Source organism: Equus asinus, chromosome 14 (assembly GCF_041296235.1).
Source record: "Equus asinus isolate D_3611 breed Donkey chromosome 14, EquAss-T2T_v2, whole genome shotgun sequence".
In the NCBI taxonomy this organism is placed as follows: Eukaryota; Metazoa; Chordata; class Mammalia; order Perissodactyla; family Equidae; genus Equus; species Equus asinus.
The window spans coordinates 42,112,899-42,184,987 of NC_091803.1; the positions used below are offsets into that span (position 1 = coordinate 42,112,899).

The 72,089-nt window shown below is 50.5% G+C and overlaps 1 long non-coding RNA gene and 1 pseudogene across 1 annotated transcript; both read right to left on the reverse strand.

The window, feature by feature from the left end:
* Positions 1–1,456: 1,456 nt before the first annotated feature.
* Positions 1,457–2,257, reverse strand: LOC106836780 (eukaryotic translation initiation factor 4H pseudogene; annotated as a pseudogene).
* Positions 2,258–29,736: 27,479 nt separating this feature from the next.
* On the reverse strand, positions 29,737–47,052 carry LOC139040222 (uncharacterized). Its single transcript, XR_011494324.1, has 3 exons — positions 36,556–47,052; positions 35,116–35,350; positions 29,737–34,574 (listed from the first exon to the last, which is right to left on the reverse strand). It is a non-coding gene; the product is annotated as an uncharacterized lncRNA (long non-coding RNA).
* Between the last annotated feature and the right edge of the window lie 25,037 nt (positions 47,053–72,089).

Below are 72,089 nucleotides of genomic sequence, written 5' to 3' on the forward strand. Positions count from 1 at the left end.
TTTGATTACAACCCCATAATGTACATCATTCTTAAGTACTGGCATTACACAAATGGTTCTTATTTCAGAAGCAGAGATGACAGGTGGAGGGAGGAAAGGAGGGAGAGTTCTGTGAATTGCTGAGACCTCGTAACACAGACCCGGGAAGAGAAGCCAAGGATGCCAGCCGGTGATGAATTGCTACCAAGCACGCTGCCCTGCGGGGGCCAGGCTGCCCTCCACCCTCCACTCATCCTGGCCATGGTCTCTTCTCTCTTCGGCTCTAAGCTGCCAGCTGACCCCAAATTGCTCCCAATGGGACGCACTGGGACTTGGGTGCTAAAAAATTCAGTCTGTTCACACACAGGTGTTCCAGCTCAAAAGCTACGACCCCAGCCCCTGGCCCTGAAGCACTGAACACTGTACGTGGGAACAAGAAACTCTGTCCCAAAGGGGAGACCTCATGACGTACAGCCACCTGCCCGTTATCTTACGGTTCTTGACGGCTCTGCAAGGTGACATTCTCAGTTCGCCAAGTGAAACAGTAAAGGGCCAGATTCTAGTCCATTTTCATCCTGAAATTAAGGGAGGGCGGGAAGCACAGTATCTCATTCTGTTGCTTCTATCAGGAACAGATAAACAGAGGGAGAGACGCAGAACACACAGCCCCCAGGGGTGTGGACAAGAGCATGGTCTGCACTAACCAGCTGGCACACAGTCTCCCACCACACCCTCCGTCCCCCCAGCTCCTCTGCCCAGGGGAAAGGAAACCAGGGGGCAGTTCGCTACATCCAGCCTCTAATAGGACAGTTGAAAAGCGGGGACCAATTTGGACACGGTTTTGAAAGAGCAACAATAAAACGTGTGGACACAATCGTGCATTCCATTCACCCTCTATGTGAACTGCTCGCCAACATTTCCCCTTCCTCTTCTCTTAGGTTTTGCTGTTTGAAAGATGAGCCTATTCTGCTTGAAGAATCCACATGGGGAGGGGGTAACAGGGACGGGAAAGAGTTTGCGAGGATCAACAGATCTTTTATCCTCGCTTTGAAAACAAGACGCCTCAAACTCAGGGTGATGATCACAGCTGAGTACAAACGAGATGCTCTCCAGTCAGTGACTTCTTCTCTGGTGTTTTCTTGGAAGCCACAGCAACACAGAACTCAACATGCAGGTCGAGAGAGAAGCGCCGAGAAAACCAAAGGAGACGACCGGACCTGGCCAGTGTGTCTAAAGCAGAAAGAGAAAGCACGGGAGAACGGGAAGCAGCCCCTCCATCCAGAGAAGTCTCACGTGGTGACCGCCTTGGCTGCGCTAGAGAAACGCACGTGCTGGAAGGAAACAAGGAGCAAAAAGGAAAAAGGACAGAATGGAAACAGGGAAGGAGTGGCAGGAAAAAAAGAGAGCACAAAACAGGCGCTAGAGAGAGACAACACAGCTGAAGATGTATAAAGACCACTTGTTAACAGACATGCGCTCACACGCTGTGTTTCCGCTGCAAGAAAGGAGGACAGAGGTCAAGAGAGGAGTGGTGACTGCGGAGCTGCCGGTCCAGGGCCAGACAGCTGTGGTCTCGCCCCACATCCCCCCACACCCCATTCCCTCCCGACGGCAGCTCATCCTTGCTCCTCGTGGACCCCTGGGCCGGGCTCCCCGGAAGATGGCAGAGTTGGGACTGGCCACTCGATCGAGGGGCGTTGCAACTGTGTGAGCTTTAAGCTGGAGCCGTGGCCTCTGTGCCCTTTCCTCTTCTGTTGATTCTCTGAAATCCATGCTGGACCCTCACAGGGGAGGGCCATCTCTGAAATGACTCCCCATTGCGGGGTCTGTTTGCCAGTCACCTGGGCGACTCCCTGCCTCCTAAGAAGTCGTCTCTGGAGCCTCTGTCAGCTGGTCCACCTTTCCCCAATCCTAAGCCACATTTATCTTGTTTTCTGCCTTCTGCAATGTCCACACGAAGTGACTGATCCCCGAACAGTGCACCATCCTGTGTCAAGGCTTCCTTAAGGGAATCCACCGCATCAAATTCTACATAGCAGAATCCTTTAAATTTGTCTGTCTTTGTCTCTGACTAGCCATATACTCCTTACGCTGAGATCCTTAAAGATAGCATCTACGTCACCCTGAACTGTATTAAAAGGAAGATTTCCTACATATGCTGTGTAGAGGCAGCATCCTTTTAGCTACAGGAACCATGGCCACCAACACGGCCACGGGACCCTCTGCCGCCCCCAAAGCTGCTGTAGGGCCAATTGTCATAGGTATCGAAGTCCACCATTTGCTGTCTCCACTTGCAGAGGAGCCAGGGTGAGCGAGGAGGACCCCACAACATAACTTCCTCCAACCTGCTGCCGCCAGGCCTGTCCACCATGCCACCTCTTTTCTTTGTTTAATTGGGGTGAAATTAATATAACATAAAATTATCCATTTTAAAGTTACAATTCAGTGGCATTTTGGACATCCACATTCTCGTGCCACCATCACCTCTGTGTAATTCCAAAACATCTTCATAACTCCAAAAGGTGACCCCGTACCCAGGGAACAGTCATTCCCCATTCTCCCATCCCCAGCCTCCAGCAACCACGAATCTACTTTCTATCCTACAGAATTGCCTATTCTGAATATTTCATATAAATGGAATCATACGCCATGTGACCTTTTGTGTCTGGCTTCTTTCACTGAGCATAATGATGTCAAGATTCCTCCACAGCATAGCATGTCTCAGAACTTCATTCAATCATTTTTTATGGCTGAATACTATTCCTTTGGGTGGATAGACCACATTTTGTTTATCCATTCATCTGTCGGTGGACATCTGCGTTGTTTCTGCTACTGCCTGTTTTTGTAAATAGTTTTCTAAGAACACAGCCTCGTCGATTCATTTATGGATCGTCTATGACTGCCTTCCCACTATGATAGCAGAGTTGAGTTGTTACAGAGACCACGTGGCCCGCAAAGGCTAAAAAATTTACGCTCTGGTCCTTTACAGGGAAAGTTTGCTGACTCCTGGTCCAGCTCATCTGACTCCCTACACACCTATCTTTAAGTGAAGGAACTGAGTCTAAACTCCTATCCACCTTCCCTCCCCAGCCCAGGCTCCTCTCTGCCGTGGACTGAATGTTTGTGTCCCCCCAATACCATATGATGATGCCCAACCCCAACGTGGTGGAGCCTTTTGTTGGGAGGTCATTAGGGATAGAAGAGTTCATGGGGGTGGGGCCCTCACGATAGGATTAGCGTCTTTATAAGAAGAGGAGAAGAGAGAAAGAGGAAAAGTCATAAGAAGACACAGCAAGAGGGTGGCCATCTGCAAGCTAGGAAGAGGGCTCTCACCAGGAATCGGGTGGCACCTTGACCTTGGACTTCCAGCCTGCAGAACGATGAGAAAATACATTTCTGTTGTTCTAGCCACCCAGTCTATGGTATTTTGCTATGGCGGCCCTAGTAGGCTAAGCCATTCTCCTTGTTTCCTTTGGTTGTAAATGGACCCGTCTTCCTTGTCACCCATGCCAAGAGTTTAGAAGTCATCCTTGATGCCTCTCATCACCGTCCACATCCAATCAAGCCAATTCCCGTCCTCTCTATGTCTTAGATTTTCACGGACTCTGTTCCTTTCCTTCCCTCCCAGTTTCCACCACCCAAGTTTACGCACAATCACCTTTCACCTGGATTCAGGTAACAGCTTTTTTAGTGTCTCCACACTCCCAGTCTTAACCTTCCCTTCCGGCCCCCAAACTCTTCCTACACTTCAGCCAGAGGATTTTTCTGAAAATAAATGTAACATCACAATTTTGCCTAAAACCGCCCAGTGGTCCCCCCTTGCCCTGGGGAATAAAAGCAGAACTCCATAGCATGGCTTCAAACGCCCAGCAAGAGGTGGCCATCCTTGGGGCTGGAATGGGGTCTCTGTCTCCTTCCTTCTAGAAGAGGGATCCAACCGAGAAGGAGATGAAGGAGTTTGGCAAATGGAGATCCGGTTGCTGATGGAGTGGACTGGATGACTGCTTAGATGGGAGGCATCATCCGACTTCTTTCTACTTTCGTGTGTGAGACGGACTTCCCCACCCGGGAAGGAGGAGATCAGAAAATGGGCAGAGAAAATGGAGGGGTGGGAGTGAGTGTGGAGAGCCGGACTTTGGGGGAGGGAGGAAGAGGCCATCGATCCTCCACAGAAAAAGCAGGACCAACGGGAACTGTGACCAGCCCAAGCAGGCTTGTGAAATCTCCCACTGCTGAGGGCCCTGAGGGGTGAGACGCAGCATTCTGAAGTGGTTAACAGCGTGAACTTTGAAGCCAGACTGCCAGGTTCAAATCCTGTCTCTGACACTTACTAGCTATGTGACCTCAGACATCCCACTCAACTTCTCTGTGCTTCAGATTCCTCATCTACAAAGAGGGGGTAATTAATGGACCTAGCTTTCAGTTTCTCATAAAGTTAAACACACATCTACCCCTGTAGGACAGTGAGTGACACTGAGCAAAACACCCCAGGCTGAGCAAGAAGTGAGATTTATTTGAAAGGAAAAGTACACCATCCAAATGGGGTATTTTGTTAGTTTCCTGTGGCTGCGGTAACAAATTATCAGAAACCGGGCAGCTGAAAACAACAGAACTTTATTCTCTCCCAGTTCTGGAGGCTAGAAGTCCAAAATGAAGGCGTTGGCAGGGCTGGTTCCTTCAGAGGACTGTGAGGGAGCACCCGTCCCCTGCTTCTCTCTTAGCATCTGCTGGCTGCTGCCATCTTTGGCGATCTTTAGCTTGGATGTGTCTGCATCGCTCCATCTCTGCGTCCATCATCACATGAGCCTCTCTTCTGTATCTTCTCCCCTCTGTCTGTGTCTTCTCCCCTTTTAAATCCACCACTCGGATTGGGGGCCACCCAGAGAACCCAGGAGGATCTCCTCTCAGGATCCTTAATTGAATTACCTCTGCAAAGATCCTTTTCCAAATAAGGTTCACATTCACTGGTTCAGGGTGGACACATCCTTTGCGGGGGCTGCCGTTCAAAACAGTGCAGGTATCCAACACTGTTACCCCGGGCAGGAACTGCTTTCATTGCTCACGAGGTATGATAGCCCACATTTACCAAGTGTTTATCACATTCCAGACACCGTGAAAAGTGATTTCCACCCATTAACTCAGCTCTCCCGCTTGCACTTTGTTCCATCCGAGCATATGAAAGTGCGGCCATCCTTTCCCCAGGCCCTCAGCACCTGCAGAACAATAGCGTGAGAATTAATTAGTGGCGCCGTCTGAAAGGGAAAATGAGCAACACCCTCACTCCTCCGCCATCCATCCTCCTTTGATGATCCAGAATTTGATCACTTTAAAGGATGTAATAACCCTGCTTCAAAAGAGGCATCCTTTTTATCTTCTCCAAGGCTTTCATTCTGCTGGGGACAAGGTTTCAGAATTGGACTGTGGTTTGTTTCTCTAAAGCTCTTTTAATGATGCTAGGTGTGGAGAAAAATAAAAACAAGTTTTAAAAACTTGTTTGTAAAGAACTTGGGGATTTTCAACAACCCTTGGTGTCAAGTAGTAGTAGCAATGAAATAAAGATAACAGCAATCATGAAGTCTAGCATTTATTTACGAGCACTCTTAAAAGCATTTGACATGCTCACTCATTTGAATCCCACAACAACCCCATATGGTAGGGACTGAGATTACTCCCCATTTTACAGATGAGGAGGCTTATTGAGGTGAGTAACTTGCCCAGAGCTCTAGAGCCAGTAAAGAGCGGAGCTGGAGTTTAACCCAGGAAGTCTGGCCGCAGGAGTCTGTTTTGCTCTGCAGTGTTGTCTACACAAGTGCCAGGTAAGTTCTAAGTCAGTCAGCAAGGAAGAAATCACCAAGGGTCAAAATTACTCTTGAAAAGCCTGGATATAGTCTATACAGCAGTGACTTTTTGAATTCAAATAGAGAGTTATTTTTGAAGTTTGAACTGTTCCAGTGGTTCTCAACTGGGGATGATCTTGCCCCCCTCAGGGGACAGTTGGCAACGTCTGGAGAAGAGTTTTGTGGTCACGACTGGGGTTTCAAAGGGAGGTATTACTGGCATCTAGTGGGAGAGGCCAGGGATGCTGTTAAACACCCTACAGCTCCCAGGACAGCCCCACAACGAGGACTGAATGCCCACGATGTCAGCAGTGCCAAGATTGAGAAACGCTGACGAAACTAAAGGAACGAGCAAGAGGAGAGTCTGTGTGTCCGTGTCTGGCAAGACGACCCTCAGACCACCCAGCCCTGGTGTGGAGGGGTCGGGGAGTGGAGAACGCTGCGCGGCTCCCACGTGCCGCAGTGTTTGCTCTTGTCTCCCGGAGCAGAGACAGCTGGCAGCCCCCAAAATCCATCCTCCTTTCATCTGCAATGAAAGGCCACAATTTTTAACCAGACCCACGGCCACCTGGACCAAAGACCACGTTTCCCCACTTGCCTTGCAGCTTGAAGTGGCCAACTGAATGCATCTGGCCAATGGGACAGCGTGGAAAAGTGTCACAGCTCCTGGGATGGAGAATTCCACTTCCAGGAAGATTCAGTACATGTGCTTTTCCCCACTCGTCCCAATGAGCACAAGTAAAACCCTGGGCATTGTATGTAAAACAATCATACGAAGACTCTGGAAGGTGGAGAGGAGAAGGCAGACCCACGGTGCCCTCAGGACCCGAGGAGGAACACGGTGGCAAGTTCTCTTGCTTTTCCTTGTGCCTCATCCGGGCTTGGAGCTCAAGAGACCGACGGCTTGGAAACGCCCACGGACACAGTCAGAAAAGCTCCAACAAATGCCCTTTCTCTGTTGCCAAAGGACCAGGAAGGGGCAGCCCAGCAAAATGGAAAACTTCTAGACAATAACCCCCCCCCCCCACTGAAGTCAAACGCCGCTGAAGAAACTGTGCCCCCATCCCCACCCACGCCAGCAAAGCCGAGTGGGAAGCCTAGATTTCCACCCTTCCAGGCTGGAATGAGGTGCCCCCCCACACACACACATGCACGCACAAGGTGGGATCAGAGAAGGCTGAGCAGAGCCTGAGACAGTCATCACTGCCAGGCAGCAAGGAAGCCCCCCTCCCTCGGTGCCCAGTGCTGATGGAGACCACGTGGACCACTCCCCGCCACCCTGTAGTAATGAGGGGCAGCTCCCGCCCCTCCTCCCCCACCCAGGGTGTGTCGGCAGAGGCTCAGCAGAGAGTCAGGGCTTCTCCCACCTCTGGGCAGTAACAAGGCCCCTGGCCCCCGTGGCATCAGTGGAGACCAAGTGTGGAGCAGTAACAAGGTACCCCTTCCCCTCCCGGTCAGGGGGGTATCCGTGGGGCCCAGTAGGAAGCTAGACCTCTCACCCCTACTCAACAGCAGCAAGGAGCCCCCCTCAGGTGTCAGTGGAGTTGTAGAGGCAACGTGGACCTCTACTCTCATCCCAAAGTAATGAGACGCCCTACACTCTTGCTGGAGCATGTCGGAGGAAACCAGCCAAAACAGAAGGTTTCAGTAAAATCCAAAGTCTCATAAAATAATGCTCAAAATGTCCAGGTTACAATCAAAATTCACTCATCACACCAAGAACCAGAAAGACCTCAAACTGAATGTAAAAGGACAATCCATAGATATTGTGTGACATCATAGAAAGGTACCTGGTCTTTGTCCCCGATTCCTGGCACAGAGCTCCTAAAACCCTAGAATTTCCTGAGTGGTAAGGGTGATAGAGAGGAGGCGTTTGTGGGGATCTTGGGGTCTGGGTAGGACTTGGGCTGGGAATTCCAGAAAGAAGAAACGTCATGCACAAAGGCCCCCAGGGTCACCCGGAACAGAGAGGGAGCTCAAGTCTGATTTAGAAAAGCAATATGGTGTAGAGTTCTGCAAGCTGGCTCTGCAGACAGATGAGCTGGGTTCTCACCCCAGAGGAGATGAGCATGTCACCCAACTGTCACTAATTAGCTGTGTGTTACGGATTGCAGGTCTGTGCTCTCCCTAGATTTAGAAGTTGAAACCCCAATCTCCACTGGGATGGTATTGGCAGGTGGGGCCTTTAGAAGGTAATGAGGTCATGAGGGTGGGGCCGTTGTGGTGGGATTAGTGCCCTGATAAGAAGACACAGGAGAGAGCTTGCTTGTGTCTCTTTCTCCACCATGTGAGGATACAACAAGAAGCCGGCCATCTGTAAACTCAGAAGAGAGCCTTCCCCAGGAACCCGACCATGCTGGCACTCTGACCTCAGATCTCTACCCACAGACTGAGAAACACGTTTCCGTTTTTCAGTCACACAGTCTATGATGGTTTCTTACGGCAGCACAAGCCGACTAAGACACTGTGTTATCGGAATTATCTAAAATCTCTGTGCCTCCGTTTTCCCATCTGTAAAATGGGGGTATGTTGGTGCCAACCTCACTGCATTGTTGTGCAGATAAATTAACCAGCACAGCACTCCCCAACAGGAATATGACACAGGCCTCACACATAATTCTGCCTCTCGTAGAGTGAAGTTAATTTTAATAAAATATTTTATTGACCCCAATCTATCCCAAAGATCCTCATTTCAACCTGTAATCAATACTTTCAAGATTATTGATGATATAGTTTATATTCTGGTTTTTCTACTAAATCTTGGAAAGCCAGTGTATATTTCCTCCTCACAGCACATCTCCGTTTGGACTCACCTGTTTCAAGGACTCAGCGGCCACGTGTGGCTCATGGCTACCGTAAGGGACAGCGCCGCTGTAGTGGAATGCCGGGCGCATACTGAGAACTTGACACCTGTTGGCCACTATCATGTCTTCAGTCCCAGGTCCTGGCACTGACAGGGGAGGCACAAAATGCCTGAACTCCAGCCCCTGCCCTCATGTTGGTTTGCAAACTGGCCCTGTACACAGAGGGCGAGGAGAGACTGAAGAAAGAGGCAGCCCACTCCAGACCAGTGGGCGGCAAGTGTAACCAGCAAGGAAACTTCCACACAAGGCTTGTCTTGGGCGCTGCCAGACGAATAGGTCTCTGCATCCACCCACCAGGATCTTCCAGGTTTATATAGAGGACTTGATGGGGTTTGGTCACGTGCACTGTCTGGATGGTCTCAGCAACACATTACTATTTCAAGGCTGTGTCCTCAAGGCAGCTTCTAGTGCCAAGAAGGCAAGCAGAATGCACCATCCAAGGAGAGCAGAGGGGCGAGGAGCCTCCCATTGCCTGGGTCCAGCTCAAGGGTCCCCCGGCGGTCACATCCTCTCGATGACCTCCTCCACTCCTCAGGGTGCTGGGGGCCTGGGGAGAAAGACAGATAAGGCCAAGGAGCTTCGGAGGCCCTGAGAGAAAAGCATCCCATGTATCAGGCCCCACTTGGAGGAGGGGAGAGGTCAACAAGGCTCTCTGGAGGTGGTGACCCCAAGTCAAAGTCTGGACAAATGAACAAGCATTAGCCACGTGTTATGGACTGAAAGGCATTCCCACAAAATTCCTGTGTTGCAGCTCTAACCCCCAATATCACTTATGTGCAGACTGAGGCTTTAAGGAGGAGATTAACGTTAAGTGAGGTCATAACGGTGTGGCCCCTATCCGATAGGAGGGATGTCCTCATCCAAAGAGAGACAGACACCAGGGATGCTCACACACAGAGGAAAGACCATGGGAGGACATGGCAAGAATTTGAAAAATGAACATAATGGGCAGGATCTCCAAATAGTGCCAGAAAGATAGTGTAGTGTAGTGGTGACATGAGAAGCTTCGAGCAAGATGGCCCAAAGTCCCACCTCTGCCACTTGCCAGCTGTGCAACCCTAGGCAAGTAAGCCAACCTCTCTGGGCCTCAGTTTGCCTATCTCTAGAGTGGGGATAATAATAGCATGTAACCCGCAGAATCGCTGGGAGAGTGGGAGAGTCCGTGCGTTTCAGGAGCCTAGGGAGACCCAAGCACAGAGCTAACACGCTCAGAAGACAGAATCTGTGGTTATCTGCTCATTCCAAAAATTGTCATCTGGGCATCCACAGAGTCCAATTGTTCTTTGTTGCTGCCATACCAAATCACCACAAACTTAGCAGCTTAAAGTAACACAAATTTATTGCGTCACAGTTCCAATGGGTCGAGAGTCTAGCGTAGCATGGCCACATTCTCAGCTCCAGGCCTCCGTGGGCTAAAATGCAGGCATGAGCAGGGCTGCATATGCATCTGGAGGCCCTGGGGTGACTGCTTCCAAGTACATTCAGGTCGCAGGCAGAATCCAGTTCCTGTGGTTATAGGACTGAGGTCTCCGTTTCATTGCTGGCTGTCGGCTGGGGGCACCCTCAGCTCCTCGAGGCCCCTCTCTGGTCATTGCATGTGGGCCCCTCCATCTCAGAACCAGTACATCACATCCTCCTCACACTCAGACTCTCCCTAACTTCAACCTCTGCTCCACGGCACTGAATACAACACAGCCCGTGCCCTGCAAGAGTTCACAGCCCAGAGAGGAAGGCAGGCAGGTGGAGGGACATTTATGACGGAGGGGAGCATGCACACACAGCCTAGAGGGGGGAGCGTCAGACAGCATCCATGCAGACCCCCATCCCAGATCTGAGGCTGCACGACTGAGGAGAGCTGGGTAGACACCTGTCTCAGCTTACAGGTGAGAGAGTCCAGGCAGGGAGAACAGCCACACAAGACCTAGAGCTGAGAGAGAAGCTAGTGAGAGAATCAGATATTGCCATGCATTAAGAATATTCCTTGGGAGGCCGAGCTGGTGGAGCAGTGGTTAAGTTCGCACTTTCTGCTTTGGTGGTCTGGGGTTCGCCGGTTCGGATCCCGGGTGCGGACATGGCACCACTCATCAAGCCATGCTGTGGCAGACGTCCCACATACAAAGTAGAGGAAGATGGGCATGGATGTTAGCTCAGGGCCAGTCTTCCTCAGCAAAAAGAGGAGGATGGGCAGCAGACGTTAGCTCAGGGCTGATCTTCCTCAAAAAAAAAAAAGAAAGAAAAAAAGAATATTCCTTGGGAACAGCTCTTGAGGACAAAATAGCCAATGTGTGTGTGGACCTGACTAGGTGTCAGCCACAGTTCTGGCACTTCGCACATATTACCTCATTGACTCCTTGCAGCAACCCCATAAACTCAGGACGATTATTATCTGCTTTTCCAGCCCGTCCCCACAGCCTCCGGCGGATGGACCATTTTGGGCCAGCTGCCAACGCCCTCGTTATGTGGTCACCACAAAGAAAAATATTGAAAGCTCCGGTCCGCGTGATTTTCCTTCCCAATGCACATCTCTGGGGCCACAGAAAATATTTTGACATCTGCTCGTAGCCAGTTCCAACAAGCACCTTTTCTCTTCCTCGTGCTGAACGAGATGCGAAAATTAAATGTAAGGAGCAGTCCTCGCTTAGGACTGGAAGGACAGTGGGCAGAGTGGTTAGGGACAAAGCCTCAGGGCCCCAGCCAGAGTGCTAATCGCAGCTCTGCTGTGGGACCTTGGACAAGCAACTTTGCCTCCCCGTGCCTCAGTTTCCCCACCTGGTATAAGGTGGGCGATAACCAGGTTGTTGTGACAATTAAATGACAATGTAATAAAGCAGGCTCAAAGTTTTTCTGTAAAAGATCAGACGGTAAATATTTTCAGCTTTGCAGGTCATTTGGTCTCGTAACAACTAATCAGCTCTGTCACAGATAACATGTAAATGAGTGTGTCTAGGTTCCAGTAAAACTTTATTTACAAAAACAGGCCATGGGCCAGGATTTGTCTATGGAACTGCAGTATGCTGACAACAAGCCTGCAGCTCTGCCTCTTCCTAGCTGTGTGGTCTGACGCAAGTTACTTAACCTCTCTGAGCCTCAGCTTTCTCATCTATAAACGGGTGTGAATAGTTGAACCTACCTCCTAGGGCTAAAGGGAAGACTGGCGAGATACTGCATGCAAATCCCTCGGCACAGAGTCTGGCACGTGGTAACGACTCAGTAAATATCAGCACCTTTGATTATTCAAAAACCGCAGCCTCTTTTCCGAAGTCTTTGGGCATAGTCAGCCCTGACGTCCTCAGTTCTCCCTCCATGGTCATTGGACTGCCTTGTCATCATCTGCTTGGATGCTCATCCTCTTCTCCACCACCTCTCCCCGTGAGCTCCTTGAGCCCAGGGTGGTGGGGCCTGGTACACAGCAGGTGCTCAATAAACACCACTAAAACGAATGACTACTGGACCTCTTTCCTAAGTCCCAAGCTAAACTGAACCCAAATATGAATTTTCCCTCCCAAATAAAGCCCAGAAACGCCAGGCCGGGTGAGGCGAACGCACACCCGCTGGTTGGTCTGCCTTAGACTCTAGAAAACCAGAGAAAGATGTGGCAAGGGGAGACCAGAGGCACAAAGACATGCTTCAAGTCACACAGCAAGTCCAAAGCAGAGGAAGGAGCGGAATTCAGAGCCTGTCCCTGGGCTCATTCTCATTCACTATATCCCGCTCCTGTTTGGGTTTCTTCCGCTCTCCTTCGGACCACCCCACGGACGAATGCCCCCTCCGGGTGGAACGTCACTCGCAGAGGTGGGCTGGAAAGCCCCTCTGGAGATCCTGAAAGGTGAGCTGGATTGGAGATTGGGGTCTTCTCCAGGGTGGGCCCAGCCAATTTCGAATTCCTCCGGTAATGGTCCACCGCCTGCCCAGTCATGGCCGGAAACCAGATTCCCTCACCAAGGTGGGCTTTGGGGAGCCAGGGCCGGGATGCTCAGGGAGGAGAGCACAGGGACGGGTCAGCCCCCCTCAGATCAGGGAAGCAAGGAGGCGCTGGCTCGGCAAAGGGCCTCTGAAGGGGTCCTGGCTCATTACCAGATGCCCCACCTCAGCTTATCCTCAGGCTCCAGTACCTCTGGTCTGCTGCTGTAGCGATAAAGACAAACAGGGACTAAATTATTAAGGACATGTTCTGTGCTGGCTCTTGGCAGACAGGATCTCATTTAAGCTTCACAACAACCCAGTGTGGTAGAAATTACCCCTCTTGCAGAAATTGCTAGTTGCCTCTTGGCATCTTTTCTTTTCCTCTTAGTAATAGAGACCCCTCCAAATTTTAACAAGATGCATAGCCTTGGAGCCCAGGAAGAGGTAGGATTTCCCAGCCTCCCTTGCAACAAGGTGCAACCATGTGACAATCTAACCTGTGGGAAATAAACAGAGGGAACATGTGAAGCTTCCATATCACATGGAAAGTGATGGCTAGTCCCCGTTCCATGGTGTCTTGCGGGTGAGCCCGCTTTGCCATGCTGATGTTGGCAGAGCAGCAAAGTGGAGGGAAGCTGGGTCCCTGGATGACGGTGGAGTAGAGATGCCAGCCTTGGAGCACTCACGCTAAGCCCCCTGGGTGAGAGAGAAAATAGACTTCTATATACTATTCAGGGGCCTCTTTGTTACAGCTTTGTACCCTCACTAATACATGCTTAGTCCCCTCATGAATAAATCCATTTGGCAGATGAGGAAACAGCCTCAAAGCACTTCTGTTAGTTGATCAAGAGTGTGGATGAGATGCAGCAGGTCAGGGGTCTGAATCAAGATGAATCAAGACCCCGAAGTTTTCTCCTGAGTCATCCTCCCTCTCAATTACAGGAATACTGATGCACGTGGTTTATCAATTTACGAAGTCCGTTCACATACAAGCTCATTGTTTTCTGAGTTTCACTCTAGCCTCGTAGGAAAGATTACTCCTTTCATTTTACAGATGGGGAAACTGAGGCTTTAGCAGGATTCAGATGGTGCCCGAGCTCGCACAGGTGGTGAGAGGCAATGCTGGCATTTGAGCAGAGTCATCTGGCTTTCAGGGCAGTTCTCCTTTTCCTGCTCCATGGCTGCCCAGCTGCTTCAATATTGACAAGATCCCCTGGGGACAGGCTTCACGGTACCTGTCCCCCCAGTAGAGAGGCCCCCATGAAGTCACAGATGGCCAGCAGTCTCAGGCTGGGGTCCCCAGCAGCAGACTCCGAGACAAGGTGTATTAGGGTTCTCTAGAGAACGGAACCACAGGATCCATATATTTGTCATAAGGTTTTGGCTCACGTGATGATGGAGACAAAGTCCCACCATCTTTCATCTACAAGCTGGAGGTTCAGGGAAGCCAGTGGTGTGTACTCTGTAGGCCCAGGAGCCGGAGAGCCGGTGGTTAGATTCCAGGCCGGGTCTGAAGGCCTAAGGACCACGAGCACAGAGGCCAGCAGTTCAGCAACGTTCCAGCTCAACAGTCAGGCAGTCAATTCTCCTTCCCCTGCCTTTCCGTTCTATTCTGGCCCTCCACGGATTGGATGGCGTCCACCCACAGCGGTGAGGGCAATCTGCTTTACTCAGTCTACCAATTAAAATGCCATTCGCTTCTGGAAACACCCTCATGGGCACACCCAGAAATAATGCTTTACCAGTTCTCTGGGCATCTGGTGGCCCAGCAAAGTTGATGCAGAAAATTAAGCATCACACGAGGTTTCTGGTGCAATTCATTTCTTTGGGAGGGGATCCCAGATACATCAGCAGGAGGAAGAGGAAAGTGAGACAGGGAAAGAGGGACGGGCAGCCAAGGATGTGTTAACAAGCAAGATGCCCTGCGTGCAAACTGGAGCTCAGGACCACGGGGAACTCTGGGCAGGACGGGGGAGAACATACCTTGCAGCTTCCCTTTAAAGGGCGAGCGATCTTCCATGTATTCCACCAACTCTCTGGCCGTGTTGGCTGAGGGCTGTTTCCAGGAGTATTAACTCCCTGGTGCTTCTAGCCTTCCCCAAGCACAGGCAGATCATGCTTTACCCCAAAGGGCCCTCAGGATGGAAGCACAAGAAGATGGAAGCAGATGCTGGGGGTAGCTGGGGCGCCGGCACCTCCCGGCACACCAGTGTTAGACAGGTGATCAACTGGTCTACCCTCTTCACAGCACAGAAGAGAACAAGGAGCTCTCACTTTGGACTGATCGTTGATTCGGGCTCTAATTTCAAAACCACATTTGCTTGATTTTGAGATACCATTGCCTGTAAGAGGCACATTGTGTATAATAACAGCTTTCCTGGACTTAGAAGAAGAAAAAAACTACCTTAAGCACACACACAAAAGGCATTCTAATTTCAGCTATGTTAAAAAGTTTAAAAGAAAGCATCTCAAACTCTCGACAATATGGCTTTGTCCTGCTGTCCCCATAAGAACACCTGCACCCTTCTGACCCTCCGTCCCAATTTGGGCTTAGAAAATGAGGTTATTTTGCTTGAAAATCGGTTCTGGGCTTTGAGGTTCTGTGATTTTCTATTTCCTTGCAACATCTTTGTCATGGCAACACAATGCATATTTACATATCAAAACCATCTCTGCCTACTCCACACCTTAAAACAAGAATCAAGGGCCCACCTTCACATTTCAAAACATGCAACTTCAGCCCCTTTATGTCCAGGTACCCTCCTCTGGGCAAGAAAAGAAGCCACAGTTTCTTCTTCGCTGTGTCAGTATCTTTAAAATGCACAGTTATTAATTAGATGCATTAGGGGCTGGCTAACTTTGTTACAAGGAGAAAGGGGGAGAAGTAACATTTATTAATTGACTTCTGCTCCCAGACACAGATGGCTTTAGATGTATCATTTCGTGCAAGCTCGGCAACCGCTCCACCAAGGAAGGAACAATCTTATGTCCAAGGTCACATGCTGGCAAGTTGCAAATCTGAGACAATGTTGGTCAAAGCACCTACCGCCACACCCAGCATCTTGTCAGAGCTTAATAAAGACAGACAGAGAACAGAAACAGAGAGCAGAGTGGGAGGAGGAAAAGAAGAGAATGAAAAAAGGAAAAGAATTCCATCCCCCAAAGATTTACCTCCCCCTGATGCTGGACCACCTGAGGTTGCTAAGAAACACGGCCATGCGCGCTCTGCTGTCCAATTCCTAAAGATAGAGACTGGATCACCACCAGAAAAGAGGGATAAACTCTCCTTTTTCTTTCTTTTATCCATTTCTTCCCCTCTTAAATATTCTCCCGCCAACATCAGCCAGCCACACTCCTTGGGCACGAGATTTATTTTGTTATCTGTTCTCCGGTCCATTTAATTTTGCATGTCATCTTTTATTAGTATTTTCCTTTCTCCTTCACTCTGAAAAAGTCTTAGAGAATAGGAAATCTGGCCTCTTTCTAATCCTACATGAATCTCCCAGGCTTTGTTTTCCCACTTTGGGATCATAAAATCAGCAGCTGTCCATTAAGCAGCATTAGCACAGCATGGTCTGTGTAGGGCCAGCTGAGGAAGCTCCAGGCTGCCCCAGGCCCTGTTATCTTTGCAACCCATATAATAATTCCACCACGATTGCCCCCATCATGCATTTGGCTATTCAAAATCCATCTGTAAAATCCAGTGATCCTGGGAGAAATGACACGTACCAGATACCCAATGGTTCTGAACTTTTTCTGCTTGAGAATGTAGGGGGTAGAAGGAAGGAAAGCCATGAACTCTCTTACTGGACAAATGCAGACAGATGCAAAATCCCGCACAACCCCTGGACCCCAGAGGGAGAACCCCTGCTGGAATCTGTTATCAGCTGATACTTCAGGAAGTGGGTTCAGAGGAAGGAATTATTCACAGTGGCAAGAATTGAGGCCCCGCAGAGAAAGATGCTAAGTCCCAGCAGAGGTGGGGGAAAACAGAGCTTAAGGGAGAAGGAGGACGAGAGGATGGGAAAGATGAAGTTAGTTTTGAAAGCTAATCCTGGGATGAGGAGGAGGAAGCAGTTACCAGAATCTGGAGACAGAGAAAGTTGTAAGAAGAGGGCTGTGGGATGGGAGCTGTGACCTTCAATCAAGAGGTCCACTTGACCCTGACTGACCCTGCGAAGAGGTCACAAGGAGAACAAGCATCTTCACCTCACTCCCCCTCCTCTGAATGTTATTGCTCCCATTTTATAGATGAGCAAGATGAGGCTCAGAGACATGAAGTCATCTGTCCAAGACCACACGGCTGGGAAATGGAACAGCCAAGATTTGAACCCAGCTCTCCTCTCTCCGAGGCCACAGCCTCGACCCTTGACTATCTCACAGGCCAGCCAAAAGGAGGCTGGAATGAATGTGTCCCCAGAAACCTGGATAGCTCTGGTTTGTTGTGATCCAGCTGAGGCCAGTTTGCAAAATTTAGCTAATAGAGACCTAAAACACTGAAGTGTTGTGCTCCCGGAGGGACCGCGGGAGAAGCAGATCTTGCAAATGAAATTTACCAACAGGGTAATGTGCGTTTGGTTCCAACTGGTGTCATTATCATCAATCACCAAGCAGAGCCGGTCCCTGGGAAGTCTGTCCCAGGAGCATCCTAGGCTCTACTGAGCCTTCGCCAGTGAGCCCAGTGTCCCAGGCCTGGAGGGAGGGGATAAAGTGCACCCAGGAGTCCTCATCATCTGAGACTCGGTCCTGGCAAGGCAGAAGAAGCTGACATCGCCAGCAAAGGAAATGCCTCTCTTCCCCCTCGCCCCTCCCCAAGCCCCCAAGATGCCTGCCTTCAGTCTCCAAGTGGACCCAAGATTGTGCCCACCCGAGGGTGGGGGAGCAGGGCTGGCTTCACCCCCTCTGGGGTCAGCTGCGACAAGTGGTCCACTTGGGCCCATTTGGGACGCCTCTCCGCCCGGTGCGGATGCTGCAAAAGCCCAGATGACGGGCCCTGGATGCAAGCCGCAGCGACCCAGCCAGGCAGGCGTCCCCTCAGACTTGGGGACACATCTTGCTTCTGCTGTGAAGAACACAGAAGGCAAATGAGCAGCTCTAACAAAGAGGGCGGCCCAGACTGGAGGTGCAGGGGGCCCTCCCTGAGGAGGTGGTGTTTAAACTGAGATCTAAAGGACAAGGTGGAGTTGACTCGGCGGGGAGGGGGGTCCTGTGGCGGCGCGAGGAGGCCTGAGTGAGGGGATAGGAACCACCCATGAACCAAGAGCCCCCGCTCGAGGACCTCGGCTCCCCGCCAGGCACCACGCTACAGCTCTGATTACTGTCTCATTTAATCTTCATGACAACCGTCCGAGATTGGCGATCTTTGTTGTTGTTGTTTTGTTTTGTTTTTTGCTTTTTGCTTTTTGAGGAAGGTTAACCCTGAGCTAACTGCTGCTAATCCTCCTCTTTTTGCTGAGGAAGACCAGCCCTGAGCTAACATCCGCACCCATCTTCCTCTGAGGTTGGCAATGTTGTTACCCCATGTTACAGATGAGGAAACTGAGGCTCAGAGAGGATCAGCGACTTGCCAAGAGTCCCACAGCTACCAAGCGGCAGAGGCAGTCTCCGTGCCCAGCTGGGCTCCAGGACCTGCGTGCTTACCCGTTGGCAAACAGGACAGGCTCTGTTCAAGCTGGGTTCTCTATTACCTGGGCAAAGACTGGAGGGGGAGGCAGAGAAGTGGAAAGAATCATTGTCTCAGGATGGGGACATCAGCAGTTTCTCTATTTTTTTAATCAAAATTTAGTGCTGATGCAGGAGTGTTTTACTAGTAAATGGAATGGGATTGGTGGGGGGAGGAGGGGAGACCAGCCCTTCCCCCCACCCCAATATCCTGCCGAGGTGTCACCCTCAGGGTAGGAGTTGGGGGAGGCAGTCTGTGGCCAGCCGTCTCCTTGGGGAACAGCAGAGCTGGGGGCAGGCCGGGGGTGGGGTGCTGTGAATGAGGGAGACAGAGAGTAGCATTTCTCTCAAGAGCCCCCAGCTCACCTCCAGTCCCAAGGGCCGAGGACATGGTGATTAATGCATGAAGGCCATTTGGCTGTTATTAGGAATGTCGAGCACTCTGCCCTGAGCCTGGGCACCTTCTGATCCGAGTGGGCACTACTCCAGGGCTGCCCTCCAGAACTGGGTGAACTTTCTTCATACCTTCCAATCTGAGGCCTGTGGGCGGGCGGCCCTCTCTTGCCTCTTTCGGCAAAACACCGCGCCATCTCCTTCCGGAGGGCAGAAATGCTGGGAAGTCTCTGAGATTCAGCCCAAACATCCACATGGGCATGGCATAACAACAGTGCTCACATCACAGCGGCCAGTGCCCGCCACCTAGTGACTAACACTCGAGAAATGTTTCCTCTTACTGTTATTGTTGTTAGCGCCATTGTTGCTGTTGTCATTATTATTATCATTATTACTATAGGGATCCTTGTGCCACCACGCAGGACTGTTGAGATGATCACTCCAAAGCACGTGCACAGAGTAGAAGCTCAATAAATAATATCAATGTTTGTGATTATGATGACTCCACTGTGACATTAATGAAACAACCAACATTTTGGGGAATGTGTCCAAGGACCCAAAAAACATATAAAAAGGTACATAAGCAAAGTGTTCCCAGCCCAAAGGCCCCAGCCTAGCTCAGACTAGCAAAATAAACCAGGCATTGTGAATCTCTGCTAATGAGTCGGCAAGGTAGGTAACCAAACCAGAGGCACCTGTGGCCAAAATAGCCATGGCATTAATCCTACCGCTTGCCAACGAGCAGGTAATCGGATCCAAACACTCCCTCATTCATTCATTCATTCATTCATTCACTCTTTCAATAAAGATTTATTTGACCTGGCTTGAAATTTGACCCAGCACCTTCATTTACTAGCTGTGTCACCCTGGAGAAATTATGCCCCTTCTTGGATTCATGGTTATCTCATGGACAAATTGGGTGTGATCCTTCATACCTTGTATAACACTATATTTTCTTATTTTCTGTATTCTTGATGTTCTGGCATCTGGGAGTTTACTGACCAGGGACAGACTGCCTTTCCAAGGTTCGCTGATGCCTCCTGATAGCAATGACTTGCCTTGGAGAATGCCTCTCATAGGCAAACCCCCGTGGGTCCTGTCACCTCTCCCCGACACGGCCTGGAGCCCGTGGCCTCCTGCTGGGCCGTATTGGTTTCCCAGGGCTCCTGTGACAGATTACCACAGTTTAGTAGCTGAAATCAACAGAAACGTGTTCCCGCACAGTTCTGGAGGCGCGAAGCCTGAAATCAAGGTGATGGCAGGTTTGGTCACTCCTGGGGCATCTGAGGGAGCATCCGGTCCCTGCCTCTCTCCTGGCTTCCCGTGGCTGCGGAAATCCTCGGGCGTTCCTTGGCTTTTGGATGCATCATTGCAACCTCTGCCTCCATCTTCACACCGTCTTCTCCCCTGAGGGTCTCTGTGTCTGTCTCGGGTCCCCTCCTGTCTCGTATAAGGACATCAGTCATCCAATTTAGGGCCCATCCTAATCCAGTAGGACATCATCTCAAGACTCTCAACTAATTACATCTGCAAAGACCCTCATTCCAAAATAAGGTCACGTTCTGGGTTCTGGGTGGACGTGAATTCGGTGCAGGGACAAGGGAGACACTATTCAACCCACTGCCCCTGCTGTGCCCCAAATGAGTGATCCCACAGGAAAGGCGCCACGTTTTCTCAGATGTCAGACCTTTACACATTCCTGCTCTTCTCGGCCCAAACCCTGGACTTCCTGCCATTTCTCCTCTCGGTGACTCTCTTCCTTAAGGCCTCAGGTTGGCTTTTCCCCAGGAGGCCGTCTCCTCCCTCTGGAGCAGGTTAGGCCTCCTGCCAGACCCCCCAGGGCTCCCTTACACCACGCACCCCCCCCAAATGCTCATCATCCCGCAATGCTATCAGCTGTTAATGGTCCGCTTCAGCCACAATACTGTCCCCTCTCCGAGGAAGCGGCTGTGCCTGCCTCACTCTAGGTCACGCGGCTAGAAGGTGGTCGGACCGGGAATCAGCAACAGGCTGACTGTAGACACTAATGAAGACCCGGGCTGCTCATGGCTACCTGCGCAGGCCGGCGCTGCACTCAGATCATCACGGGCATTCGGATCTGGCTGATGGATAAGAGGGCAGGGCCTGGAGCCACCTGCTCGCTCCAACTCCTGACCGTCAGATACCGGCTGTTGGATTGTAGTTACGTAACCCCTCTGTGCCTCCGTTTCCTCATTTGTAAAAGGAGATGAGAATGAGCTAGGGTGGTGTGGCAGATTTGATGTTCTAAAGATGGTCCCAACAACATTTCCCCTGCCGCATGGTCTCCCACAGTGTGGGGTCTGTTTCTCCACCCCGTTCAGTCGGGGTGGGGTCGGTCGTGCTTTGCCCAACAGACCTCAGTAGGAGGGACCCTAGGCCAGACACGGGCATAGCCTTTCACCGGCCTGGCAGCACAGAACTCCCTTGAGACCACCTGGGGCAGACAGAATGGCCCCCTAAAGAGGTCCAGGAACCTGTGAGGATGTTACCTTATAGAGCAAAAGGGGCTTTCCAGATGTGATTACAGCTATGGACCTTAAGATCAGATTATCCTGGATCACCCCGTGGGCCCCAGCTGTCACATGAGCCCTTAAAAGCAGAGAGCTTCCTCTGACTGGAGGCAGAGAGATGCAGCAGAAGGAGAAGTCAGAGAGACTCAAAGCATGAAAGAGACTCATCCTGCTGTTGCTGGAAGGAGCCACCTGGAGAACCGGAGAGGGAACGTGGGCAGCCTCTGGGAGCGAAGACCAGTCCCCGGGTGGAAACGAGGACCCCACTCCGACAACCACAGGTTCCTGCATTCAGCCAGCAACCTGAATGAGCTTGAAGTGGGTTCAGTCTCAGAGCTTCCAGAAAGGAACACAGCCCCACTCACAGCTTGATTTTGGCCCTCTGAGACTGAGCAAAGGTCCCAGTGAGCCACACTGTCCTTCTGGCCTCCAGACTGTGACATAATCAATGCGTATTTTTTTAAGCTGCTAAATTTGTGGTCATTTGTTACAGCAGCAACAGAAAAATGAATACACCCCACGCAGTGAGAAGCCCAAGTCACGTGGAAGGGTCCTGGTGGCTGAGGCCCCGTGGAGAGAGAGGCACCATGGTGCTGGGTCTGTGAGTGAAGACGCCCCTTGGACGCCCAGCCCAGTCGAGCCTTCAGATGATTCCAGCTCCAGCTGCCCCTGACCCACGACTGCATGAGAGACCCCAAGCCAGGAGCACCCAGCTGAGCCCAGCCAAGCCACAGAAGTGGGACACATAATGATCAGTTGACATTTTAAGCCACTAAGTTTCACAGAAATGGAAAACCGGAACAGTCTGTTATGAGGATAAATTAGAGTTAATACCCAAAGCATTTGGAACAGTAAGTTTTTCATAAATGTCAGCAAACGCACCTCCACTAGGATCATCCCCATTTGACAAATGAGGAAGCTGGGGCTCAGGGAGGTGACAGGACCTGCGGAGCTGGAAGGCGCCACAGCTCTGCCTGTCTCTGGATCCTGCTCTTCCCACGGCACCGGGCTGGCTCCTGACCCTCGAGGCCTGCTAGAAATGAAGGCGGTTGTGTTGCCTACAGGGCAGCTGACTTCCATGCAGCCAGGCCAGTTAAACGTTGTGCCCGTATCTGACACAAGCTTCTGCAGCCGGTGAACACGCTGCAGGAAGTTGACGGCCCCCCACCAAGACTCCAGCATCACCAGATTCTCATCTGCTCTCAGGGCTCCCGGCAGGGATGGTGCAGCTAGCGAGGATGATGCCCACTGCTCAGCCCTGCCTGGGCCCAAGGACCAAGCACAGGGGGCTTCAGTGTCATAGCCAGGGCTGCCGGGCTGCCCAGCTGGTGGCTTTGGGACCAGTGGGCTGGAAGATGGCTCCCACGTGAGCCTGCAGCATCCAGCTTCCTGAACAGAATAGCAATGACTGGGTCCCATCACCAGCGCTCCCTCTAGCGGAAGATGAAAAAGATCAGATGTGTAGCTGATGGAGTCTGCCACTCTGCCCCCACCCAACTGTGGGACGCGGGGCAGGTCCCTTCTCCTTGGCAAGAAGCAGGGAAAGAACATAGCAAAGAAAGGGATGCCCTTTCTCTGTTTTCTCTCCCTCCCTTACCTTCTCCCTCCTACATTCTCTCCTCCTCATTTCTTCCCTCCTTATTCTCTCCTGCCCCTCTCTCTGGATCATTCCCTCCCTCCTCTCTCTTTCCTTTACATGCACAGACACACCTCCCATCTTCATAACCCAGCATAGGGCACCAACCTGGCCAGTCGAGCTGCAGACAGAGTGGGGACCACATGCTCCATGGAGCTTGAGCCCAGAGGAGGCTGCCGTGGCCTCCAGAGGCATCAGCCTCTCCCCCGGCACACACAGTCTCCTCCCTCCCTGTCGCACCAGAGGAAAGGCTGTGGAGGGCTAAACGTCCTCCTCTCCTAGCCCCCGCCCATTCCCGCCCACCTCCGCCCTCTGGCTATGCTCGGGGACCTGGTGATAGGGAGGACTTGGGGGTGGCACTCAGAGACCGTGGCTGGGATCCCACAACAGCCAACGTCCCCTCTACAGAGACTATGGAGGTGGCGTTGGAGGTGAGGGACCACAGAGCCGAGATGTCAAAACCCCCTGGGCTCTGCCTGGTGACTCTTGAGATTTCCTTCCTGCCCCGGCCTCGCCTTCAGGATCTGGATCACGCTTGGGTGTCGAGAATTTAGGCAGCATCCCTGTGGTCTTCGAGTTACTGTGTGGTGGGGGGTATGTCAGACCACTCTCTTCCGCCACACCCACCACGCCCACCGCCCCTCCTCCTCCCCTGACTCAGCTTCAGAGCTGACGGAGCCTTCTCTCCCTCCTGTATTTTGTTGGGAGCCGACAGGAGAGGAATGAGCTGTTGGGCCCATACCGCCGTCTCTCAGACGTGTCCCTGAATCTCCAGCTTCTCTTCTTGGATGCTCATTATGGCAGGAGAAAAAGATGCCCTTGGGGAGACACCACAGCCTAGGGAAAGCGCTGGAGAAAGCTCACAGGTCTGAGTCACGTCCAGACATCACCACCCGTATCTTCCATCCAGACGCCTTGGAGCGGGGAGGGGCCTCTAGGAAAATTGTCCCATCATTGTTTGGTGTCCGTCCGGCTGTCCTGAGAGCAGACTCCATGGGACACATCTGAATGTCCAGGAGAATGAGCCGCCCTATCCCAGGTGTGTGGCATCCCAGGAAGGCAGCCTGTGACAGGCGGGGCAAGAAAGAAGGCAGCTGTGCCATCAAGACTCAGCCTCCATAGTCTGGAACAGCACGGAACCGCACAGCAACGTCGCGTGGCGAGGCTCATCGGGCCCACACTACAGATGAAGAAACTGACGCCAGGAAGGTGAGACGGCCTGCCCCAGGTCACACAGCTCACTCCTGGATGCAAACTCGGGTCTACTCAACTCCAAAACCACGGCACCAGCCTCCAGGCGGCGGAGGGATGCCCGCCGACTTCCCAGCAAAGCCTGCATTCAGCAATGCTGCCGGAGGCCTAGAGATTTACCCCAAAGCTGGGAGAATTATGCAGTTAATTTCCATTAGGACTAATGGAAGGAAGGAAGAGCCATTTTTCTTATAATTAGAAAAGAATTCAACCTTCACAGCCAACGAGTCTAATAGCTCAGCTTATGTAACAAAAGAAAGAGAAAAGCAAATGGATACAATTAGAGAAGAGAAGAAACAATTCGGATTACTGGGCGCAGAAGCAATGAGGCGCAGGGAGAATTCGATCCCAGATGGAAACAGTTCTCTCCGCCAGTCAGAGTGGATGGCAAATCCCGTCATGGTCAAAGCTTGTCGAGACTCCAGGGTGCGCCAGCTCGGCACATCATTTGCAGCATCTGCTAGTGACCCCGTGGGGACAGGATATCATTATGCCCATTTCAGAGATGAAGAACTGAGGTTCAGAGAAGCGATATGCCTCACCAATCATTGCAAAATGCATCTCATCATTCAGCACCTACTCAGCAGGCGCCTACTGTATGTCAGACACACAGCAGGAACAGAATAGATACTCAGCAGAGCAAGCATGGTCCAGGATCCAAACCTGCCCCAAATCCACTCCCCTTCAGAGCAGGAGCTCAATCGATATTTGTTGAATGAATGAATTCCTTCCAAGTTTCACTCCACGGCTATCTCTTTGTCGCCGGCAAGAGTTCCCGGCAGAGGGGAGCTGGGGTGGGACATCACAAGCAGCTGGGGCTCACCAGCGCCCGTCAGCTCCTCGTGCCCCATTGATGGGCTACATCTGTGAGAGCCAGGCTTCGGTTCTGGTCCCGCAGCCCCAGGGATCCCACACCCTCCTGCCCCTCAGTGGCCTGCGTTAGACAGTCCACGAAAGGTGTTAGCTAATGGAGTATTGATTTTTTTTAAGAAGCAAAAATTGCAGGTGTTGCAGCAATCGATGGCCTAGCGGAGGGAGTGAAAAGAGAGCCCCTCGAGATCCCCAGGCACGTCCCCCAGCTCTGCAGACCCTCTGCATTCCCCTCCTCGGCTGCAGTCCTGGGAACAGGAAGATGGAGCAGGAGGTTGGAAGGGAAACGGCACATCATTGTGTGCGGGCCGTGTGCCGGGGGCTCTGCAGGCATTGCACCCCTTCTATCTTACAGATGTTGAGGAGGGGTTGGTCCCTTGCCCAAGGTCATACAGTCACCGAGTGACAGAACTGGGACTAAAGTGGGTGTAACTATGTAACCTGGGCTGTTTATGTTGCACTAATAGCAAACCCTGTAGGGCAGACCCTCTGGAGAGCTTAAGATGCACGCCTTGTCAGTGAGGCTGTTCCCAGGGAAGAGCAGCTGCAAGGCCCAATAGGAGCCAACTGGGGAAGGGTGGATGCCTGGAGGAGGAGGTAAGAAGGGCCTCGCACACTCATTCCACAAATATTTATGGACTACCCACTATTTGCCAGGCGCTGGGATTCGTACCGGGGAAAGAGGAGCAAGCAGAAATAGGTACATTCTCTACCTTCCTGGAGCTGATGGAAGTGAGGGACATATGCTAATCAAAGGACTGCAAGGATGAATCTAAAGTCCCAACCATTCCAAGGCTTGGAAAGGAGAGGTAGGGGAGCTAGGAGAGGAGATAATGAGGGAAGCTGGCATGGTCTGGGAGGTCAAGGAGGGCTTCCTGAAGGAAGCAAAGTGATCTGAGATCAGTTTGAACTGAGACGTCAAGGATGAGAAGGAGTTAACTGGGCCCAAGAGCATTTGGCATAACGAGTGGAGCGTGTGCAAAGGTCCTGGGGCAGGACCAGTGTATGAGAAGGGCAAGGATTTGCCAAAAGGCCAGGATAGTAGGAGTGCAGACAGCTAGGAGGAAGCAGGTACAGCATGAGGCTGGAGAGGCAGGCAGAGGCCAGACCACGAAGGGTCACACAGGTCCTTTTAAGTAATTTTGTCTTTATCCCAAGAGAAAAGGGAGTCCATTGAAGCATTTAAACCTGGGGGTGGGGTGGGAATTTACACCATCAAATATCGGGCTGCTGGGTTGAGGATGGACCCAGTGATGAGCACAGGTAAGAGAGCAAGAGTCGGGAGGTGAGAGCAGGGGCTCATGGGGCCTTACACCAGCCTCTCTGGGCCCACCTACCTCAGCCAAGCCGTGAGGCGGGCAACACTCCACCTCGAGGGTGCATGGAGACGTCCTCCGCTTCCCGCCCACGGAGAGCCACGCCTCCCGGAAGTGAGGTGGAGTAACGCACTTGGGGCGACCCTCAGCCAATGGGAGACGGGAAGTGATGGAGAGCGCCCCGCCTCCCACGCTTTGGTGGACCAGTTCTTAGGTGTGTGCCGCGCGCTTCCTCCGAGAAGCCCCAGCGAGCGTTTAACCGATGCCCACGGCATCTGAACAGCTCAAAGCACACGCACCTCGTGGCTTTCTCTCCCTCACTGCTGCCCCCGGGCATCACTTCCCAGCTGACCTACCTGTGCCCACCTGTGTCCTGTGAGACACCTGTGTCGAGCCTCCTTGACAGGAATGTCCAAAGCGAGACGGGCGCTTGTGGCAGAACAGAGGAAAATCCAGGGCGGCTTGGAGAGAAATGGCAGCGGGGGTCCACCCATGTCGGCTCGTCGCTCGCTCACACCCCGACGCGTCCATTCATGAGCTCACGCGGTCACTCATTCATTCATTCTCTCCTCACTCGTTCTTCCCTCCCTCCATTCCTCCGGTGGTAACAGAACCTAGGAAAGGGTTAATGAAACTCTCCTGTCCTGGCTTCTCTTCTTATCAGTGAAGGACACAGTCCCCTTCTCTCCAGGGTGTGAACTAGCCATCACACCTCCATTTTCATGCAGAAAGAATTGCACTCCACTTCGGAGACAATGCAAGTCCATTAAGGAGTCCATTAAGGAGCCTTTGAGAGGATGACCTAAAAGCACAGATTTCCCCGGGGGTCACTCTCCAGGGGAGGCCCAGGAGTCTGGAGGGATGTCTTAGCCCCACTGAGAGCAGGAGTCTAACCTCAATTAAGTAATCAAGCACAGTCATCCTGCCGGCAGCCTCCTGCCACAGGGCAGGCCCTTTCTCCTCACTGTGAGGTTGCACTTCCTCCTTGAAACTCTATCCTTCACCTCATCTCAACTCCAAAACGTCTCGAAAATCGGAAAAGACATCCTCTTGGAGAGCACAGAAAGCCATTTTGTTTCTCAGTTCGCAGGATTTTCCATAAGCTCGATTATTCGCTGTGTTCCCCCGCCTAACTTCTCCAGCCCCCTCCACCTCGAGATGTCGTAAGAGCCACACTTACAAAGCGCCTACGATGTGCTAAAAGTTTTATGTCAATTATTTCATTGAATCTGCAAAACAGTCTCAGGAGGTACATCCTATTGTGGCCCCCCCCATTTTTGAAATGGGGAAACCGAGACCCAGAGAAGTGGTGTGTCACCCGGCCGACACAGCAGGAAGCTGACATTTGAACTTAGAGCCCACGGTCTTAATCGTGACACTGTGTGACCATCTCACTTTCTCACTCAAAACCTTCAGGGCCTTCAAGGGAGCTGCCAGCAAAGGCAACTTACATGAGGACTGACAACAGCGGATAAATTCTGGGCTGGGGGTTAGGGGGCCCAGGGTTAGGAACCAGTGCCACTTGAGTTTCTGTAGGATTGGCACAGGTCAAAGCTCCTCGCCTCTTCTGCATCCCCAGCAGGTTCTCCAGGATGCGGCCCCCACTGACCCGTCCATCCTCATGCCCAGTTCTCTCTACCGTCCTCTCGTATTTCAGAAACCCCTAACTGCCTCTGGTCCCCTGTGCCCGGAAACTCCTTGTACTATGGCGTCGCCGGCAATGCCTTTCCCACCACTCTTCATCCGAACTCGTTTTTCAAGTCTTTGCTTAGAGGTCACCACTGAGAACTAGTAAGAATTGTAAGGAGATCTAATTTTGAAGCAGAATTGGAAGCGTGCATCGAGAGGGAGAAAATTGGTTAGTATTCTACTTCCACAAAGCAAAACCCCTCACTGGGACACCTGTTTCTTTGGTTTATCTATTGCCAAGTAACACGCCACTCCAAAACGTAGTGGCTGAAAGCAACAATAATTACTTATTTTACTCACAGATATATAATTTGGGTAGGGCTCAGTGTGATGGCTCATCTCTATTCCATGTGGCACTCACTGGGGTAGCTACATTAAGGACTGGACCTGACTCCCATGATGGGCAAGTTGGGGCTGTCAATCAGCTGGGACCTCGGCCAGGGCTGGGGGCTGGGGACCTCCAGTCCTCCTCATGTGGGCCCCTCCGTAAGGGTGCCTGGGCTTCCTCACAGCATGGCGGCTGGCTTCCAAGAGTAAGCACGAGGCAGATGTGCATAGCATTTTTATGACCCAGCCTGAGAAGTCATATACCGTCATTTCTGCCATCTCGGTTGGTCAAGACGTCTGCCAAGAGCTATCCAGGTTCCCAAGGAGGAGGCAGAGCCTCCAGCTCTTGATGGGGCTAATAGGACTCTAGCACAGCTGAGGGACAGGAGATGCTGTTGCCGCCATCTTTGGAAAATACAATTGGCCACAACTTGCATAATGGCTTTCTTGTGACTTCTGGTTGATTGCTTTAGAATTTCCAGTTATTTCTCACACCTTTCTGATAGGAAGCAATGCCACAAAGGAATAAATTCCAGGGACCCAGGATATTCCACACGCAACGCTGAACTTCCTGACAGTGGTCTCAGGGAATAGCCCCAGGCAGGATGAGATCAAAGACCTGTCCCTCTGCCCTTTTTGCTTTGTGGGTTGCCATGGTGATGAGAAGGGTAGAACTGAGAGCTGACTAGAGACATTATCATAATATTGGACCTTATAAAATCTACACCAAAGATCATACACACACACACACACACCCCTGCCCAAGGCAGGTAGAAGTGCGTAATTGCAGGCTCGAGATGCGAGATAGAAAAAAAATCAACTATATCTTTTAGCATTCTGCTGCTTCTCGGGACTTCAAAGAGACACAGCGACTGGGATGGTGGGTCACCTCCTCCAGGAGGTCTTCCCTGGTCCTCCAGACCAGGCTGTGTGCTGCCTCTGCGCTGCATAAGTTGCCTTCACTGGCAAATGTATCCAACTAGAAACTAATACATGTTTCCTTCTCCACGGTGTTTATTTCCTTTGTGTTGTTGTTACATTTAAACTTTTATTTTTCAACTGGTAATTCACTTTTTAACTTTATCATATTTGTCACATGGTCAAAAGGCTTGCAAATATGTATATAATTGCCTTTTAATTGTTTGCCCATTTCTTTTTATTTTTGAGGAAGATTAGCCCTGAGCTAACATCTGCTGCCAATCCTCCTCTTTTTGCTGAGGAAGACTGGCCCTGAGCTCACATCCGTGCCCATCTTCCTCTACTTTATAAGTGGGACGCCTACCACAGCATGGCTTGACAAGTGGTGCCATGTTGGCACCTGGGATCTGAACCGGTGAACCCCGGGCCGCCGAAGTGGAACGTGTGCCCTTAACCACTGCGCCACCAGGCCAGCCCCTGTTTCCCCTTTTTTAAGTGTATTTTAACACACACACACACACACACACGTGACAGAAGCTTATTTAGAACAAAGGCCAAGGGTTCAAAAGTCAACTTCAAGTGTTTTTAAGCCATTGTATGTATTTTTATACTTAGCATTTATTTATTGTTTGTGAAATTCATACATTAATTAATACATATTGCATATGTTATAAAGTTTCCTGCGGAAATTAGATTAATAATTTAATTTTTAAATGGGTTGGCTTTATAGTGAGTAAATCATACGATATGATATGGCAAAAATCACACAGGGGATACGTGAGTGACTCAAGTTTGGGTGACGCTGGCAAGCTTGATTCTTTTAATATTTGGCTTGCTGAATTTCAACTTTTGGAAACGGGAGCCGCATCCCTTCTGAAGACAGGAAGGCTCAGAGGAGCCAGAGCTGCAGTTGGAGCCGGCCTCCCACCAGACTCCCAGGACGTTCCCATCACCTTGGAGCCAGCGACCAGCTCGTCGGTCCCTCCTCTCGGTTAATAAGCCGGAAACAGACAGGGAGCTATTGTATAGACCAGGATGGGATGTTTTACAGGAGGCCGTTTAATGAGCAGCGGTTCGAATGGAGACAATTTGAATGTCTTTTTTGTTTTCCACCCACCGTCGTAGAAATTGCCGTAAATGATGTGTTAATTCTGTTCCCTAGCGGGTCTCTGATATGGCGAAGGATGAATTTTAAATTGTTTGATCAGAATTAGCAAAATTAGTCACTGCAAATAGCCTTTTAATTTCCACAGAGCTGCCAAGGGGAGCAAAAATAGAATTGGCAAGGAAGGTTCCAGCAGGCAGATGTGTCAGTACTGGCTGAGGCCACGTGGCTTTGCTGCTGGGAGGTCCTGGGGGTCTGAGCCCCAGCTCTCGAGCCCCCGTAGGTGGGAGGGTTTGCTCTCCAAGCAGCTCTGGAATCTGAGGGTGATGGCCTTGCTCCTCGTGGATGCTGCAGTGGGCTACCACTCCTGGGAAGACCCCAGCCCCCTCCTCCCAGCTCCTGCTGCACCTTCCCCGGTCCCCAAGGGCACCTGCCACGAGCCCCTGATGACATGCCCATCCCCATCCAGCACCACCAAAGAGATCTTTTAATTCCTAAAACAGCCCACAACGTTCCTCTGCTCAAAACTCGCTAAATTCCTTTTCCTTGCTCTTAGACTAAAAACCAAGTTCCTCGCCTTGGCCAACAAGGCCCAGCTCATCTCTGCTCTCCTCCTCCCTCCCATCACTCCCCTAAGCTGGCCCCCTTGCTCCTTCTAGAACATCCCAAATCATTCTTGCTGGAGAGTTTTCACTGCAGACTACGCCCCCATCCCAGGCTTCCCCTGGCTGGCTCCTCCTCCTGCTCCTCCTCCAGGCTCAGCTTAAAAGCCACTTCACCCCCTTAACCCCCTCCCCCAGGCCAGCCCTGGTGGCCTAGTGGTTAAGTTCAGCATGCTCTGCTTCAGCTGCCCAGGTTCAGTTCCCAGGCACAGACCTACACCACTGGTCTGTCAGTGGCCATGCTGTGGCGGTGGCTCACATGTAAAATAAGATTGGCAACAGATGTTAGCTCAGGGCGAATCTTCCTCAGGAAAAAAACAAAAAAGCCACCACCCCACCTGGAGGAGGGTTGTCGTCCCCCTCCCTCCCCGCCTCCCACCTGACTTGATGTCTCTTCATTTCCTACACAGGACCCGTCATCATTTCTAAGCGTTTCCGTGGTTGGTTGGTTTGCATGATGGTTTAGTTGCGGTTTTGTTTTATTTTGTTTTGTTCGTCTGTCTCCTCCCCCTGGACTGTAAACTCGACGAGGCAGTTACGGAGTCAACCCCAGTGCCTAGGACAGCGTCAGGCACATGGAAATCCTCGGTGAATAACCGTGAGATGAATGAGTGAATAAATGAACAAATGAATGAGCAGCCCCATTCTCCTGGGCAATGTGTGCTGTGTCTGGGTTGTGAGAACTCCTTCCTCCAGACCTGGATTTCAGCATCAGTTGTGGAACCGGCCTCCCTGCCTCCAGCCTCGCTTGCCCGCTGTGGATTCATCCTCCCCCTGGCCTCCAGTGTCACTTTTCCTACGTGCACATCTGGCCTGTCACTTCCTTCTTAATACCCTTCAGTGTCCACCCACCGCCTCTGGGACCAGGACAAGCCCTTGAGCACAGTGGGGTTTGGATCTCTGCTCCACAGCTTAGCATCCATGCGTGAACTCTCAACCTCTCTGTGCCTCTGTCGCTTCATCTGTAAAACAGAGGCAGTGATGAAACCTACACTGTAAGGCTGTTCAAAGGATTACAGGAGTCTTGATCTTGATCGGTGCTTAGAACAGCGTCTGACACCGTAACACAGTGTTAGCTCTGAGAATGACTGTGATGTCATCATTATCGTTATCACCATCATTATCTGAGCCACACAGAGCAGAGGCCAGCCCCAACTCAAAGCTGACTGCGTAATCCCAGGGCCAAGGCCAAGGTCATGGTCTTCCATTTCCATGATGAGGGTCAGTGGTTCTCAACTGGGGGCAATGTTGCCCCCCAGAGGACAATTGGCAGCATCTGAAGACATTTTGGTTGTCACAACTGTAGGGGGCGGTGCTGCCAGCATCTGGTGAGTAGGGTCCAGGAATGTGCTCAACACCCTACAGTGCACTGGGCACCCCACAGCAAGGAGTGACCCGTCCCAAACGTCAAGAGTGTCGAGAGTGAGAAACGGGATGTATGTCAAAAAGAAAGTACTGGTGGAGTCGGCCCAGTGGCGTAGCAGTTAAGTGCGCATGTTCCACTTCGGCAGCTCCGGGTTCGCCAGTTCAGATCCTGGGTGCGGACGTGGCACCGCTTGGCACACCATGCTGTGGTAGGCGTCCCACATATAAAGTAGAGGAAGATGGGCACAGATGTGAGCTCAGGGCCAGTCTTCCTCAGCAAAAAGAGGAGGATTGGCAGCAGATGTTAGCTCAGGGCTAATCTTCCTCAAAAAAAAAAAAAAAGTGCTGATGAGACCTCAGCATGGAAAACGTGGGTCTGAAGACTGGCATTTTTTAATGGTGACGTGTATGTTTTTAAGACTGTATATTATAAAACTAACACCAACCTGTTGTTGAAAAGAGAGGAATCGGTACACAAGCATCACTGAGTCCCGTTGATTCTCCCTCTGCAGCACACCTGCATCCTGACTTACACATTCCCGTCTGTCTCCACTACCTCCCACTTAGCCCCAGCTGCCATCATCCCTCGCCTGGATGAGGGACAGGTGCCTGGCCGACTCCCACCCCCTCCAATCCACACAATACCCAGCAGAGTGGTCTTTTAAAAGCATAACTCCACTCATGACACCGTGCCTGCTTAAAACCCTTCAACCGTTCCCATCTTACTTAGGATAAAATCTAGAATCCAGCGTGGTACTGCGTGGCTGCTCCCTGCCTCCTTTTCCTGCTTCATATTATGTCCTGTCTCCCTGACTCACGGCTTTTCATCCATCCACAAAACAAGCCCGGGTCTTCCCAGCCCCAGGGCCTTTGCACATGCTGTCTCTCTTTCCCCAATATCCCATGATAGACTGCTTCTCACCCTCCAGGTTTCATCTTGAATGTCTTTTTCTCACTGCTGTATTCCCCAGCACCCAGCACACCACTGGCCACTTCACCCACATGGTCTCACCGAGACTTCCCCACACCCTGTGAGGTGTGGGCTCCTCTCCCTACATCATAGATGAGAAGACTGAGGCTCAGAGAGGGCAAGGAAGTGGCTCAGCACCCATGGTGGGGCCAAGATTCAAACTCAGGTCTCTTTCCCTCCCAAGCCCAAACCTTTTCCAAAAGCGTTCTTTTAGAAAAGAAAAGACATTTCCACATGCAACCAGACCCAACACACCCTCACTTTGCACCTCTCTCTCGTCATCTGCAAAGTCAAAAGTAATTAAGTACCAGCTCTTCGGGGGAGCAGATGGCACTGGCCTCTGCGAAGAGCAGGAGGCGGCTCTCGGAAATGTCATCATTTTTCTCCTTTTCCCAGAAAGAGCGGCCTCAGCAAAGCCGCTGGTGCAGTGGCAGCTGCTGACAGTTAGAAAGAACGGCGGTTTCCAGCTCTCCCACGACAACTGGGAGCCTCGGTCTCGGGCCCGGGCGGAGAGCTACCTGCCACCTCGAGAGGCACCCAGCTCCTGAGAGCCGAGACGTGGCAGTGGCCCCCAGCCCCCTGCCAGGCAGCCCAGGGACTTCTGGAGTCACGGCCCGCCCCCCACCCCGGCCCCCAACAGAGCCCATCAGTCAGGAGGGCTCAACCACTCCCCAGGCACTCCCCCGACCCATCCCGTCTGCCTTTCTGGAGAGTTTGCTGATTTATTTGGCTCATGATCTGGGGTCCCCTCTCCAGACCATAAACCCCACAGTGACAGGGATCCTTGTCTGTTTTGCTCACCAGCATATCCATCTGCGATGCATACCAGGAGCCTCCGTCAAAATTTTCTAATGGTCCTGGGGTCCCATCAGTATATCCAAATATGAGAGTGTCCATTCAGAAATGTCCACCTTGTACCCACCCAACTGGCAGGGTGACTGGAGGTGTCATTCCACAAACACAGTGTTCCCAGGGGCAGTCGTGAGACCACACCATTAGGGGTTATGAGACTGCCCGGGTCTGATCCTCACCTCCTGCAATCCTGCCTATAAGCTGTGCAGCTCAGAGCAAGTCACCTAACCTCTCTGGGCCTGGGTCTCCTCACCTGTAAAACGGATGTGGTAGAGAAAAGAATGCCCCCCCCCCCACAGATGTCCATGTCCTAATGCCCAGAACCTGTGAATGTGTCACCTTACACAGCAAAAGAGTCTTCACAAGTGTGACAAGTGAAGGAGCTTGAGATGGGGAGATTTTTTTTCCTGGATTTTCCACGCAACACAGTGAAATCCCAAGGGCCCTTAGAAGGGAAAGAGGAAGACACAAGGGTCTGAGTCAGAGAAGGAGGAAGCAGCGGTCAGAGGAGAAAGATTTGAAGATGCTATGCTGCTGGTTTTGAAGACCGAGGGAGGGGCCACCAGCTGAGGAATGCAGGCAGCCTCTGGAAGCTGGGAAAGGCCAGGAAACGGATTCCCCCTGCAGCCTCCAGAAGGAGCGCAGGCCTGTCGACACTTGATTTTAGCCCCGTGAGACCATTTCAGAACTCTGGCCTCCAGAACTGTAAGATAACGCATTTGTCTTGTTTTAGGTCACTGAGTCTGTGGGTTTTGTCCCCACAGCTACAGGAAGCTAAGACAATGGGCATAAATAGTGGTACCTGTCTTGTGGTGGTGCTGGCAAAATTAAAAGAAATAATGGCCAGAGTGCTCGGCACCGTGCCCAGCACACAGCAGGTGCTCAAACCAAGGTACTCATGGCTTCTCACTAGGGCCCTGCCTTCTTGGGCCATCTGCTGCCACCCACCAGGGACGATGCCATTCTCCAAGGGTGCTGGGACTTACCTGATCTCCATCTGTTGCCCATCTGGGTGCCGGTGTCTTGCAGTTAATTCACTTAAATAAACGCAAAGGCTTTGAGGTCAGAGGGGGGTGGTTAAGGTCCTGGCTCTGCTTTGTCCTCATAATGCCATCGTGGGTATGTCTCCTGAATTTCCTTGGCCTCATCTTCATCATCTGTGAAATGGGGCTCATCACACTTCCCACAAAGTGTTGCTGGGAGGTCAAGAGGCAACAACGCCTAGAAAGAGTTCAGCATCCCACACGTGGCGTTGTTACTATTACTGTCGTCAACAACAGCAAAGCTCAAAACTGTGCAACAGTAGAACGGGCCCTCCTATAAGGTAGTGAGTTCCCTGTCGCTAGAAGGAGCCAAGCTACAGCCCGATGATTGCTCATCCCCAGGGACCCATGCACTGGCTGGAGGGGGGGCCAGACTGACATAAAATGTCAGGGCAGAACAGGCAGGGAGAGGCGGGTAACTTCTGAACCAGTGATTCCAGCCCCTCATTTTATAGGGGGTTAAATTAAGGCCTGGAGTGAGGAAGTGGAGCCCCCTCCCCCCCCCTGAGGCCCTCGCCCCCTCCAACTCTCTGAACTGTGAGCAGCCTTTGTTCCTTGGCCGCCTCCCCCCATCGCACCCAGAGCCAACCGTCTCCTGTTAATATTAATGCAGCGGAAAATTAACCCAGGCTCGCACGTGCCGTTTTCCAGCCCATAACCCCTGGGCTGTGCAAGGGGCTCGTTTACCACCAAGTGCGACTGTCCCGGGACAGACTACAAAGGCCTGAGCCAGAGGAAAAGGTGATGTCTGGCTGGTCCGGGGATGGGCGAGGAAGACCGCGGGGAGGAGGACACAGATCACACCCAGGGAAAGCTCATGGACCGGAGTCGAGAGGGCTATGCTTTCTCTTGCTAGAGCCCTCCACACTCTATATCCTCACCCCATGTGCTCCCCTCCTAAACATCCGGAAGAGTCATCATATCATTACTGCCATCATCGTCATCATCATCACCATCATCATATCATCATCACCACGACTGCCTTCATCATCATCAACACCACCACCACTATCATCATCATCACCCCCATCACCATCATCACCACCACCATCATCATCACCATCATCATCACCACCATCATCACCATCATCATCACCACCATCACCAGCATCACCACCACCATCATCATCACCATCATCATCATCATCATCACTGTCACCACCACCACCACCACCATCATATCAACAGCAGCAGCATGACTGCCTTCATCATCATCAACACCACCACCACCATCACCATCATCACCATCATCATCACCACCATCACCATCATCACCACTATCACTATCATCATCATCATCACCATTATCATCATGTCTTATTATCATATCATTACCATCATCACCGTTATCATCACATATCATCATCATCATGTTATCATTACCATCATCATGCCAGCCTCTCCCTCAAAGGTTCACTATCCAGTGGGGAAGACTCTGAAATAAACAGAACAGAGGCAGGGTCATGAGCACTGTGACAGAGACCCAGCGAGGAATTGGGAGCACTGCAGGTGGAGGGAAAGTCTGCCTGGGAGAGGCACAGGGAGCACCCTTGAGTGAAGAGCCTGCACCCTGCACTGGCATAAACAGAGGGTACCAATTGCCCACCTTTGCTTGGAGTAATGGGATGGGCACTGTGCTGGGAGTCTGGAGTCCAGATCTCAGCTCCTGGCTTGGCTCCAGGCATGTGACCTTAAGGCAGGGTTTCTCCACCTCGGCACTGTCGACATTTGGGGTCACATCATTCTGTACGGTGGGGGTTCTCCTGTGTATCACAGGCTGATTTCAGCATCTCTGACCTCCACACACCAGAAGCCAGCAGCATCTGCCACCCCCCGCCCAGCTGTGACCACCAAACTTTCTCCTGACATTGCCAAATGTCCCCCAGTGGGGGCAAAACCACTCCTGGTTAAGAACCACGGCCTTAAGGAAATGTCACTTCGTCTTTTAGTCTTGGTTCTTCGTCTGTTAAATGATGCTCAGAGCTCAGGTCCCACAGTCAGCCTGCCTGGGTTTGAATTGTGGCTCCGCCAACTGCTACTTGTGTGTCCTTGTCTCTCTACACTTTGGTTCCCTCCTCCGTACAACGGAGACAACAATCATGGCTACTGCATCGATTCATTGTGGGAATTAAATAAATGATGCGTGGAAAGTGCTTAGCGCAGAGCCTGGCACATAATAACAGCTCCATAAATGTAAGCGATTATTCTCGTTATTATTACCCGACTCGCACACGTAGAGCAAGGATTGAGGTAAATGTGCTGATTCTCCGGACACAGGCTCTCATCTCAGATACAGGTCTCTTTGCCCCCTCTCCGCTGCTCAGCCAAACGTTGGTGGGAATGAAACTGCTCCCAAGGAGCCACAGAGGACAGACGGAGCCTCTGGGGCTCGCCTCTGAGCACCTGGCCAAGAAAACCCTCTGATCCGATTCCCAGGGTGCCACTGACTGCCAGCCTGAAAGAGTTACACTGCAGCATTTCCAGCATCCGCTCCAGCCCTTGCGAAGAGAGAGATGCAGCAAAGAATTCAACGGTTCTAATATCCTTCTGTCTGTTCACTACTATTGTTATGGTGCATTGGGCCAGCATATTATGCTTTTTAATCACAGACCTGACAGTCACCCAAGCTGGATCCCTCAAAGAGAACTGTCACATTAGATATCACATAGAAAGTGGTTGCAAGAAGAGAAGGATGCAGAAAGAGACAGAATGCACACACTCTGAAAAGGAAAATAATTATTCATGGACCAAAAAAAAAAATAGTGCTTCTTTCTTCTAGGTCTCGAGGAATCATCTCCTGGTCTTTGACAAGGATGGATGGGCGGAGTAGAAAGAACGTGATTTTGTACTCCTAAGAATTGGGTTCTGTATTAAAATCATGTCCTTTTTTATTCTATATCTTGGATGCCTTGACATCTTACAGCCTTGCTGAGCTGGGAGGGGCTGCCCCTCCCCAGAGTTAAGCTGATTTCTAAGGGGAGCGAATGACTCACCTGCAAGCACACATTTCGTATGCAAATCAGCCAACCGGAGCCCACAGCCAGCCACCCCCTTTATCAGGCTCTCACACTCCCTCAGGCCACCACCCCTCCGCCCCAATCACCACTGCCCAGGTACCAGACAACCAGGGGCAGCCCCGTGCCCCAGGCCCACTGAAATTATTCCAACCAGCCGACCCTCAGCCCGCTTCCCTTCCCTTGCCCGTTCCAGCCCACGGAAACCACGATGAAGGCACTACCCACATTCCCCCTCACTCCCTCTGCCTCCTGACTGACCCTGGTGCTCCTCCATGTGGCCCTGCGTGACGTGCCCTGCCCTCTGTTTCTATGAGAAACTCCTTCCTTTGTGACAGCTCTTTCCACATCTGCGTCTTACCATCCTTGATTAAAGCAAATCCCAGGTACCCTTAAAACTGATTCGAATCCAGTTAAGTGACTTTGGACCACTTTGGGCCAGCATCTTCTTCAACGCATGCCTCCATCTCCCCACCTGCAAATCAGAGGTAACAGCCCCTTCCTGTTGGTGACGCGGTAAGGCTTATGACGGAGAGAAAGCACTTTTCACCGTGCCTGGCACATGGGGGTTAGGGATGGGTAATTCCTCCGAGGCTGGATAAGGAAAGATGGCGGAAAGGGATGTGAGGAGATGTGGAAGGGAAAAATGAAGGTGGTGAGAAGAAAATGAAGGGCCTCCCAGACAAGGGGCACTGACTGGCAGAGAGGGGCATCTGAGATGTGATGCCCCCACGGGGGAATGACCCTCCCCCGCCAGCCAGTGGAGGGATTCCCTGAATCCACGTCCAGCAGGGGTCCTCCCTGTGGGCCCAGCCTAAGAACCACAGCCAACATCTCCTCCCGGAAGGAGGGAGGAGCCCCCGGCCCACAGTGAGGGCACAGATGGAGCAGCCCTGGGGTCCACTCATGGCACTGGCACAAAGGCCCCTTGTAAGCTCTCAGAGAAGTCCTAATGTTCAACAACATCACCTCTCTGGGTCTCCGTTTTCTCATCCCCAGAGTGAACCATAATATAGGCAACTGCTTAGATCACAGAGATGCGACAGTGCTCAAGGGGGTAACATGTGCCAAATCAATGTGTTTGTCGACTGCAAAGTGCTATACAAATAAGGGGACGGGCTGGTGCCTTGTTCTCAGGCTTCCCCCAGGTGATCCTCAGGTTCTGGCAGCTCCAGACGCTTGACTCAACACCCCACAATCCAACTGTCTTCTACGTGTGCTGTCTCAGGCCCGTGAACGCTTCACGAGCCGGCTGCCCACACTTGGCACTCACGTCCTCTCAGGCTGTATCCCAAGCCTGTTTTTATGAATTAGGTCTTCCTGACACCTGGAATCTCCATCAACCAGCCACCTAAAGACGGCACAAAGGAATCAGCCACAGCTGAATCACGAGGCATCCGGCAGATGCCCGGGAAATATCGGATTGACTGGACTGTGTCCTGGCAACCCGTTAGATCCCTTGCCTTGGTCACATCCACAGAGGGGATTTCCTTTTTAAAAAGATCAATGCAAAACCAAGACAAGAATTCATGCCCTTGAGACTTAGGAGGGATGACAGATGTCTCCCTGTGCCTACAAATGAGAACGGTGACATTTAGAGCAGAAGCAAAGCTTATAAAATACATATCTACATGCATGCACACATAAATGTACAGTATGCACGTGTATATAAAAATATACACACACCCAAGGCACGGAGGGGCCATCCTGGGGGAAAAATCCTTGGGCTCCCAGAGTTGCTGCAGACGTGATTAATTAAATTAAGATGAGGTCAAGGGCCGGCCCGGTGGCACAGCGGTTAAGTTCATATGTTTTGCTTCTCAGCGGCCTGGGGTTCATTGGTTCAGATCCCGGGTGTGGACACGGCACCGCTTGGCAAAAGCCATCTGTGGTAGGCGTCCCACATATAAAGTAGAGGAAGATGGGCATAGATGTCAGCTCAGGGCCAGTCTTCCTTAGCAAAAAGAGGAGGATTGACAGTAGTTAGCTCAGGGCTAATCTTCCTCAAAAAAAAAAAAAATTAAGATGAGGTCCTACTGGAGTGGTATCCAACGTCATTGGTGTCCTCATGTGAAGAGGAGAAGAGAACAGAAACCCAGGGGGAGAAAGTGACCAGAGATGATGGAGGCAGGCATTGGGGTGATGCAGCTACAAACCAGGGAACTCCCAGGATTGCAGGTAACCATCAGAGGCCAGGAAAAGGCAAAGGATTCTCCCGTAGGACCTGCAGAGGGAAGGTGGCCCTGCTGACACCTTGATTTTGGACTTCTAGCCTCCAGAACAGTGAGACAATAAATGTCTGTGGTCTTAAGCTACTCGGTTGGCAGTAATTTGTTATGGAACTGTAGGAAACAGACACAACATCTCACAATTCAAAAGGTCAGGCAGAAGTTGTACATCATTATCTGTACATTGTAACCCCAGATCACATACCCTTTCCAGCCTCCCTGTCTTTGCATATGCTGTTCCCTCCACCAGAAAGCCTATTGCTCCGTTAATCCATCCAACAAAATTCCACTTAACTTTTCAAGGTATGACTTCAATGGCACTTCCTCCAGAAAACCTTCTCGGACCGCCCGTGCCCCCACCACCACTGCTCTGGCGTACTCCATTGCTGTGGTGTTTGTCCCAGTGTGGGACAATTATCCATTGACGAGTATGCCTCTCCCACTGGTCTGTGAGCCCGCAGAAGGCAGGGCACTCACTCAGTCGTGTCAGCGTCCCCAGGATCCACGAAGCACCTAACACAGAACCATTCCTCAGGACCAGAATTCAGCTGCACTCTTGATTAATAGCTTTGTCTTAGCTGTAACTGTAACAGTTTCTTCCTCTTGTAACATCTGAAGCAAATATGACAAAATGTTAACATCTGTTAACTGCAGGGGGTGGGCACACGGGTGTCATATTATTTCCTGTACTTTTCTGAAGACTTGAAATATTTCATAACGAAAATGTTCTCAGCCTTAAAAACAGAATGTGACGGGCTATCTTGGGACACCACCAATCCACTGGAGTCTGGCTTCTACTGGAAAGGCATTTCTAGTTCAAAACATGTGCCTTCAAACACATTTTTAGAACTCAGCCCACTCATGTGTTCGGGAGGAGTAATGTTTCTTGGGTACCCACTCTGCACTCCTTAATTATCTTAATCTTGTTTTCATTGTTACCCAAATCCTATGAGATTATATGATTAGTACCTCTTTTCAGAAGAGGGAGTTGAAGCTCTGGGACTTGCCCAAGGTCACACAAGTAGCAAATTTTGGATCTAGAGTTGACACTGAATCTGCATTGTGACAAAGCTAAATAACACTGGGAGAAATTCACCCAGTCTTCCTACGAGCCAGGTACCTGTTCGTTCATTTTAGCCTCACAGCAACCCTGTGAGACAGGTACTGTTACTATCATCGTCCCCTCACAAGGCACAGAGAGGTTGAGTCGCTTCCCAATGGCACAGCTTGTCTTTGGTAGAGCTGGGATTTTAAATTGTACAAACCAAGTAGCTTAAAACAACAGAAATTTATTGTCTCACAGTTCTGGTGGTTAGAAGTCCAAAATCAAGGTGTCAGGAGGGCCATCTTCCCTCCGAAGGCTCCAGGCAAGAAACCTTCTCTGCCTTTTCCCAGCATTGGGTGGTTACCAGCAATCCTTGGAGTTTCTTGCCTTGTGGCTGCATCACCCAGTCTCTGCCTCCAGCATCCCCTGGCCCACTTTGGTAGCAGTCAAGGTGATGCCACGAAGTAGGGCCATCCCATATGTATTTTGTTGTGGGAAGACCTAAAAGGACGTGATAACAGACTGGCTCTGGATGAGAAGAGAGGAAATCAAGGATGACTTCTAGGTTTGGGACCTACACATCCTTCAGAAGTAGCATCTTATCCAGATACAGGGATGGCTTGGAGGGCCATAGAGCAGGACGAGAGGAGGAATCCAAAACCCTGTTTGGGCCGCGATAAGTTTGAGATGCTGATTAGTCTTTGAAGAAGTGGAAGCAATTGATTTCTGTTGGGGATAAAATCATGGGTACATAGATGGGATTTAAAGACACAGGACGGGACGAGGTCGTGAGGAGAGAAGATGGGTCCAGAGGGCTGAGTACGACATCCTGGGAAATGCACACATTTAGAGGTCCGATAGGAGAGGAGGAGTCAGCAAAAAGAGATTGAGGAAAAGTGGCCAATACTGGAGGTAGAAAACCAGAAGAGTGTGGTGTCTCGGAGGCCAGGAGAAAAAGCTGTTTCCAGAAGAGGAAAGTGATCAACAGTGTCAAATGCTGTCAAATGCTGCTGTTGGAGCAGGATGAGAACAGGAAATCAACTGCCGCCTTTAGCAAAGCGGGGGTCGCTTTTCAGAAAGGTTAAAACTTAATTGCAGTGGGTTAAGGAGAGGAAAAGAGGTGAGGAAGTGGAGACCATAAATATAAGCATTTTGCGGGGGAAAAGGATGGGAAATTGGGATTCTAGCTGAAAATGGGTGTGAGATCATAGAAACCGGAGTCGGGAGAGGATCATTTACGTTCTTTTGGGTGGGCTGTGTCAGGGCACGAGACTGATGGAAATGATCTAGGAGAGAGGAGACAGTCATCACTGCAGGATGGAAGGAAGAGCTGTAGGAGAATGCTCTGAGAGGATGAGAAAGGATGGATCTAGGGTCCCAGTGATGGGTTGACCTTCGACAGGAGTATGGACACGTCTCTTGTTATAAAATAGAAGGCAGGGAATACGGGTGCAGGTGTTGGTTGGCCTGTGGAAGAGGAAGTTGTACTCATGTGAGTGCACCTATTATCAATTTTCTCTATAGAATATATGATGATGTCATAGCCAGGGGGAGGGGCATGGGCAGTTTGGAGAACTGAGGAAAGACGAGATCTAAAACAATGGTCCCCAAGGAAAGCAGCCAGGCGCACATCGTGGGACTGCTAAACAGTTCTGAGGGCTCACTTTGAGTTTGTGGGACCCGAGTTTGCTGGATCATGGAGGAAAGTGAGGACGTGAGGTTGGTGAGGGAGAATGAAAATGTCAACAGACTGGCAGCTCCTTGAGGCTGGAGGAAAACAGGATGGAAGAGCAGAAGGTGGTGGTCACGGATGGGAACCATCTGTGGATGGAACCACGATGACGTCTAGGATTCAACCGTGGCAGGAGGTAGCTAAGAAGACTACAGAAAAAGATTTGCAGCTCAGGAGATCAAGGAATCGAGAGGCCAAGGTACTGAATGGGTCATCGCCCTCAGCAGCTATCGACACTGCTGCACATTAGGATCTTCTGAAGACATTTTGTTTTAATGCAGCGCCTGAGTCCCACTCTGCCGATTCTGATTTAATTGGTCTCCGCTGGGGCTCCGGGTGACTCTAACATCAAGCAGGGTTGAGAGCTACTGATCCATATGGATGATAAAGTCACCAAGAATGGTAGCAGAGGCAATAGTGAGATGGGTGAAGTCATGTGAATGAGGAACGACCAAGGTGTACAGATGACATCAGCAAGGACAGCTGACAGGTTGGATGACAACAGCTTTAAAGGAGCCGAGACTTACAAGGAAGGAAAGAAGAACAAAAGTCTGGGGGCAAGAATGGGATAAACACAGGCCATTGATGCCCCCTGCAGGGCCTGGCTACATGGAGCTGGGGGGTGGCGGGGGCATTGAATCTACTTGAGAGGCAAAGAGGGAAGCTGTGTCCTTGGGGGAGCAGCCTCAGCTCAGGAAGAGAAAGTAGGTGATGGGGGCAATCAGAGGACAGGTTGAGGACGAGAAGTCAGGAGTTACTGGTAAAAGGCTGAGTTCCTGAGAACACAGTGGATAGGTTTGGGATGGAGTCAGAGCAGGGGATGCACAGAACAGTCAGGGAAGGAGCGTGACATGGGTTTCTGATGGTGCCTGAGGTGAATGGGGACAGGAGGCACAATGGAGCCGGACACAGAAATCGGAGGCTTTAGCAAAGACCTCAAGGGTGGCGTCTTGTACCCAAGCATGGGAAATTGGGGCAGCTGAGCAGACCCAGAACAGCGAGAGACCTCGGGGAGGCAGGTCATGCCCTCCATGCTGGGAGACGAGGCTGACACATAGGAACTTTGAGCCATCAGGGATCTTGGAGTGGCTGAAGGGACTGACCCGCGGGGTCTTGCCCTGCGTGGGAGAGGACAGTCAGTGTGCTGACATTCCAGACAATGAACAGCTACTGAGCGCCAGTCACGTGCCAGCCTCTGTGCTAAGGAACTAACACAGTCCCTGTCCTTGAGGATTTCCACGTCTAGGGGGAGCAACTGCCAAGCCAACAGACAATTACGCTTCGGCACCATCAGAGCCGTGATGGGGTGGGCATTCGGGGACTAACCCAGGCTAAGGAGTCAGGGAAGATGTTATGGGCTGAAATTTTGTGTTCTCCAAAAATTCGTAGGTTGAAGCCCTAAGCCCCCAATGTGCTGGTGCCCTTGGGAGGTCATTAGGTTTAGACGAGGTCATGACGGCGGAGCCCCTATGGTGGGGTTACCGCTGTTACAAGAAGAGGAAGAAAGAGAGAGTGATCTCCATCCATGCGCATGCACCAAGAAAGGGCCCTGTAGGCACACAGCATGAAGGCAGACATCTGCAAGCTGGGAAGAGGGCTCTCACCAGGAGCAGACCATGCTGGCACCCCGATCTCAGACTTCCAGCCTCCAGAACTCTGAGAAAACACATGTGTGTTGTTTGAGCCACCCATTCTATAGCATTTCGTTATAGCAGCCCAAGCAGACTCATACGGAAGAGTTTCTGGAAGAGATGACATCTGAGCTGACATCTGAAAGATAAATCGTAACTAAGCCAGTCAAAAGAGAGGGAGAACTAATATCCTCCCAGCGGAATGGCTAGAATTAAAAAGACTAATAATGCCAAGTGCTGGCAAAAACGTCAGGCAACTGGAACTCTCATCCACTGCTGGTGGGAGTCTAAATTGACACAAGCACTTCGGAAAGGTGTCTACAAATTCCTTACAGAGTTAAGCACAGACCTACCCTAGAACCTGGAAATTTCACTTCTGGATTTCCGCCCTATAGAACACACCCACTTATCCACCAAAAGACATACACGAGAATGTTTATAGCAGCTTTGTTGACTTTAGCTAAAAACTGGAGAAAAATGCAAACATCCATTAACAGGAGAATGAATAAGTAAATTGCGGTCAAGTCTTACAATAAAAAGGACACAACAGTATGGATTCATTCCACAGACCTAACGATGGGTGAAGCCAAAGCCCTGAAGAGGACACATTGTATGATTCCATTCCTATGAAGTTCAAGAACAAGAAAAATGAATTGATGGTGATAGAAGTCAGAATAGGGGTTCTTTCTGGGGAAGAAGGTATTGGCTGGGAAGGAACACAAAGGAACTTTCTGGGGAAGCTGGAAATATTCCGTATCCTGGTCTAAGTGGCGGTTACACAGGCGTACGCATATATAAACGTTCATCGAGCTACCTACTACGACGTGTGCATTTTACACACACTGCATGTATGTTACACCTCAGTTACGCCTCGGGCAGAAGGTCATGTGAAGGCTAGAAGATGAGAAAGAGTCTAGAACATTCTCAGATCTAGAAATACTTTCATGCTGCTGAAAGGCACAACTCAGGGTGAAGCGTGCAGATCTGAGGCTAGTGTGAAGACGGGGCTCACGTCCAAAGAAGGCCTGTTGTCAGAGATCCAAAGTTTAGATTTCTCTGTAGCTCTTTACGAAGTCCGACAGACAAGCTTCCAACCATTGAGAGCCGCCAACCAGAAAGAGCCCATTGAGTCAATCTCTTGGAGACGTCCATCCACCAATGTCCACGAGGGAAGAATGAGAAGATTTAGGGTCAGTGGTGTGGAGAGAAAAATGCTGGAGCCAAGGACAAGGGATGGATGGGGAAAGGCAGATGTGGGGAACGCATGACCCGCTCACTACAAGGTGCCGTCCTGACGCAGAGGGAGGGGAGGATGGGAGAGAAGATGACCCTGCATGGGAGGCGGAGCGAGCTCAGTGGGAAAGCTAACGAATGTCTGCTCTCCCATCCCACTACACGGGGGCCCATTTAAACGGCACATAAAAATCCAGCCAGCATCTCCTCGACAGTAACTCTTTCTGCTCAGCCTGGCTCATCTCTTCATAACTGTGAAGTGGAAGAGCAGAATTTTTAATTAACAAGTCGTGTCTCTAGCCCACTGTACATTTATTTAACTGCTCAACACGCCAACCAGGTGCCTTCAGGGAAAGAGGGGAATTTTAAAAAGATGGGAAGGGGGGTGAGGGGGGAGCTGGGAAAGGGTGTCAAATGAACAGGTGCAGGCTTGTTAGTCACGGAGAATGCATAAATCTTGGAAATTAATTTCACTGATGGTTCATTTTTCATTAATGTTTTCCTGACCAGAAAAAAATCACACTTTATTCTCCTGCACCCTAGCGGGCATAAAGACACATTCTTGGAGAGAGGACCACACTCAAATACTATACATACGTTCTCAGAGAAGGACCCCCATCGTTTCAGTGAGGGGCAGAACCCATGGGAAGGAAGTGGCTGAAGGAAGTCCCTCGACCAGGAGCTAGAGATGCAGCTGCCAGCTTCCTCCAGGTCACCTGCTAGTGGAGGAGACAAGAGCCCGTGATTGGCCTGTCTGGTCCTCAGGTCGTCCCAATTAAGGGAAAGAAGTGGTGCCTCCTAAGACTGTCGTAAATATGAAATAAACCAAAGATGAGGAGGAAGTGCTTCCTAAACGAAGTGCTGAACTTGTATGTATTCGTTAAGGTTTGGGGGTTCTGCATGTTTGATTTTGAGACATCATAAAAATTGACTTTGGCTAAAATTAGAGTAATTTTCCAAAAAGAAAGAAAATATAACTAAGAGGCTCCAAGGACAGCCAAGGGACTGGGGCAAGCTCAGCTCATTTATTCTTTCTTTCTTTCGTTCGTTCATCTATCCATCCAATAAGTACCTTCTAAGCTCCTGCCACGGGCCAGGTAGAATTTTAGATGAAGCAAACCAGAGAAATATAATTTCTTCCCACTCTGAACATACAGTCTGGTAAAGATTTTAGAGAAGTAAACGGTTCATAATAATCTTTCTTTCTTTCTAATCACATGTGATTGTGGGCTAAACAGATGGGTGAGCAGAGCACAGAGAAAGCTTTGTATCAGTCAGCGATTGCTGCGTGACAAACCATCCTGAAAGGCAGACAGCAATAAGTGCTTGTTAGCATACTGAGCTGGGGTATCGTTCCTCAAGCTGCAGGGCTGCAAGGATGGCAGGCACTGAGGTCACTCTGCTCCACAAGTCTTTCATTCCTCAGGGACCAGCATTACCCAGAGTGCGTTTTCACGGCCATGACAGAAAGTCTTGTATCTATCAGAGGAATCTTAAATTATAAAACATATGAAAGAAACACAGTTTGTTTGCTCTTTCAAGTTGGCGCACTAATAATAAACAACAAAGCGTTGCTGAGTGGCACCCGGTTCAGATCTGCTTGCTCCCTAATAACCTATTTGCATGTCACTGATCTGCCCCACTTCACCAGCTTAAAGTACACAAGGTCCCCGTCCTTTGTCACATTCCAATTAAATTACTCTGGGAGCATCAGTTGGCTCAATCTTTTTGGAGGGCAACTTGAAATGGGCTTACCTTTGAACCCAGGAATTCTACTTCCAGGAGTCTGCTCTGCAGAAATATTTGCACAAATACATAAAGATCTAAGTGTCTGTTAAAGTACATTTGTGGCAGCCTTGTATGAAAAAGCTGCAGAAGAAATGGGAACAATTTGATGGCCAATTAACAAGGGACCAGGTGAAAGAATGCGATGGGTATAGATGTACTCGCTTCAGAAAATCTCTAGGACAATTGTCTAGTGAGAACAGAAAGTCACCAGACCACGCAGACAGCACAATAATGTACATTTAAAAATACACCATCTGCACCTATTTCTACTCTTAGATGTGTCTATTCCTATATCTGGGTCTATGTCTTTAACCAAATCTATATCTATCTATCTGTATCTATGGCCATATCCAATCTATAGCTGTAGCATCTATCTATATCTACATCTGTCTATATCTATATCTAGCTGTGTCTGTTTCTATAGCCATATTTATATAATAGTCTGGGAGAGGAAATATTGTCAACAGACAAGCTGAAGGGGGCCTTTCACCTTTGACTCCAAATGTTTCGGTGGTTGTTTTTCATAGATTTGTATATTGCTGACGTCATTTTCAAAATTCAAATGCCCCTGAGCCCAGTCACGTACCCAAGGAAGGAGGTCTTTCTCTCTTCCCGCCCCAGGGTCTCCCAGCTGTGATGGTACCCAGGAATGTCGGTCCCGACCAGTGTCCCAGGAGAGAGAGAAGTGGGGACCCGGAAATGGACTGTGGAGGAATCTGCTCAGGCCACACTGCCCTGAGGCCTGGCCGCCCCACAGCCCAGTGCCAGCTCCAGCTCCTGAAGGAGAACACCAACCTGGCACACGGAGCGTGTAGTAGGTTGGCTCACGCCCCCAGAAGGAGCCCAGAAGTGGACAGTGGCTTCACAGAGCACCCGTGTTTCTCCAGCCTCTGATCGCAGTGGCATAACAGCCGAGGATGGCCCCGGCAGTGGCAGAGGCAGAGCTGGACCAGAAAGACGAGGCCACGCTGACTTGAACGAGCCAAAACCCAAGGACCAGAGGGAAACAAGGACATCTCAGGCTGGAAAGGGGGTGGCACACAGCCATGCCCCCACCAGGCCTTGGATCACAGAACCCCCTCTTCCAGAACTGAGACACGACCCGGGGAGAAGAGCCAGCGGGGACCCCGAAGATGAAGGTGGCAGTCCACCAGCTGAGGGCTCAATATGGACATGAAGTGACCTTTCCCGCACACCGGAGGTTGCGAGCCCGGGTCTTTATACTACACAGGACACACAGGCACACACAGACACACAGGCATGCACACACACACATGCACATACCGGCCGTCAAGACGATGTCAAGACCTGTCTTAGAAGCAAACTCTGAGATGGAAATTCACGTGCAAGTGGCCCATGTGGGACATGATCCCAGGAAACACGGCTGGGGGATGAGCAATGAGACAGGGAAGGGCAGTCAGTGCAGGATGCGCTTGGCAACGGGTCACTGCTGTGGGCAACGGGGCTCCACCCCGCTGGGGCCCTCCGGGAGACAGTGTACCCCACCAGGGAGCTGGGTCCTGTCAATCACAGAGCGCAGCCTATTCCCTGGGGGTGGGAGTGTTTTAACTCCCTCTGTTCATTTTCCGGGGCTGCCGTAACAAAGCCCCACACGCTGGGCGGCTTCAGCGACAGACATTTATTGTCTCAGTTCTGGAAGCTGGAAGCCTGAGGTCAAAGTGTTGGCAGGGTTGGTTCCTTCTGAGGCTGGGGGGCACAATCCGTCCCACGCCTCCCTCCCGGCTTCTGCCGGATTACTGGCCGTCTTTGACATTCCCTTGTTTATGGATACACCACTCTGATCTCTGCCCTCAACTTCACACGGCAGCCTACCTGAAGTCTGTCTCTGTCCAAATTTCCATTTTTTATAAGGACATACCGGATATAAGGATATACTATAAAGTCATACTGGATGAGAACCCACCCTAATGATCTCATCTTAACTCGATCGTCTGCAAACACACTATTTCCTAATAAAGTCACCTTCACAGGTGTGGCGGTTAGGACTCCAACATCTTTTGGGGGACACTTCAGTTCATAACATCCCCTCCCAGAACTCCCGGCCATGCACGGGCCAGCAAGGAAAACTCTACGCAGAGTCTCCAGTGTCACAGGTGCTTGCAGATGGAAGATGCTGGGACCAAGGGGACGTGAGCAGGACGCCAGCAGCACCTGCTCCAGCCTCAGAGCCTGTGATGCCTCTTCTCCCAGTTGCTCTTCCAGTGCAGAGCAAATTGGGTCAAAGCCAGAAGGGCCATCAACCCCTCGAGCGTGACTAAAAGATTAAGCATCACGCCTTTAACCAAACACCAAGCGTTCACTGGGGCCCCGGCTCCGATAGGCTCAGCTGCTAGGCAGTTACCAGTGCAGACGAGCTGCCTAATAACGGGATGGGTCTCCTAATAGCCCTTCGAATCATTTCATTAAACGTTGCAGTGATGTCTACACATGAGTCCCAGCCATGCTGGGAAGGTCATTAGGTTAATCAAAATACGAGGACAGCTCAGCATCTACTCTTAATTAACAAATTAGGTCCCACTGCCGACTCAGCAATTTGGAGAGCTGGCCGAGGACCCGTGGGGCGATCAGAGAGCTCCCTCGCATCACTGACAGCCAGTCCCAATTTACAGGAGGATTATTCTCCCCGTGAGCGAATTGGAGGAGCTCCCACATGGCTCGTTTACCGCCAAAACACCGGCCACACTCTTATATTTGTTTATCTGTCCCCCCCACATACTAACATGCACGCTCCACAGGCTGACCATCCCTCCAGCTTGCCCAGGACTAAGGATCGGCCAGGGACACTGGATTCGCAGTGCCAAAACCAGGACAGTCCCGGGCAAACTGGAACAGTTAGTCACTCTAGACGCACGAAAGCAGCAACTTGGTCCATTCTGTTCACAGCTGCATCCCCAGGGTTACAATGCCTGATGCACAGCAGACCTTAAATAAATATTCATTGAATGAAAACATGAACGCACCAATGAATGAATGAACGAGAATATAAATGAATAATTGAACGAGTGACTTTCTCCCTCTCTCCAATCCCACAAAGTAACCAATTCAAACAGCCTGGAGTGCATTCTTGCATGCTTTGCTTCCCTTTACGCACAACACACACACACAATATGGAGGCTCTTTTTCCTCAAAAGAAAAAAAAACGAATTATGTGGCAGGCATGAATCAGGTATTTGCTTTTTCACCCAACAATATATACTACATCTCTTTCCAGATCAATACACACAGATCTACCAAATACTTTGTAATGGTTCATGGCGTTCCATAACACTGAATGTGCCATAATTTATTCTACTATTCACCCTATGGGTAAAGTTATGTTTCTGACTTTTTCCAGGGCAAACACCACACAAAGAAATATCTCTGCACACGTATCCTAAGACGCTGGCGATTTTGTTCGTGTCAGAATAGATTCCTAAGGGTCAAGGGGACTGTGCATTTTTAATTTAAACAGATATCAGGACTGACCTGGGTTATGACAAAGGGGATAAAGGTCACTGGAGTGCAGTCCCAGCGAGACGGTCAGATCAGAAACCCAGGAGCTGAGCATCTCGCATGCCTGCTTGCCCAGCTCCCTCCCTAGGGTGTGGTTCATACAAGGCGTTGATTATTCCCTGGGATGCAAAGAAAAACATGATGCGCTCCCTGCTCCGGAAAACTCCCACAGTCCAACAGACGGGAAAGGGAGCTGTCATGTGCTGACCCCCCACTGGGTGCCAGGTATTCTTCTAGGAGTTTCTGTTTTCGAGATGCTTACGTGCATCATTCACTCCATCTTTAAACAATTCTGCGAAGGAGGAAAGACGATCTCGAGTCTACAGAAGAGGAGCCGCGGGTCAGGGAAGCGGCGTGCCTCGCCCAGGGTCAAACAGCTAGTGAGAAAGCTGCGATTTGAACTTGGGTCTGCCTAACCCCACAACTACTTTCCACTACCCCAGTGGGCTCAACCTTGGCTATACTGGACTCACCTGGGGAGCTTCAACAAGCCGCAGATGCTGGTTCCAAACTTAGGTGGCCTGATGCAACTGGTCTGGGGTGTGGTCCCCACATCGAGGCTTTAAAACGCCAGGTGAGGGGCCGGCCCAGTGGTGCAGCGATTAAGCTCCCATGTTCTGCTTTGGCGGCCAGGGGTTCACCGATTCGGGTCCCGGGTGCAGACCTATGCACTGTTTGGCAAGCCATGTTGTGGCAGGCATCCCACATATAAAGTAGAGGAAATTAGGCACGGATGTTAGGTCAGGACCAGTCTTCCTCAGCAAAAAGAGGAGGATTGGCGGCAGATGTTAGCTCAGGGCTAATCTTCCTCAAAAAAAAAAAAAAGCCAGGTGACTCCAATGTGCAGCCAAGGCTGCAAACAGCCACAGGACACCTATAGTGGCTCTCACACCTGAGCGGGCATCAAATTGCTGGCGCCAAACCCCAGTGTCTGATTCAGGGGTCTGGAGCACGGCCCCAGAATGTGCCTTTCTAAGAAGCTCCCAGGTGATGCTGATGCTGCTGGCCTGGGGTCCCTGCTTTGCAAACACCGCCAGACACCATGGGCTTATCTGTGACATTTCTCCCTCCCTACTTCACAGATGGGGACACAAAGACTCAGGGAGCAAACCGTGCCCATCACTGTCCAAGACATCACAGGTGGCCTTCGGGGGCAAACGGTCTCGCCTCTGGGCTTTCTTTGAGGTCTCAAAGGCTGAGTGTCATTTGCAAGTCCTCGGTGCCCAAGCACGGCCCAATCTGACCACTTCTTTCTTCCTGGTATCTGTCACGCACTTAATGGGCCTGCCTTTAATTAAAGACAGACCTGGCTTTTTTCCCCAATTAATTCCTCTATAAACACATACGAACTAAGCAAAAGGAGTGATAAAGGGAACTCTGAAACTCCAGATGACGGCCACCTGCAACGTGGGCTGTATTTTCATTTCATTCCATCTCCGGGAACAGGGGTCTGCTGGTCCTGAGCTCCGCCGCCGGGCAGCTCATCCCCGTGCCTCCCTCTGCAAAAAAGCGCCGAGACTCCCTGGGGAGAAAAGACACCCGGAGGGCATGGAGCCACCTCGCGGCATCTCGCGTCTCCCAGCAGGCGCCGCTGACACGACTTCCCGGCCGCCCGGACGCGCGGAGGAAAGCGGTCCCGCAGCGCCCCCTGCTGGCCGAATCGGGGATGGCAGGGGACCCCGCGGTGCCAGAATTACAGGAACGTCAAGGTCTTTGGTCCCCGGGGCCCCCAGCTCCCCCTGCCTCCTCTTGCAAGATGCAATTCCCTTGGAAGGGGCTTCATTCTTCCCCAAAGTGCCTCGAGTACCAATTCCCACAGCTGTACCTCTGAGAGATAGACGGACATTCAGTATCTCTGTCATTCACCAGACGCTCACTGGGGGCTGCAAGGAGTGGGAGAGACACTGAGACTATAAAGGAGCTTGGGCAGGTTTGCAGACGTTCACAATCTGACACAGGGGTCTGCAGACTACGGCCCACCGGCCAAATCCAGCTCTCTGTGTTTTTGTGCAACCCACGAGTAAGGATGGTTTTCACGTTTTTAAATTGTTTAAAAAATCAAAAGAATATTTCATGACATGTGAAAGTTGTAGTAAATTCGACTTTCGGTGTGTGTGAAGTTGAATCGACACAGCACATTCATTCAGTTACCTGTGTCTATGGCTGCTTTTCTGCCTCCACGGCAGAGCCGAGCAGTTGCAACAGAGACTATAAGGGCCGCAAAGTCTAAAATATTCACTCTCTGTCTCTTTCCGGACAAAGTGTGCTGATCTCTGATCTACTAGAAAGACAGGAGCGTTCAGAGAGAACTGGCTTTAGTTGCGCACCTACTGTGTGTCAAGTTCTGTGCAGGGCGCTCTGCACACATGATGTTGTTAATCCCCGGACAGCCCTCTCGGCTGCCTATTACCCACATGTGACAGATGAGGAAGCCAAAGCTCAGAGGTCACTTGACCTACCCAAGGCCACACGACTGAGAGGTGGCAGAGCTGGGGTCAAACTCAGGTCTGTCCGACCCTAAAGCTCATGTTGATTCTACTCGCCTAGGCTGCCTCCTAGCTCACGCCCTTAGCATCCATCCCCACTTACAGATGAGAAATCGATGGTTCACAGAGGGGAGGTGACTGGCTCAAGGGGCACCCGGCTAGTAAGGGCGGAGGAGGCACCAACCCTGGCATCCGACTGAGAATCCAGCATTCCATCCTAACTGACTCTCCCAATGTTTGACTGGGAATGAGTTCATCGACTGAATCTCTGTTGTAATAAAACCCTGAAACCTAAGAGTAGAGACAACAGGCAAGGAAGTGACAGGTGTCACTTTTTCCCGTAGGGGGTTCTCCTGCCAGCCCCAGGCTGACGGGTCTTCTGTAAAACGGGTATAACCCCCCAGGGCAGTGGATTGTAAACTGTCCTCTATGGAAAGTACCCAGGCCAACAGATGTCAGGTGAGAATAAGGGTGTCGAAATACTGGAGCCAGGCAGCTCCTCCCACCCCTTCACTCAACCGGAACAACCCCGCTTCTCTGTTTGGTGTATTGGGCTGTAGGATACGGTTTCATTTGGAAAAGACAGCTGTGTGGTTGAGAAAATAAAGCTTGAAAACGACCACTCAGATGAGTGCTGGGGCATTCTGAGCTGGCCCCAAGGTCCTGGGGCAGAATGGGAGCGGGTATTATTCAGCTCGGGCTGCCATAACAAAGAACCAGACTGCGGGGCTTAAACAACAGAAATTTACCTTCTCAGAGTCTGGAGGCGGGAAGTCCGAGATCAAGGTGCCAGCGGGTTGGTTTCTTCTGACGCCTCTCTCCTTGGCTTGTGGCTGGCCGTCTTCAGGTTCACATGGCCTTCTTCTCTGCAGGGCTATGTCCGAATTTCCTCTTCTCATGAGGACGTCAGTCATATTAGATTAGGACCCACTCTACTGACCTCATTTTAGCTTATTGCCTCTGTAAAGATCCCACTTCCAGGTACAGTCACAATCTGAGGTCCTGGGAGTTAGGACTTTGACATATGAATGGGAGGGGGGATGCAATCTAATCCATAACAGACTATTGGGGCACCTGGCTCCTCTGTCCTACAGGGTCCACCTAAAGGGACAGGAGGGAAGAAGACGCAGAGAGGCCACTCAGAAGGGAGGGCCGATGGTGGCCAATAGTCACGCTGGAGCCCGGCCTGCCGGGCGCCCAGACTTCAGAGAACAGGTTTTATCGCCCACAGTCAGCAGGGTAATTGGAGAGAAGTAGGCTGTCGGGGCACAGGTCCTGAGGACAGTATTTCAGCAGTGACCCCCCTGCCCCTCCAGACTCCATGAGTTCTCGCCCCAGCCCCAGCCCCCACTCTGGGCCATTCAGAGGAGAGTGTTTATCGGAGTGAAGGGCTTTTCAATGTCACCTGTCTGAGCAGCCCGCCCCAGTCACTCCCTGGAGGTGGGAGGTGGACGCCCCTGCAGGAACTGGGCCTCCAGCTCAGCTGTCCTCAACCTTAGCTGCACGATGCAACCACCTGGAGGGCCCGCCCCCAGCCATTCCACCCCCCCTCACAGAACATTCTGGTGTGGGATCCTGCCCAGCCGTGTCTAAGCCCACATGCTCTCTCCCTCCCTCTCTGTCATCACAAGCAGAAGCCACATGAAAGAGTGTCTCCAACTCCCCTGCAGGGTTCCCATCCCAGCCCTGGACCCCTCCCCCTCCCCCACCTTCCCTCTCACTTTTCATCCGCTCCCACCAGTGAGTGGTCACCTCTCTGCCCCTGAGTCCCACCCCTGTGTCCTGTGCACCGTGGGATTTGGACTGCCTCTCTGCGAAGACATCTCCTCAGGGCACTTTGCCCTGAAGGGTCACCAAGAAGATGACCAGGGATCAGGGAGAGATGGGGACTGTTGTGGGTTTAATAGTGTCCTCCCAGGGGCCGGCCCGGTGGCGCAGTGGTTAAGCACTCATGTTCCGCTTTGGCAGCCCAGGGTTTGCGGGTTTGGATCCCAGGTGCAGACATGGCACCGCTTGGCAAGCCATGTTGTGGTAAGCGTCCCACATATAAAGTAGAGGAAGATGGGCACGGATGTGAGCTCAGGGCCAGCCTTCCTCAGCAAAAAGAGGAGGATTGGCAGCAGAGGTTAGCTCAGGGCTAATCTTCCTCAAAAAAAAAAAAAAGAGTGTCCTCCCCAAATTCATGTCCACCTGGAATGTCAGAATGTGACCTTATTTGTAAATAGCGTCTTTACAGATGCAACAGTTAAGATGAGGTCATGCTGGCTTGGCGGGGGCTAAATCCAGTGATGAGTGTCTTTATAAGAAGAAGGAAACTTGGACACAGACACACGGGGACAGCGCCATGTGGAGACGGAGGCAGAGATGGAGGGAGGCGGCTACCAGCCAAGGATGCCCAGGATGGCCGGCACCAACCAGCAGCCTGGAGAACACCTTGATTCGGGACTTCCGGTCTCCAGAACTGGGAGAGAATAAATTACTATTCTTTTAAGCCACACAGTCTGTGGTCTTTTGTTTCGGCAGCGCTAGGAAACAGATAGAGGGCCCAAGAGTGGGGTGCAATGAGGATATCCAAGAAACACTTCAAACAGAGCCCACCTCTGACTTCTGACAACTAAGGGGTAGGGAACAGGCCTGGGGAAAGTGGCCTGTGTGGTACCAAGGGAGAGGTGCCAGGAAGGTACCACAGACACAGACACAGACACAGACACACAATTCAGGGGAGTCCGGGTGTGGGGTGCCCCAGAAGGATGTGGGAGCAGAGAGATTTGCAGTGGAGATGAGATGCTGGCTCCCTTAACCTCAGTATCTTCATCCCTGAAACGAGGTGTGAGCATGTGCCCCGCAGGGCGTGGCGTGGATGGAAGGCAGGCCAGCGCCTATCTGATGCCCAGCACACCACGAGAATTACATCAGGGGCAGCTCTGGGAGGGAGAGGAGGGGGAGGCCGGGATAGGCTGGCAGGACTGTGACAGGATCCCGTCCGGTTTTACTCAAGGACAGAGCTAACAGTGGAGTCTTCTGCTCCCACGGCACCGCCCGCAGCCGTCTTTAAACGCCTGCTGTCCCATTACTGACTCTAGCATGTGGACACTTCATCGGTGGAATTTACCTTAAGGATTTTAATAAAAAGGGGATCTTACGTGAGCTCCGACTGACAGCCCCAAAGCAGAGGGCTCAGAGCAACGTGAGTCACTCTTCCTGCCCCAGCAAATTACATAGAAAAACAGCATGAGGTTCGAAGGCTGAAAAGTCCATCTTCCTGTCCTCTTGGAGAAAGGTTTCAGAGGGGACACAATGATTTATGTGCCAATGAGGGCCACACCCAAGATTAGAAAAAGTCATAAATAGCCCCTGTCTGTGCAAAGAGCCACATTGGCCAGTCTTGATCATGACAGAGGCCCAGTTGTGTATGGAACACTCACTACGCACGTGCCGGGCGCCTCTGGCACATTGCTGCCAAGCCACAGTCCACAGCCAGCGGGGCCGGGGGAGGGCCCACCCGGGGCGGGCAGGGAGGGGCCACATCTCATGCACAGAACTTAAAACAAGAATAAAACCAACCCCAAGCTGGACCACTTTTCATTATCACCATGCAAATCACATAATACTCCTCCCCCAAAATCTCTCTGATTGGGCCAAGTTCTAGACAGCGGCCGCAGTTCCCGTTGAGTTTTAATAATACGGACATAAACTTACAATCAGCACATTTTTATCACTTATCCCTTAATACGCATTGTGCTGTACACAGAACCGAATTCTGAGAGCGCTCAGCTACACAGCCAGACAGACTCAGCTACCGCCTTTGTGTGGGCATCCTCGGAGCCCTCTCGGGGGGCGGTGTGCGTCTCCAATGCCCCCCGGTGCTTCGTGTCCCCACGTGCAGACAGCAGAGTCAACAGAGACAAGGAGGACGCTGTGACAAGGACAGAGCTGGGGTTACTTCCATCCTGTCACTCTGTCGGCACATGAAATCTAGGCGTTTTTATTTGTGTTTACAGTGAAAAGGGGACCCACTAGTGTGCTGTTTTTGTCCCGTGAAGGCAAATTCTAGTTCACACGTGAAATATTGTACTGAATACGAATAACACCTTGGAAATTGAAACGGATGCTTCTCTTTTAGTTGTTAATCGTTTGTTTTAAAACGAAAGGACAAATCGAGACCATGATTGTTACTGGCCATCACAGATCACTTTGGCATCTACAAGAGGAGGTGCTGACGTAATGAAAGCCACTGATGTGTACACTTAAAAACAATCAAATGGTGCATTTCATGTGATATAGATTTTACCATAAATTTTTAAGTGAATAATGTAATATGCCAAAACCCATCAAATTGTACTTTCAGTGGGTGAAGTATATGGTGCATGAATTACATCTGAATAAAGCTGTTAAAAAAAAATGATCCACTCTAGGTGTTATATAAGCTAGATATGCCACTGGATGGTGCTATTCCTATTTTATAGAAGAAACAGAGGCTCAGAGAGGTTAAGTGACTGGCTCAAGGTCACACAGCTGTAAGTGGCAGAATCTGGATTCCAAGTCGGGTCTGTGGGTCCACCTAACACGAGAGCCCTCTCTGCTCCCCCATTCTGCAGCCTCCAGCACCTGCTGCGGCCCCTCCCTCCACTGTTCAGGGAAAGGAGGGGGCCGACACCCAGGACCCTCACAGCCAGGGGACAGTCAGAGCAGCCTCTTCCCAGCTCCCCGGGGAAGGGCGTCAGGGCCAAATGCAGCAAGTGAGGGCGAGGGAGGTGACCGCGCTGTGGAAACCACCTGCACGAGTGTGTGTGCACGTCCAGGGCATGGCGCAGGCCCACGGGAGGGTTTCTGGGGCCGCACAGCTCGCCCGATAGCTTAGAATCGAGGTGTGACCGGCCCCAGCTACATCATACAGGCCACAGCCCAAGCCACGGGGACTGCGGGAGAACTTTGGGACTTAATTTGTTCAGAAATTCGGGTCCCAGTGAGAGACGGGAAGCCCAGGGTCTACAGTAGGTACTCAACTGCTGAGGTAGCTTTTGGAAGCCCGGACACAGGCCACAGGCCAGCATCACTTTTTTATCCAAAGCCCAAAACCATGGGTCTCAAACGGACCACGAGAGGCTGGAGGTAAGGCCAGGAAGCTCTAACTTTAGCCACCCTCTCCGTGACTCCTCACGCGCTCCGAGGCCACTCTAGAGCTGCCCGAAGTCCTCCCGGCCCTCACCTCACTCCTGCTCTTGCCATGGTCCACCCCCCCCCCAATGGAGGAGGCAGGCTATGGCCAGAAGCGACGAGGGCTCATGGGGTGCAGCCTGGCTTCCCGGCCCTGGGGACCGGCTCGTGCTGGCCAGAGACAGACAGAGACCCAGAGAGATGAAGAGGACAGGTCAAAGGTTCTCAAGGCAACTGTGTCCCCCAGGGGACATCTGACAATGTCTGGAGACACCTCTAGTGGTCACAACTGAGGTGGAGGTGCAACTGGCATCTAGTGGGGAGAGGTCAGGGACGCTGCTAAACGTCCTACAGTGCACAGGACAGCACGCAACAAAGAGGCATCCAGCCCAAATGTCAACACTGCTGGAGTCGAGACAGAGAGAGCGCAGAAACAGCGAGTGACACGGAAACACAGACACAGGAACTGGCATCCTCTGCAGCAAACAGAACCAGGAAGGAACTGGGGAGAGAGGGAGGGGGGAGGAGGGGTGGAAGGAGGAGAGATGAGGGGAGAAAGGATACAGATGGGTGGAGGGATGGGGTGGAGGGATGGGGTGGGGGAGAAAAAGAATTCAGTCCGGTAGCCCCATCTGTTCCAAGTTCCAAACTCAATAGACTAACATGTTAAAGATTTTAATAATAATAAAGAATGCCTGCACTTCAAAAGAATATATTATCTGCATCCCTCCCAAAGGCTGGCAGAATTCTGCCTGGAGCGGTACGGGGAAAGACAAGTGAACCAAATTCAGCCACCAGTGGGGACTAGAGAAAAACAGACCCAGGCGAGCGGCGGGCTTCCATCACCCCTAAGGAAAACATTTTAAAAGTCATTTCTAATAAATAAGCCACTAGATGTTGAAAGGGTGCATTTGTTCTGCTCCCAAAGGCCCCCAGAGCACCTGTTTCGGGTCACAAACGAAGCAGACCCAGACACAGCCCCCAGGACTCCCCAGAAAGCCCCTCTGCAAAGCCCCAATGCCCCCAAGTGCAGGGCTGAACTCTCCGAGGCCTGGACTGCCTCCAAGCCCAGCATAGTGCCTGGGACAAGGCAGTGCCCAAAACATATGTGCGGAATGTTCCCAGTGGCTAAACTTGACCTTTTTGTAAGGCCAAGGTCTTTCCAGCAGTGTCTGTCCCTCTCTGCCTTCACCTCCTCCTCTCTCCACTCCCAGCTCTGCTCCAGCCACACTGGCTTCCATGCTGTTCCTCCAACCCACCAGGTGTACTCCTACCCCAGGGCCTTTGCACTGCCTATGCCCTCATGACTCACTCCCTCCTCCTCTTCAGGTCTTTGTTCAAATGTCCCTTTAGAAAGCTGCCACTTCCTCTCTCCCATTCCACCTCTTTCCCATTCTCTGCTTTGTTTTTCCCTACAGTGCTTCCATCCCTCGTTAATTTGTCTAATGTGTATCTCTAGATAGACTCCTGTAGTAAAGGACAACGATAAATATTTGCTGAATGAACGAATGGTCTTCAAGCCTCACAATGACTCTCTACGATCAGTAATATCATTTGCCCATTTAAAGCTGGGGAAACTGAGCCTCGGAGACCCGAAGCCAGTCAGTCGCCCAAGATGGCACATCCAAGAAGAGGAGAAACCAGGATTCTAACTCGGCGCCTGACTGAAGCCAAGCCCCCAGGCCCGGGCTGGGCAGGGACCGCAGGACGAGGGCGCCACAGACCCTCAGAGGAGTGGCCCTGAAACGGACAACAACCAGCGAACCCTTAGTGGACACGCGCCGAGCGGCAGCCACAGCACTGAGCACCCTGTACGTGTTCCCTGTTCTCATCCTCACGAGCTGGGTACCACTCACAGTGCCCTTTCACACGTGAGGAAACTGAGGCACAGAGAGATCACGTGACTTGCTCAAGGACCTTAGCTAGCAAGTTCCAGAGCAGTATTCCAGCTCAGGCAGGTGGCCCCGAAGTCTTTCTTCTCAACCGTGTGGCTGTGCGGCCTCCCCGGCCCGGAGTCCTGGGCCATCTGGACTCATTCAAAGACCCTTCGACGATTCCTGTGAAGACCCCCATCCAATATGATTGGTGTCACAAAAGGGAAATTTGCACATAGAGACAATAACAAAGGGAAGACCACGTAAGGACACAGGGAGGAGACGCCCACCTACACCGGAAGCTGGGGGAACTTTCTCCCTCACTTCCCTCAGAAGGAGCCAGCCCTCCGGCCACCTTGATTTCGGCCTTCCGGCCTCCAGAACGGGGAGAATCCACCATTGCCGTTTCAGCGAGCCAGTTTGTGGCGCTTTGTTACAGCAGCCCCGCCAAATAAATCTGGGGTTCCAGGGAAAGTGAAGGAGAGAAGCGCTCAGCAGGAGCGTTCACTGCACGTGTGCTGAAATCACGTCGATGCCACAGCCAGCTCAACTCTGGGTCCTGGAGGGAAGGTCCTTTTTCTATGGGAACTTCAATTCTCTTTTTTTTTTTTTTTTTTTTTTTTGAGGAAGATTAGCCCTGAGCTAACTGCTGCCGATCCCCCTCTTTTTGCTGAGGAAGACTGGCCCTGAGCTAACATCCGTGCCCGTCTTCCTCTACTTTATATGTGGGATGCCTGCCACAGCATGGCTTGATGAGTGGTGCCATGTCCGCACCCGGGATCAGAACCAGCGAACCCCAGGCCGCCGGAGCGGAATGTGCTCTCTTAACCGCTGCACCACTGGGCCGGCCCCTCAATTCTCTTGTTGAATCCCAACTGGATGAACACCCGGCCCTCTGTTCTCAGACATTCTCTCGGTTTTTATTCCTTGGTCCACTCATCTCCTCTTCATTCCTCTTGGTCTCCCACCAAGACACAGGGCAAGGTGTCCGCTCATGTGCCTTGTGAATCGTAATTTGTTAGATTTTGTTTTTGCCCAAATACTGGGCATGCTTTACTAACAACCAGAAAACTTTTCATGAATAAGGATGGGTGCTTTAGCAAGCAGATTAAAAGGATTCAGTACCTACCTTTCGGGGAAGGACAGCTAAAACTTCATATGAATTAGACAAAAGAAAAATAGTCAGATGTAAATCAAGAATAAGAGGGAGGGGCCAGCCCAGTGGTGCAGTGGTAAAGTTTGCCCGTTCCGGTTCAGCAGCCCGGGGTTCGTCGGTTCAGATCCCGGGTGTGGACCTACGCACCACTCATCAAGCCATGCTGTGATAGGCGTCCCACATAGAAAGTAGAGGAAGATGGGCATGGATGTTAGCTCAGTGCCAGTCTTCCTCAGCAAAAAAGAGGAGGATTGGCAGCAGATATTAGCTCAGGGCTAATCTTCCTCAAAAAAATAAAAATAAAAAATAAGAGGGAAGATTAATAGGAATTTCACATCACACAACTTAATTTTAAGAAAAACATGGTTATCTCAATAAACAAAGCTAAAGTTTCTCCTGGACCCCAGAACTCAAACCATATTTATAAATGTATAATTCAGCTACTGTTTGGTTTAACCGGGCTTGTTGGGCTAGCCTGGGAAATGCTATCATTTTAATATTTTTCACGGAGAAAATATTTTCCAATTTACATACCAACAACTCAATGGGCTTTTAAAATACAAGCCACTTTTAAGTTGGAGCTTTCTGGACAGCAGTTTCTCTACAGTTTTACATAGCATATTTTCTCTTTACTGTAAAATTGAGTTAACATGAAAAATACTGCTTTATGCCATAATAAAAATATTAGTACTTACTGTCTTTTTAAGATTATATCAATGTAGAGTATTAACAGGTATTATCTTTCCCTCAAATGTTGTATTTAATATTGTTAAATTTTGTAAACATTAAAGAGTAACCATCTTGATCTTTATCTTCTCTTTCCTTCATCCGTTGATGATAATAAACCTTGTAACAATTCTCTTTCTTCAGTGTTACCATCCTTGTTCATTTCTTCTTGGGATTCCTTCCGTCAAGGTTTGCATTCTGAAGACTGGCAATATTTTGCAGAATCAGAGAACTTGAGAGCTAAAGGGGATCTTAGAAACTATCGACACATTAACTGGACACAGTAGGTATTACTGAACATTTGGTAAATGGGCCCTCCATAGGTTACAAAGCACAAAGCTGGCCTGGGGCCACCGACTTCTGGAAAATGTTGCAACGTGTTTCTTAAAACGGAGAAAGCCAAGGAGAAGAATGCAACTAAACTGTTTTGAAAGGCTGGGTTTCACATGTGGAACAATTGAACTATGTGCTTGTAAACACAGCTATTTAAAGGGATGTATGACTGATCTTCCAATTAAAATACCATGCAGTTCTGAAAGGCTGGGCTTTGTCCCCTAAAACCAGTAAACAGGAGACGGGTTCAAATGAAATCATTTCTAGTTGAATCTGTTGTTTATGATGATACTGTTTTCTTTTTTGTAATTGTTTAGAACCAAAAAAAGTTAACACAATCTTGATAATTTTCCTTTCCAGAAGGACTCCCCTCTAGAGTTCTCATTGGGGATGAAAGTCCATTATTATAATTAGATGCAAGAGAAGCTACTAATAAAAAGCTAACATTGGGGACTGGCCCCGTGGCCGAGTGGTTAAGTTCGCGTGCTCCGCTTCGGCGGCCCAGGGTTTCTCTGGTTTGGATCCTGGGTGCGGACATGGCACCGCTCATCAGGCCACGCTGAGACAGCGTCCTGCATGCCACAACTAGAAGGAGCTGCTGCAACTAGAATTTACAGCTATGTACTAGGGGGCTTTGGGGAGAAGAAGAAGAAGAAGACGAAGAAAGAAGCTTGGCGACAGATGTTCGCTCAGGGCTAATCTTTAAAAAAAGGGGAAAAAAGCTAACATTGAGTGCGTGTTTATAATGGGCCAGCTGTTGCGATAGGCAAGTTGTACATAACATCTCATTTAATCTTCCCAAGAAATCTATGAGGCCAGGCATTTATTAGGACTAAGTTCAATTACAAGTAACAGAGATGCAAAATGATAGTGGCCTAAATAAGATAGAAGTTTATTTTTCTGTGACATAAAAATCTGATATGAGGGGCTGGCCGGGTGGCACAGCGGTTAAATGCACACGTTCCGCTTTGGCAACTTGGGGTTTGCCGGTTCGGATCCCGGGTGCGGACATGGCACCACTTGGCAAGCCATGCTGTGATCGGCATCCCACATATAAGGTGGAGGAAGATGGGAACAGATGTTAGCTCAGGGCCAGTCTTCCTCAGCAAAAAGAGGAGGATTGGCAGCAGTTAGCTCAGGGCTAATCTTCCTCAAAAAAAAAAAAATCTGATAGGAAGTGGCCCAGGGCTGGTGTGACAGCGCGACAGTGTCAGGGAATGACTTTCTTCTTTCTTCTTGGTCTACTATGCACATCCTCCATTCTCCATTCCTAAAACAACCTCAAGTTCCAGATGGCTGCTCCATCTCCAGCCATTATGCCTGCAATCCGGCTCAGGGGAAGGAGGAAAAGGAAAAGAGAAGCGCAATATCCCCCAGAAGTTCGCCATACCATTTTTACCTACGCCCCATTGGCCGTAACTTGGTCACATGGCTACACATAGCTGCAAAGGAGGCTGGGAAATGTAGTCATTATTTGGTGTAGCCGTATGCCCCAGCTAAAAATCAGGGGAAAAGGCTCCTAGGGGATAATGAGCAATCTTTGCCACAGGTAAGATACTGTCCTTAATCTTCTTTCACAGATGAGAAAACTTAGAAGTTAGTAACTTGGTCAAGGTCACAGCCTTGATAGGTGACGAGCGAGGATTTGCAAAATCTGACTTTGTGCCATTTTTTCTCATGCACTTGGTATCAGTAAGGTGTTAATTATGAACCCCTCTACGTTGCTCACAGGAGAGAAATTATACAAAACCAGTGCATTTAGAATTTTACTCTTTTACACTCAAATCACTGCTTGTTTTATCAAATAGAAATGTTTTAAGTTCGGCCATCCCTGTGGCAGGGAATAGTGTGCAGACTAACAAAAAATAGGGTCTCCTCCTTCTCCAGGGAATGCGGGCGAATGGGTCAGCCCCACTCAGTCCCAGAGGGTTTGGGGGCAGCAGATCAGCCTTCTCCTCCATGCAGGGCTCTCTGCGTCTCTGGCTACAGCACCTAACACCCCCCACAAAAATTAATGCAAAGTGGATCACAGACTTCAATGTAAAACGTAAAACCATAAAACTCCCAGAAGATAACATAGGCAAAAACCTAGGCAGATGACCTTGGGTATAGTAATGAGTTTTTAGATACAACATTAAAGGCACGACCCATGAAAGAAACAACTGATAAGCTGGACTTCATTCGAATTAAAACTTCTGCTCTGCGATAGACAATGTCAAGAGAATGAGAAGAAAAGCCACAGACTGGGAGAAAATATTTGCAAAAGACACCTCTGATAAAGGACCATTATCCAAAATATACAAAGAACTCTTAAAACTCAACAATCAGGAAACAAACCTGATTTAAAAATGGGCCAGGGGCCGGCCCCGTGGCCGAGTGGTTAAGTTTGCGCGCTCCACTTTGGCAGCCCGGGGTTTCGCCAGTTCAAATCCTGGGCGCAGACATGGTACCGTTCATCAGGCCATGTTGAGGCGGCATCCCACATGCCACAACTAGAAGGACCCACAACTAAAAATGCACAACTATGTACCTATGGGCTTTGGGGAGAAAAAGGGGAAAAAAAATGGGCCAAAGATCTTAATAGACATTTTGTCACAGAAGATATATAGATGGCAAATAAGCATATGAAAAGGTGCTCCACATCGTGTATCATCAGGAAATGCAAATTAAAACCACAGTGAGATCACTACACACCTGTTAGAATGGCCACAGTCTGCAACACTGACAACTTCAAATGCTGGCGAAGATTTGGAGCAAGAAGAGCTCTCATTCATTGCAGGTGGGGGTGCAAAATGGTGCGGCCACTTTGGAAGACAGTCTGGCAGTTTCTTACGAAACTAAACACACTCCTACCACACAATCCAGCAGCCATACTCCTTGGTATTTACCCAAAGGGGTTGAACACTTATTCCCCACAAAAACCTGCATGTGGATGTTTACAGTAGCTTTAGTCATAAACCGGGGTTCATTCAGACAATAGAATATTACTCAGCACTAAAAAGAAATGAGCTATCAAGCCATGAAAAGACATGGAGGAACCATAAATACAGATGATTCAGTGAAAGAAGCCAGCCTGAAAAGGCTACACAGTGTATGATTCCAACCAGGTGACATTCTGAAAAAGACAAAACTATGGAGACAGTAAAAGGATGGGTGGTTGCCTGGGGTTGTGGCAGGGGAGGGATGAATAGATGGGGCACAGAGGATTTTTAGGGCAGTGCAGATACTCTGTACAACACTGTAGTGACAGATATATGTCATTATGCATTTGTCCAAACCTACAGAATGTCCAACACAAGAGTGAACCTTAATGTAAACTATGGACTTTGGGTGACAATGATGCGTCAGTGTAGGCTCATCAGTTGTGACAAACGTGCCATCTGGTGGAGATGTTGATAATGGAGGTGGCTGTGCACGTATGGGGGCAAGGGGTACACGGGAACTCTCCGTACCTTCTCTCAATTTTGCTGTGAACCTAAAACTGCTCTTTGAAAAGTCTTAAAATAGAGTCAAGGATCCTCCTAAAATGAACCTCTGTGCATATTTCCAGGGAGAAGGTCAAAGGCTCAGGGGCAAGCACCCACCCCCCACTCCCACTGAATTAGAAAACCTCTCTGGTCTGGGTTGATGGCACTCAAACTTCAGTGTGCACCAGAATCACCTGGGAGCATGGCAAAAATTCTCGACGTTGGGCATCCCTGATCCCCCACGCAAGGGCTGACTCAGGGGGACTGGGATGGACCCCGCGTCTTTGTTATTGCATCTCCCATCAGCTGACATCCATGAGGGTTCAAGGATCACATTTGAAGAAACACTGCCACAAAGACTTCCTTAATTCATATAAAGATCTTGACATAAGGCATCTTGAAGAGTCTTTCTAGTGCTGATGTTCTCACAGGCTTCCAGAAAACAAGCAGCCCTCCCAGGGCCATGCGCACAGTGAAGACAGGGCTTTCTTGGCCACTGGGACTGGAGCCCACAAGGCACAGCTGCCCTGCGGGCCAGGAGCCTCTAGATGGCAGTGCCCAGCCAGAAACAGAGGCAGCTGAAGGCCCAGGGAGCCGCCGAGACGGGAGCAAGAGAGCAGCTCAGGACAACCGCCCCCACAACCTGCCCAACGTGCTCACACACTGGCGGGCCAGGCAGGGAGCCGGGACACTCAAATACGTGTCAACCCAGTGACGAACAAACGAATGAATGAATGATCATTTGAGGGTTTGAAATTTGCAATGATGACCACAGCTAACATTTATTGAAAACTTGATGCCAGGCATTGTTCTAGCCAAATTAAGATCATGCTGCATCTATTTCTCATTATATTATGAGCATTTCTCCATTGCTTGAAATATGCAAGAGCATGCTTTATAAAGGTTTCATAATTCTCCACCTGACGAAACTGCTATGTTTAATCGGTCCCCTGTCACTCGGGGTTTTTTGTTCTTTCTTTCTGTCTTCTAGTCCAAATAATACTACACTTCATATTGTTCTGAAAGAATCGGCTTCCAGAACTCTGATCATTCCCCTCTTGGTGTTAATGTTTAGAAATGGAATCATAGGATCAAAAGGTAGGACCGTTTTTAGAGATCTTGATGTACACGGCCAACTTATTTTTCAAAACGTTCTAACGGTCTGCCCTCAGGAGCAGCATGTGCAAGGGGACGCCATCTCTGGCATCCCCACGCTGAGTGGTACCCACTTATCTTTCCATAACTGTATTCAAAACACAGTAGCTCTGGTGTCGGCCCAGGGACGCAGTGGTTAAGTGTACATGTTCCACTTCGGCGGCCTGCGGTTTGCCAGTTCGGATCCCAGGTGCAGACATGGCACTGCTTGGCACGCCATGCTGTGGTAGGCGTCCCACATATAAAGTAGAGGAAGATGGGCATGGATGTTAGCTCAGGGCCAGCCTTCCCCAGCAAAAAAAGAGGAGGATTGGCAGTGGCTGTTAGCTCAGGACTACTCTTCCTCAAAAAAAAAAAAAAAAAGTAGCTCTTTTTAAAATTCAAACTTCACAAAGCAAGGTTGAACTTTTATTCATATATTGATTGGTCATTGGTATTTCTGCTTTTGAAAACCCCCTCTTCACATCTTCTATTTTTCCTTCTCGGCATATTAATTTCTTACTCACATGTGTATCTCCCCCCAGTGTGTGCATGAGTGTGTGTGTGTGCAGAGAGCTTAAATTTGTCATACTTGTCATAGTCCCTTTTTCCTTCCAATTCTGTTTATATTGATGAAGTTTACATTTAGACTCACAATCAAGCTTTTATTTTTAAAAATATCGTCCATTACCTGTATGCTTATAAATATTTGAAAATATTTGAATATATTTTCCTCCGGTTCTTAATTGTTCGTGTTTCACATTTAACTCTTCAATCTATCGATATATCTGGGAGCATTAAGTGAGGCCCTAACAATTTTTTTCCCCAAATAGTCAATTTTCCCAAAACCACTCATTGACCATCCACCGCCTCGCTGTCATTTTGTGCTGTTTCCTGATGGAATGCCAAGTTCTTCATAAACCAAGGTATTTTCCGGAGTGTCTGCTTTATACTTAACGTTCAATTGCTACTCTTTTATAAGTTTTAATTTCTTTTATTTCAAGATTTCCTTAGCTATTCTCAGCTGTGACTTCTTTCAGCTGAGCTTAAATATTTCTGACCCATTTCCAAAAACCCCCTTGGACTTTTATGAGAACTATAAATTCAACTCTAAGTTAATTTGGAAGGAATCAACACTCAGATGTGGAGGGAAAGAGTCCTGGCAGACCTCGCTGGAGGTGGTATAAACTGGCCTTTTGGGAAGGTAACTGGATAGTCTAGATAAATGTTTAAATCTATGTATGCTTTGACCCAGAATTTCCACGCCTTGATATCTACAAATCAAACATACGTGCACAAAAGACATCCGCTGTGGAGCTTTTTGCAATAGACTACACCAAAACAAACAACGTGACTCACAGAGATGGGTTGATAAATTACGGCACAGCGAAATCTGCAATACGGGCAGCAGACTGGTCCACACGGACAGAGCAGGACGCAGGCTCTCGGTTTGATGTTAAGTGAGGAAAAGCAAACCGCGAAATGAACGCCTACAGTACAATTCCATCTATTTTTTAAAATCCTAGGAAACGGTCTAGAGACGAGGTCAGCAAACACTTTCTGCAAAGGACCAAAGGACCAGATAGCAAATATTTTGGGCTTCATGAACTGTAAGGTCTCTGTCACACTATTCTACTCGCTGTTGTAGCAAGAAGGCCGCCCTAGACAAGGTGTCAGCAAACAAGTGTAAACAAAACTTTATTTACAAAAACAGGCAGTGATGAATTCAGCCCTGAGGCTGCAGTTTGCTGACTCCTGGTCCAGAAAGAGAGATCCCAAAATGCCCTCAGAGGCTGCCTCTGCAAAAGAACACAGTTGGGGTTTGGGGGACAAAGGGAGCCCCTGGCTCTGCTGTGTGTGCTTCCCACATTGTATTTATCTCTTACCATATTAAATAAACTCTTATATAGTACTCACTATACCGTAAACTCTATTCTAAGGACGTTACAAACTTTAAAAGCCATTACATTCATTTAAGCCTCATAGCAACTTGAAACTATCATTAGCCACATTTTACAGATGAGGCTAACTGAGGCACAGAGAAGTTCAGTGGGTTTGCTCAAGGTCACACAGCTCATCCGTGGTGGAGCCAGGACTCAAATCCAGGCAGCTCCATCCAGAGATTGCACATCAGCATGACTTTTTTTAGTCCTGCTGTGTTGTTCTATTTCTTTAAATAGTGTGCTTAATATTCTGAACCAGCCACTGTAATAAAGAATTCCGTTTTTATACTAAAGAAAAACCATGACTGAGTGGAAAAGGCTGTTTTCCTTTTATGCTGAGACCACGAAACACAACCATTTAACTGGAGTGACTAAAAAGCAAAGGTAAACACACAAAACAATGCTGAACATCATACACCCGGCTGGATGATGAGCCCCACGGAAACAAGGATTGCACCTCAATCGGGTAAGGAAAGGCACACAGGAGAAGGGAGTCTGCACTTAAGAGGGAGAAAATGCCAAGTGCGAGGCCCAGCTGGGCACCCCCAGACGAGTCACTCCACCTTAGGCACATCCACATGCCTTCAGGGTTGCTGGAAGTGTGCAATGGGACACGCCCACCGTGCAATGGGAAATGCCTGTAAGGCACCCAAGAGACACCGAGAAACAGCGTTATCAGGAGGATGACCTCATCTCCCTGTGGGCATGACATCAATTCCTGCAGGACTGACGGACTTCCGGTCCAGTCCCCACCCTCCCACACACTCAGACTCCAGAGCCTGCTCTGTCCACAGCCACGAAAGCATGACAGCCACAAGGGGGCCTAGGAGGGGACTTCCAGGTAGAGCCCTGAAGGGCAGGCCCAAGGCCCCAAGGGAGCCCCATCTGGCAGTCTGGGAACCGGAGGGACTTGGGGAGTGGGAAGCGGGTCTAAACCCTGAGAATGAGGAACCGCAAGTTACAGCTCACTGATTCCTGAGCACGCCGACCCGGGAGCCCAACCCAGGACTGGCGAGAGGGCCCATTTTAGAGATGGGCAAGGTGAGGCCCAGAAAGCTGGAGAGCTGGTTCTGAAAGAGCCTGGAGAGACACCCACCCATTCTCCCAGGAGTCCTGACCCAGGGGAGGGCAAAGCCAGCCCCACCCACAGATGGGGCTCGGCTGGGCCAACAGGGATTGTCTTTAGACACCTGAATTTGCGTGTCCTTAAATGGATGTGCACTCTGCAATTCACGGTCTCAGGGCTGCCAGCTCCGTTCATTTATCTGTCCCTGTCAGCATCTGAGTGAGTGCCACTCCTGACAAACAGGATCTCATGGAATTTTCACAATCAGCCTGGGACATTGTTACCCAGTTTGAGAGGAGAGGCAACGAAGGCCAAGACCAGGCAGCGAGTTCAACAAGATTACAGAGTAAGATCCCAGCAGTACAGGTCCTTTTAAAATGGCCTTGCAACTGGACTGAGCATTGGTAAAGGGGGGTGAGGATAGGGGTCCCTTAGGAGAAAAGAGGAGAACTGTAGGACCTGGCAGCAGACTCCCTGGGCTCAAATCCTGACTCCAGGCTCTCTGGGCCCCTTCATCACCACCCCACTCACCCCCGCCCCCCCCTGCACCCAGGACAAGCCCTGCCTGGAAGGACTGTCCCTTTAAGGCTCTGGTGGGCGGGCCCAGCCGTTTCCATGGAGCTGACTCTGCAGTGTTTCCTCTTCCAAATTCCAAGCCCAAACAGGAAGTGAGTCACCCCAGGAGAATGCAGGGCTCCCAGGCTTGGGGGATGCTCAAGGCCAAGCACAGGTCCCCCTGTGGGAGTGAGGCCTTCGTGGGGTGCGTGGCTCTGGGAGGGGGAACAAGATTTCGGCATCTACTTGCAACAGTGACAGGCATGCCCCTGAAGGAAGGTCTCAAACTCAAACCAAGTTCACGGCCAAGCAACTCACACGGGCATCCTTGGTCACTGGCCCGGCCCCCAAAACAAGAGGATGTTCAACACACACTACAGCCAGCTAAATGGTTATATGCTCACAACCCTCCGAGGGGTCATCTTTCTTATCCCTACTTTACAGACGAGCAAACGGGCTCCAGCGAAGGTAACCGGCCCAAGGCCCCACCACCCCCGCCCCCGAGTCCTCTTGAATTCGAACCCAAGCTCCAGCCCAACAAGGGATGCTCACAAGCTCCTTCTGGACAGGGCAGAGGCCAGACGGCTCTGGGTTCAGATCCTGGTTTGGCCCCTTTGACCTTTCAGTGCCTCTGTCTTCTCATCTGTAAAATGGGGGTCCCCTCTTTTCTTCAACAGCAACGCACTGGATGACTTCTCAGTGACAGGCACAGACAGGTCCAAGAGTGCACACACATGGCCTCCAGGACACACAGACCCCAAACAAAAGTGAACCAGTAAATAAAGTCAAGAGACACCATGAGAAACAGGGGCAGTGAGAAGAACGCAGGAGGGGAG